The following is a 72,089-nucleotide window of genomic DNA, read 5'->3' as shown; positions in this document are numbered from 1 at the left end:
TATTAGTCACTTAAATACGATACCTGGAACAAATGTATTCCTGAAATTCACTAATCTCCATTAACTATATTTTGATGTAATTTTTTTCTTTCAGCTAGTATCTTTCAAAATAAACAATCTTACGGCTGGGGGCCGGCCGAAGTGGCCGTGCGGTTAAAGACGCTGCAGTCTGGAACCGCAAGACCGCTACGGTCGCAGGTTCGAATCCTGCCTCGGGCATGGATGTTTGTGATGTCCTTAGGTTAGTTAGGTTTAACTAGTTCTAAGTTCTAGGGGACTAATGACCTCAGCAGTTGAGTCCAATAGTGCTCAGAGCCATTTGAGCCATCTTACGGCTGGCTTTCTGGTCGCTACGACAACTACTGACGTTCCACTTTCAGAAGACAACAAGTTTCACAACAGTATGTGTCGCGACATTTTATATTAGACTGTGCTATAATCTACGTTCAGAGGATGTTTGTAACGGTCGGCTTATATCTTCCGTCCGTGGCCTTCTTTTATTTCCTCTAACAAGCAACGAAGGGATGCGGAAAAATGTTGCTGGGCGCAATACTTAAGGCATATGTGGAGTATTAAACTTGCATTAATCTGATTGAAAAACATGTTAGTAAAATAACGCGCCGCCACGCAGTAATTCGACTCGATAAATAAATGTCGTGTGACTAGGGCCTCCCGTAGAGTAGACCATTTCGGTGACTTGCGCGTCGATGTAGATGAAATGATGATGATTAGGACAACACAACACCCAGTCCCTGAGCGGAGAAAATCTCCGACCCAGCCGGGAATCGAACCCGGGCGCTTGGCATTGTTATTCTACCGCGCTGACCTCTCAGCTACCGGGGGAGGACATTCGAATCAATGGGAAAACAAGACCGTGGCCGCAGCAGCGTGCGCGATGACGGCAGCACGGCAGTGGAACTGACGGTAAAGAGCATTCGCAACCAATAGTGAAGTCACTGGGACGCAACCCTTGATTATTTAAGACGTGAGATAAACTCTGTAAAACTCTGAATTTTATGAGATACCGGACTAACGTACTTATCAGTTGCCCCAGGCCAGTTCATCCGACTCAACCTGTTAACACTGGTTTGAAATATTTAAAAGATAGCTACGCTTTACGAGAGGCAGCGCTTCATAAGATTTTTGTCGACAATATATTCTGAAGAATAGTTATCCAGCGTTGTGTTGTTTTCCTTTAGATTTTGAGAAAATATGAGTGACTGAGTGAACTTTAAGTTTTTTAAATGCCGTGTAGGATCTGTATTGAAATTAAGTATACTAAGTGAAACTAGAAGACATTTCTTTCTTTGTGTTGACAGACTTTCTTTGGACTTGTGACGTAGGGAAGACCTGTTTCTGACGCGCGGTTAGATGCATCTTTAGTCACACAAACAGACAGTTTAGTCAAAACAATGTTGCTCACGTTCGGAAATGTTACTATGTTACTATTAGGAATCTATTTGATAAAAGTTTCATCTGAGCCAGAAATATATTTATTGAAGCGTTGATGAGCGGAAGTCTGGAAGAAAAAGCAGTCAGACGCAAGATTAATGAATTGTGTCTAACTACCCCGTTAATATGAGGAGAAGTGGACTAGTGTTTAAAGTCCCGTCTACATCGAGGTCGTTGGAGAGATAGAACAAGCTCGGATTGGGGAAGGATGGAACATGAAAATGGCTGTGCCCTTTCGAAAGAACTATCCCTGGATATGCCTTAAGGAATTTGGGGAATCTCAGGAAACCTAAATCAGGATAGCCGTACGCATGGTTTTGAACTGTCGTCCTCCCAAATGCGAGTGCAGTGTGCTAACTAGTGTGCAACCCCGCTCGGTGTTAACAAGAGAAACAATACGCTGTATTTCGGGTCACAAAGGAACTAAATTCAGAGGATTATCATCAACTGTTATCGATGCTAAAGACTTGACATGTAGCCCTCTCAAAGCATTCCCAACAGCTGCTTACAACTTCACTAGTGCCAGGATGAGTCTGAGAGCATGAGTCACTGAACCGTGGTACTACTCAATTCTTTATAAAATCCAAAATTACAATCTCACCACAGTTATTTAGAGGAAATATGAAGCCCGGGATCACTGGTGATGGACAAGCTTGTGCTTGTTCTACAATTTTAATTTGAATATGAACAGTTTATATTATAAACTTCAATTCGGACATTTGCACTCTTACTGATGAAATATACATATTTTCACTTTAATTGAATTACATAAACACGAATAAGAATCATATTTTGCGTCCGCAACCAAAATCATAGATAGTAGGCATGGTGAATAATTAATCATTTGCAATCGTTCTTGTTTAACCATGTCTCAAAAGACTAGTAACACTATACACTTCCAGCCCGAAGTTACACAACCACATAATACCAAAACTTCATTAAAAAACGAAGATCTTAAAGCTTAATAAAACTGAACTGCCCACATAAAGGTCCACATGCTTATACTAAGAATGCAAAGTGGGCCAACCAAGGTCGCAAAACTGGCACTCAGGAAAAATAACAAGTTGCACATTCATTAAAGATACACAAATGTTTAACGTAAGTGTTAAATAAGAATGGCAAGTAATAACTCAACCAGTAAAATGACTTACAGAAACGCTAATATTAACAAAGTGGCCTCACTTAACCGACGGACATAATGACTCAGAATGATTCCCAAATTGCACTTAACTTTAGGGAAGAGCGTTAAGAACCACAGCAGTATTTGGAAGCAATAAGGCTACGGCCGGCAGGCAGTACGAGCGTTCACTCCCCACGGCTTGTGCACAGTGCCACATAGTAGGCGGTATATATTTGTATATATTCCGACCGGCCTCACAATGAGCGGTCCTGAAAAGAATGCATAACCGCACCGACGCCAGGAAACGAGCAGATTTAACAAAGGACTTGCAGCACTAATGGATTACAATGAAAAAAAGGTCAAATCACAGCCACACCGGAATATATAATAAGCATGCCCCCAAATTCTTATGGAGCAATACTCTAACATTACCCGTCTCCCAGTAAATTAGCAGGAAATTTAGAGATCACTTCCAGTTGCCTTAAGACACTTTCACATTAAATAAACATACCAAATCTTGCCGTGACAAATGATTAAACCATTAACTCTACCGCTGTCGGGCGCGTACACAACCGCAACCAGTCCCAAAGCGGTCAGTATACCCTAAAACCAGTTAAAATTTGCATGAAAACCATTTAAAACATACGCTCCACATATGATGAGAAACGAAATGAGGACATCAGCCTCCTTAAAATAGCCACTGTGGAACCAAGCTCAGAACCATCTCCGGCAGCTACCCATGCCACAATAAGTTTCAACAATCTTCTTATTAAACACAGAATAAAAGTCATACCTAACTTGGAGCTCGCAAATTACGAGCTGGGAAGCTGTTCAGCGTGAGATGACGAACACCCACCACAACTTTGCACGTCAAGTTGGCCAATGATCGGCACCATACATCCGGTGCAACAAAAGACAAGCGGCGGCGAGCACGGCGAAGCCCATGCACCACGGTTAGGGACGCGGGCTTGTTTTCAACACAAGTTGGCTCGTTGAACGCCGACCGGAGACTCTTTCGTCCACGTTCACGCGGAAAACCGCCGGGGAGAGCAGTCAAAGATAGCAAGACAGCCGAATATCGATATCAGTGATGCAAGTAGAACACCCTAGCGCCAGCCACCACGGCTCAGTCATAATTCTGAAAAGATGAGAGTAACTAACAATATTTAAAGCGGCAGAAATAGCCACACTTGTTTCGCCATCTACACCGAATTTAGCAAAGAATGTAAAATTTCATGTGACCAGTGGCTAAGCTGTAATAACGTAAGACGAGACTGGAATCCCAAAACCGACCAATTTTACATGATACCCCTTAGTAGCTCAACTACTTCCTTTGCTTCAAGTCGTTGACCATTAACACCGCGATTAAACTAGTAACTGTCCAACGGTTTGATGAATAATAGCTTGTTAACTATATTTGAAATAAGCGCCATTAATCGCTCATCACAGCGTTTTGCGTAATTGTGACAGAAGTCAGCTGCATAGCCGGGGAATTCGAAGTTGCGAGAAAAGATAGTTCAATACAGCAGCGAAGATGCGAGTCAATTAATTTTGCAGTTATAAGTTTGTGATCTGCGGCTGATGAGAAATAGTGGCGGAATAACAAGTAATCCATTTGGACATACCATTTTGAGAGCCGTACTCTTTCAATCGCAGTAAATTGATCATTTTGCAGAGTGATTAAATACAGTTGTTTAATATAGACCGAGAACCCGAGAACGCCCTGCGACTGTCACATCGTGGAGTGGATGTTGGCAATGTGGTTATCGGTTCCGAGGGATCGCAAAGACAATATTTGGCATGTTTATTATATGAACAGAAAACCTTTACGGAATTTAATGTTAGCTGTATTTAATGCTTTCCCATTAAAGACAATGGATGATGAAGTCACAGCGTTTCGTTTTCAGTCATGAAATAGTGAAAACACCCGTCAAGTTCATGCGTAACTACATAACATTTAAAAACGCCGTAAGTAACAGACATTTTCAAAGCTGTTGATGGGTGGATAAGCTGTCTCTTCTTCACATGCTGCTGTACCGTCTGTCGGTGTTTACTTTTCTGGAAATAGAGTCTTGCCATTTTACACCGATTACAATGAAACTATAAAGAAGTGAATGTAGATACTTCGATACAGCAATAAAAATGGAATATACAGATGCATAGTATTTATTTTCTGCCTTTGGAAAATTAGCAGCCGATGTCTCTTCTATCACTACGAAAACTTCATGAAGGGGAAAATTGTTATTTTATAGTAGACAGTAAATTTTTAGATCTAAACCTTTAAATTTTATGTCGTTAACAAACATTTCTTCTAGGGCCGTCTCTGACCGTTGCTAATTGATTAGGAAAACTTCTTTTGGCGAAAACACGCCGTCTTTAGTCGTAATGTTTTAGTTTCCTGTTTTAGAGCAACACGTTTCTGAACCACAGCTCCCTTTCTAAGAAATACGTTGGCGTATTTTGGTCGCTGTTCCTGTTTCATTCGGCCACCAAATGTTTATCTTCTGCACCGGTGAAAAACTTCCATGTTTGCACTTTATATTGTAGCTAGGGACATACTGGCAACATCATCTCCGGACTTGCGACTGTAGACTCCAGCTGTCATCAAATTCTGCGAATTTTGATCAAAGTGACACTAAAATGATAATATATATGTTATCGGCAACGATAACCGTTGTAGTTGTTAGCCTCCAGTTAAGGGAGGATGTAACACATTTGCAGGCAGAAATTCCAGATTTGGAAAAATATCGCATTTTTAAACTTCTGGGTTTTCCCTGTACCTCAGCTAACAATATTGCCGAATGTGTATTTCTTCCAGCGATACGAGGAGCTCTGCCAGGCAACATATATGTCACTTTCTCCCCTTGCAGTTGTTATGTACTCAGCTAAACTTTTGTCAGGAAGTGAAAGAAACAAGGGTCTGAAAATTTCTTAGCTAATTTGAGCAGTCGTGGCACCATTTTTAGGAATATTTATGACCCTAACGCTTTATTTGTAGGTATTACTCATTTTGGTAAAGACATTTTTCCCTGCATTTCGATTCACAATTCTGAGTTCAAGTGAAATGTGGTTTCTCACCATTTCTTGAGAAAATTTCAATGTTATTACCGTGGAGAATCAGAGCAATATCTTTAATAGTTGACCTGTAATGTGCACCTATTCAAGGAAGGACTTCTTTAGGATGAGTGTACCGGCACTATGATTTCAGTATAAGTATCTGCACGCGGATTTGCAGTTCTTGGTCCTCAGGTGCGCATCGCTGCCTCTAGACTGCGAGATCTTCGTGTCGATATCCGATATCCTCCGAAAGAGTGTGTTATTTTATCCATATGTCATCTCATGAATGGAAACACAAACAACACAGGTGCAATATTCTACAATAATTACTATATACTTCACAGCCCGGTTTCCGAACTGTACGCCATCACAGCTACAAAAATAATTATGTGATGTAGTGAAATTTTAGTAGGATTTAAGATTTTAAACCAATGTTTAAAGAGAGATGAAATTATTAATGTTAGAAGTAAAACGAGAGTAATGATTTAAGTGAAAATGAGACATGAGATTGTGTAATTAAGAAATATTATCTTGCATCCCATTTTCACTGAAATAATTTCTCTCGTTTCACTTATAAATCTAACATCAATAATTTCCTCTCTGGAAACGGAAATACTCTGTACATGAAGTAGTTTAAAATCTTTGATCCTGTTAAAATTTCACTGAATCACGTATTTACCTTTGAGCCTAATGACGGAGTACCAGCTGCAAACCGGTTTGTGAGTTTAATAATAGAAATTGTAGAATGTTTCACCAGCGTTGTGTGTGTTTTCATTCCTAATGTATAAAATATTCTCTGAAGAACCGACGGAACAATCAGTCAATGCAATATCTCATCCTCATGACACAGGTGGCGTCAAATAGAAAGACTTGCACCATGCAGCCGCACAACTCCATAAATGGTGTTCCTGCCAAAAATTCCATACGAAGATGTTTTTTTTATATATCCATTCATGACCACGGATGTAATTATACATGAAAGTACAAAATTTCGAAGTTAAACCTGCTACACTGTGCTCTCAGGAAAATTTTGAAGGCCCAGCGTTGGTTATGTCGCCCTTTTAAAGAGAGAGGGGTAAAGACCATAGAGTGATCGCTTATAGCTCCAGCTTTGGAGAAGGAGCGGAGGAGGCAGGTCGTTGGCCAGAGATTGCTGATCGGGCAGGTAGCACTGCGAGGCGCAGAGTGAGTGTCGGCGCTGAGGCCGTTGGCTGCGCCGGTCTGCCTTTGACGTGTGCTCGCGCTTGGCTGCGCCCATCCTCCGGCATCACAGGATACGGGCTACAGGCTACGGGCTACGGGCTACATGCTGCCGCCAGCAGAGGAGAGAGAGCTCCTCTTTTTCTGAGTCGCCGCGGTGAGGGGGCGATGGCTAGGGAGGGGCAGGGTGGGGGAGGAAGTCGGCCAGCATTTCCCACGGCAGCTCCTGATTTAGAGTCGCCTGCCGGCCCATCAATACTGCAGATTGATCGCCCGAAACAGGACGGCTCGAGTACGCTGCCACGGCCGTGGACACAGCGGAGAGCTGGGCGAAGGGGAACAGGGGTGAGGATGGGGCGGGAACCGAGTCCCTGAGTCTCCGCCGCCTCCCTGTTCCATTTGCCATTTCCGTGTCGCTGGAGTGCGACGAGACATTGAATGAAATGGCGAAAGATGGCTGTGGAAAAGAACACAGAATCCAATCTCTGTATGGAATTGCTTCTGCACCCCGCTCAAGCTTTAGCTGCTGCTGCTGGTGGTGCCGCCGCCGCCGCCTCCGCCGCCACTCAAAGGTTTCTGCAGGGCACCGGCGCCGCCACGTTCTCCCATGTTTGGTTACGCCACACCACACGGAGTGTGGGAACTCGCAGCGGAAATCACGCCGGACAGAAGATGTATTTGTCCTGTGTGACACCGTTCTTGCTAGTGCAAAGACTTAAAAGGTACTTCGATAACACACATCCATGTATATGAAATACATATCTCACAATTAGTGAATGAAAAAATTACAATGGTTCCAGTCCTTTAGAAATGTTTCTCTCTTTTGTTAGGCTTGCAACGTAACAGTAATAGCTTTCCATTTAACCCTGTACGCACACTCACTACCAGCTAGTATGATAACTGTCTTAAGATAACCATGGTCTAATTTATAATAACCTTGACGACAAAGGGTGTCCCGGGAGCAATGGTCAATGTTCAGCAACCATCAATCAGAGCAAAAATGTGTATTTCCATATTTTGAGAGGTGGTAATGTCGATAAAGAAAAAAAAACAGTTATATAAGCTGTACCACTACTGCTGTCGTATGACTATTGCCTCCCGTCAAGTAGAAAGTTCGCCGGGAGCGAGCCTTTCGGTTTGACGCCACTTCGGCGACTTGCGCGTCGATGGGGATGAAATGATTACGATTAGGACCACACAACACCCACTCCCTGAGCGGAGAAAATCTCCGATCCAGCCAGGAATAGAACACGGGCCCTTAGGATTGACATTCTGTCGCGCTGTCCAGTCAGCTACCGGGGGTGGATATATGAGCTCTAAAGTGTATACTGTAAGAGCTATGAGCACTTGTTTATCTTCGTTAGTATGGAACGCGTCTCATGAACTGAAAAAGCACTCATATATCTAAGGTATGCATTTTAGATTCCATGTTTAATAAACAGTTTTTCTTGGTTTGACCCAAACTACCTTCACACAAAATATGGAAAGCAAAAAGCTTGCAGTAGCACAGATCTGTTTCGCAGCATCTAAGATGAAGAAGTGCTCATAGCTCCTAATGCGTACATCTTGGAGCCTATGATTACTAGACGTTTTGCTTCGAATAATCGTGCCTTCCATATCTCTGAGTATTGACCAGTCCTCCGGGGATACCCTATATAGTGGACCTAATCGAAGGCAGCTCAACCCCTTGAAGTGGAGAAAAAAAAATCCCTTCCTTTCTCTGTGACAGAAACCGCATGTCCCTTTGCATTATTTGAGTAGGGATTAAAATATTAAAGAAAAGGGAAGAGAACTTACTAACAGAGAGTCATCACTTCTGTAACAACGTGGATGTTTGTAGTACGATGAAAAAGTAATGAGAAAAATTCAGCATATTTTTTTCTTGATGCTCATATGAGAGAACTTAAGTCAGTCACACATTATTACGATACGTCAAGTAACTTATTTTAAACGCTGACTACATTTTAAAGTGATACATTATACTATTTTTCGTCCTAGTCACCAAGCCCCTGCAAACAGTGGTGGGAACGCTCTTCCAGTCGTTCAGTTCCTCAACGGTACAAATTCTCTCCTTGGTCACGGAGCCATTCCAGAACGGCGGTGTGAACGTCGTCGTCGTTGGAAAATGTCTTTCCTGTTTCTGCCTCCACTGTCAGGACATTACCACCTGTGGTTGACGGACTTGCATCCCTACAGCCAGTACCCACGTCTGGACGGCCTTCTTCAAGCAGTTTGCACCAGTTTACTACAGATGGATGAGACATAATTCTGGTGAATACACCACCAGAATTTAACGGTGAATACATGTGCAATTTACATGTTTTACCCACAAAAATTTTACTTTACCACCTACTTTAATGTGGAGTTCGTTTCCAGTTCATGCGACAATTTCACTCGCACACTGCGATGCACTGAAGCAGAACTGTCTCCAGGAAAACCAGAGCACGTATTCTCTCCTGACAATGTACCACTTCTGTTGCATAATGGTCTTGTTAGTATCGGATGACATGTGTAACTTACTTCTTAAAATCCCTAAATAATTTGCTGGTCCGAGTTTTGTTCTATCACTGATATCAACTCACTTTCTTGTTGCTTTGTAACAATAATTTGTCGTATGACATTAACGACGCATATCACCTTTCGGTACTTGTAATCCACTAATCTCTTAACACAAACTTCTCATCAGGTTGTTCACGAATACACGAGTATTCTGAACCTGTGAGAAAATCTCTATAATCTCTAGAAGTTCCTATAAATCTATGCTTATTCCTGCCACTGCGTACTTCAACTCTCCTTCAACGTCACGTATAACCTAATTAACATTTCGCTTTCTATTGTATTTCTGGATTGCTATTTCTCCATACAATTTACATTTCCAGTCTCGCTACATTGCCTTGAACTGTTTCACGAACTTACTGCTTTGTGCTACTGTCAGATACTTATCGACCGTAGCCTCCTCAGAACTCGTGTCTGTTACTGTTCCGGACCTCAAATTAAGTAACTTAGTCCAAAATTTCCTCCGCTAATCTCGCGTACCAATTCAATATGTGAAACGTTCCCTACAACAAAATATCGCTTAAACACAGCGCTTCTGCGCGACAGAGAGGCAATACAAACGACAGAGAATAACCACACAAAGAAAACTAATGTAATACAGAAATATTATTTGAGATCACGTACATAATCAACCTATGTACAACGTATGGTCCTGCTTTCGGCTTCCAAGTCCACTACTAACTAGTTCACGCAATAACTGCCACATTATTTAGAACAAGGTTTTTGGTAATCCGAAAAATTAATGTCTCAAAGCAACAAAATGTAGACACAATAAGTACTCTGTAATGAGCTGTGCCTCACGTAGGGAACCAATTAGCCCGTGATGAATTTTATCACATTAAACCACACTTAGGGGATAATAATATTTTAGGATGCTATATACTTAAATCGACTGAATTTATCAGTTACGGGATGCCACGTAGTGTGGCATTTTCAATTAATTAATAGGTGAATGGGTAAGATGTAGCAGGTACAAAAATATCAGTAGTTTCATTACGTACATACAGGTTCTGTTTGGTCCATGGTGACTTATCGTAAATCACCCTTTGCGAAACAATTAACTTTTTCCTACCACTAACAGCAAAGTAAATATCTGGTTGAAGGCAACGGACAGTGGATGTACCGTTACAGCAGCCTGAGCTACAAGTCCGCATTCATCTACAGGCTATGAATTGAGTTTCAACAACGTGTCTCCAATGAAGGATTGCATAACAAAATACCCAGCACACGATGCCACAGTAGTAAGGTTCCTCTCCTAGCATTCCGTCCAGTTATAACAGCATTTGTACATATAACTGAACCAAATCATTTGACAGAACTTGGTTAACTGTTGTGTAAGGCTCTCTTTCCTCATTTTTAAAGAGACATACACAAGGCAAAGAAGTTTTTCTGTCAAAGTATTCATCGTCATTCTTTTAGTTCCACTGATTTCTTCAGATCCAGTCTGAAGCTGATGTGTCCACTTGTCATCCGTGCCTTTGACAATGCCTTCATCCTGCAAACCGCCTGTCTCCCCAAACCACGCGAAAACGCAAGCCAGGTGCACAAACGTCCGCTGCCATCAGACTAGTATGGCTTTGATGCCAGATTTCAGACGACAGCTGACGACCAGTAGACGCCTGGTGAGCCAATACCCTAAAATATTTTTCACTGCACTTAGAGACTCACAGAAATTAAATTAGAAAGTTTTAAACCATTGTCATCACAATCCGTGCTTGAAAAGCGCCAGGTTTTAAACACTGTTTACACTAGATTGCAATGAGCAGTTTATATAAATTATTTTGTGTATAAACTATAAATCCCCGGTGTTACAGTGTACACACGGCGTGTGTACGAGTAGTTGTGTATATAGCGTCTGCAATGGGAATACCACGTCTACATATGATTTAAAAACCGCTCTGCCACTGCCAACCTGCATCTAGAGGAATACAATAAATGAGATGATTATTCGTAATAATATTATATTCTACCTTAATTAGAAAATCGACAATGTTGAATAAATATCCTACTAGAAGGAATACAACTAGTTACCATACAATTATTCATTATCAGTGAACCGTGAATTTACTTTCAAAACCTTTTCATAAGAAGTTACTTTATTTATTAACGATTCATCAAGAACATTAACACATTTAATCAAAATATGTGAGCGTGGAAGTACTTGTCACTGGGTAACTGATGAAAAGAAATTAAATGTCCCAGAATGAGATTTTCACTCTGCAGCGGAGTGTGCGCTGATATGAAACTTCCTGGCAGATTAAAACTGTGTGCCCGACCGAGACTCGAACTCGGGACCTTTGCCTTTCGCGGGCAAGTGCTCTACCATCTGAGCTACCGAAGCACGACTTCGCAGAAGAGCTTCTGTAAAGTTTGGAAGGTAGGAGACCAGATACTGGCAGAAGTAAAGCTGTGAGTACCGGGCGTGAGTCGTGCTTCGGTAGCTCAGATGGTAGACCACTTGCCCGCGAAAGGCAAAGGTCCCGAGTTCGAGTCTCGGTCGGGCACACAGTTTTAATCTGCCAGGAAGTTTCGTTTTCAAATTAAATGTCATTCAACAAATGAAAATTTTATTCCTGAAAGCCCCTTTTTTTAAAAAAAAAGGCAGATTTGAAATTATAATCAGAAAGCACCCTCAAAATATAAAGTTACAATTTTATTCGGAGGCAGGAAGAACAAATATTGACAGTATGAGCTTTCGGGCTGGGAACCTTGCCGCTGCCTTTTGACTCAGCCGTAATCACGACCGCTGACGACAACCTCTGAAAGGCTACACTGGTGCAAATCTGCAACACACCAGAGTACTTGAAACTAAATATTTTAACAACTCACGCAAGCACACGAACTATGCACCTTGTAGGAGGGATGGAAATGGTGTGTACAAAACACTAACATTAAAAAAATTTAACCTGCCACTGAAGGTGCAACTTGATTTAAAAAAACCTCTTACGGTGGAAGGGTGGCAACATTATATACTAAAATGACCATTTAAATAAAAACCCATGAAATGCAGTCTTACATAAAATATACAAACATGCTCTACATTACACGTATACCGCCTCTCAAGATGATAGGCAAGATAAAAATATATTTCAGGAATTCAGCCGTTAGACTTCAAGCAATAAATTCGTTAACACCGAATCCGACAAACATGACAGAGGCGTCTATTAACGTACGGCAGACCGACAGACAGACAGACACTAACTGCCTAATAAATGCGGACGGGAGACAGACGAGCAAGCTGAGGACGAGAGACTCACCAAGAAAACAAGTAGAATTTAGCAAGTAAATGAAACAACATATCACGAATCACTTAACTTCCAATAAACTGCGACGTCTGTCGAAGACCTCGCGCAGCCCCCCCAAAACGCTCTCCCGAACCGTCCGCTGCCAGTCGCTTCAACGGACGCAGGAAGACGCGCCGATCTCCTGTCTCACGGTGTCGCAGTTCGCACAGGCCAGACTGATGTCGTGGGTTGACGCCTGTTGCTCTCGTGTCGGCCGCGAAGCCACTACCCCTCGCTATACGGCGCTGCCCACTGAACTGACGTGGCGACCTCACATGCGCCGACGCTCAAGACGGACAAGTCATCTTGTGTCCCAGTGTGCGACCGACAACCGGTCGATCCAACCGCCAATGACCATTGCCTCAACAAACTCGAGCAGACTGGCGGCCTAACACATCCTAGCACTCCGGACGACGGACAGACACTGACTGCCCCACACTGACTCGGCTGACCAACTGACCAGACTCGCCACCTAGCGAGCTCATAGCGCCCCTTAAATGCACGTGAGCAGGCTACCTTTCCCCTTTCCCACCAGAGGGAGACACCAAAGCTGCGACTGCCACAGCGGCGCCACCGCCAGAAATGGAGGGCGACTGCTTCACACTACGCGCTGCGGCGCGCTCTTCAAAACAGCAAATTTTATCACGGCTCAATCAGCCAACAGAGAAATTAAATAAATGTATAAAATCAATACATAGTATTAGGTACTACTCTCAATGTAGCTTTGAGATTGGGAGAAGTTCTGTGACTTTCCTCAAAATTAGACGGACACACCAAGTTCATAGGTACCGATTAACACCGCCAAACCGAGGACCTCCACCTCAACTGGCACTGACAGTTAAGATCACAGAGAACAATCAGATCGAACGCATTGTTTCCCTATCTGTAGAGCCGTGCCGTTGTGCGGGTACCACCGATTACAGCCCTGTGAGACGTGGTAATGCAGCGTCCATCTGCACGGTGCCGTTGGTCGCCGTACAGAGGATGTTCTTTGATTACCTATAAATTTTGTCCGTACAGTGGACATAATGTACAGTCTGCAACCTTCTAGGGCTGAACCTACTTCACTGCGACACAGAACGCAAGTCTAGATTTCTGTTTGCTCATAAGCCAGAAGCAGAAACTCAACGCAAATATTCGTTCGTAAAAAAGCACATCAGCATGCCTCAGACCCCTCAGAGAAACCAAGAATCGTGTCTCTGCTTACAGAGAAACGACTTCACTCGTTCCTAGCAGCGAAAGAGACTCTTTGAAAATTCTAACAGACACACTCTCTACTGACGCTTTTGTCAATACCTCTCTAAGTTGCTCCCCGCACGTGGCCTTTTTCTACACCGCAGGAGAGACTTCAGCTGTCGGTACACGGACGGTGCTGTCAGACCTCAACGCTGAGCGTGCCTAGTTCGACGTGCTGCCGAACGCACAGAAACTGAGAGGGAACAGTTTGTTCCATCTCATTACCATTACTTTTTTGTTGCATTATATTGAATATATTTTCAACATTTTTTTTCGTTTAAATAGTGTGATATCTCGAGTGAAGAAGTGGACTAGCTGTTTATTTAATTCAATTCATAATTATATAAATGCACTTCCTTTTCCTAATCCCACTACGTTGCCTTAGGTTGATTAAGTTTGGGGTTTGTATTAAAGAGTTCGTCTGCTGGTGGTGCCAAGGCAGAGATGTGGTCAACCTGTAGGTCGGTTAGTGCCAACCTAAGCCTGGAGTAAAGACGGAGATGATGCACCTGTTTGCCAGGGGGTAGTCAGGGATAGGTAACAGGTCCCCCCCCCCCCCCCCCCCAGTCCTTGTAAGGTAACGGCCGTTGAGAGCCTCCATAATAGTCACTCTTGGGGTAGCGGCTGAACTGAGCGGAATTAATCGAGGGCGATCTCCGTCTTTGCCGCTTATTTCACCGTGGGATCAGGTATTATGTTTTACACTGTTACTAATCCGCTCTTTTTCAAGATTGAAATAGTTAGCGTATCGTTACGACCATTCATTCACTGTTTGAGAAATTTTGCCTTTACAATTAAAGATTTCAGTTAGGGTTTCTTTTTCAGAGGCGAGCATGTAGGCTCGCGTTATCCATTTATAGTGCTGTGATCACTTGGTGCCTTCAGTATACGAGGGAAGCAATAGCTCTAAAAAATCGTATAGTTTCACATTTAGAAGCAACGTTTTTTGCAATGTTAAAATAACCTGGGGCCTCACCCCGCCTAGTTAACACGTGATCGTAACGGCTGATGAGTAATTTGGATGACGTTTCCGTGTGAAACCTGGTAGGAGATGCGTGTGGTGTCACCGCCCGACACCACACTTGCTAGGTGGTAGCCTTTAAAGCGGTCGCAGTCCGTTAGTATAAGTCGGACCCACGTGTCGCCACTATCAGTGATTGCAGACCGAGCGCCGCCACACGGCAGGTCTAGTCGAGATAGGCTCCCTAGCACTTGCTCCAGTTGTACAGCTGACTTTGCTAGCGATGGTTCACTGTCTATATACGCTCTCATTTGCAGGGACGACAGTTTAGCATAGCCTTCAGCTACGTCATTTGCTACGACCTAGCAAGGCACCATATTCTTCAAGAATGTATTTTGAACTGATAATATTGTGAATCATGTACCGTCAAGAGCGACGTTCACCATTAATGGATTAAAGTTAAGTATCAAACTAATTACGTCCGCACAACAATTCAAGTATGACATACTTGAGATTCTAAGCGTGTAACGTAAAATTTTTCTAGACCATCTCATAAATTTTGTTCACGGTTCCTTATTTAACTCCCATTTGCAAGCAGCACGTCCTAACTACTTTGATAAAGAACAGGTTGAGGGTGTGAATGATTGTATAGTAATGAAAGCCAGCATGAACAGAGCGGTGAGTACAAAGAAATTACCTGTTGGAATCGGTCACCCACGTGGTGCCGAATTACACTATCAGCGAGCTACCAGTTCGTTCGTTCGTTCGTTTTGTGCATATGGGAGATGTTTGTGTCTGCTTTGTTCCCCCGTTTTTCCGCCAAAGAGAATTTTTGTTATTCGGTCCTAGTAGTAATCTTAAGTGCGAATTTCGATCACTGTCTCAGCAGATGGACCTCAATTGGTTGGGTGGTTGTTTTGGGGAAGGAGACCAGACAGCGAGGTCATCGGTCTCATCGGATTAGGGAAGGACGGGGAAGGAAGTCGGCCGTGCCCTTTGAAAGGAACCATCCCGGCATTTGCCTGGAGCGATTTAGGGAAATCACGGAAAACCTAAATCAGGATGGCCGGACGCGGGAAGATGGACCTCAAGGGAGCAGTGTAGTCCCATCCTCTTTCCCAGTGCTTAAGTAGAAACGAGATGCCTGTTAGTTTAAGCACCTTCAGTGCGAGACAAAACTAGAAGATATTTGACTTGACTTTGTTTGCTGCAATTATTATATTTGTAAAGTTTTGGGGAATATAGATAAGAAATGTCATATTAAGTTTGTAAAGTCTCTGGGTATCTAGACAATAAATGTCCTATAAACTTGATATCATGGATTTAGTGGTCATTACAAGCCCCAGTCCTGTGTCGAGAGCAATGTTACTAACAAAGTGCTGTCCTTATAAATCATGACAGAGCGTGGCCTTTACTGACTTGCCCACTTGGTTGCTTGAGCCCTCCCCAGCGTTATACGTTGCGCAATATTAACATAATAATAATAAGATCATTTAACTAAACGTCGGGTCGGCCCCTTAAATTCAATCCTTCCGAGGATTGAAGTAAGCGGGCAAGCACGTATAAATGAGCGTCTTGGCCAAACACACGCGTCCGGCACGCTCTAGCATAGATAGAAGGAAACAGAGGAAGAGAGATACAAAAATGTAACGATGCATAACTAAACAGAAGGAACCTTTCAAAACAATGTGACTTGTACATGCGGTACATGTTCTCAACGTGGTGTACGCGATGGCAGCGCGCTGCAGCGTCAGTTGTTGGCTTTATCTTGCTCGCACATCAAACGAAACGGAGGAGCGTAAAATTCCTTCGTTAACACTATTAAAACACACATTTCCATTATGTTGTTCTGTCTACAGTATAAACAAATAAATCTTCAATACCCAGTACACGTTATAGGGCAAAAAGGAAAGTACCATGTCTAGTCGATAATTACATCAGCTTTTAAAAGTTTTGTAAACCGTTGCCGCCAGTTTTGTAAAGGCCTAGTCGCTACTGCTGTTGAGGCCGATGTAGTTATGATAGGTCGAGTTTGTGACTTCGGTAAACAGCTTCTGGTGCAGTACGCCCTGCCACTATCACACAGCTATGCCCAGGGTCAGGTAGCAGGATGGCAGAACGAAGGTTCTACAAAACACCAACAAATTAGTAACGAAGTCACACAAGTGAATTAAAAGGGTTTACTTATCTTTATGACTCGTGGAAATATGAGACTGCAACACTGCTTGTAATACAATGCAAAAAAGTGCAAATAATCGAGATAAACCTCACAGTACATACAAAACGCAATTGCAACATCTGTCCGTTCACTTCCAAGAGTTCACTATACGCCGTTTCCTGTCCAAGCCAGCCGTGAACGACAATGAATAACCAAATAGGCGAGAGTTGCTCTCCTATCTGCCATGTAGGCTTCTGTCTGTTGTCGTCCGGTCATTGGCGGATTTTACTCGGCCCGCAATTGGCTGAGCCGAAGTCGATATTTTCATCCGCAGAGCCGCCGGTTGCGCTGGTGGAACTCGCGCAAGTGGCGAGTCTCTATGGCTGTGGCACCTGTTCGCATTTTTGCGCCTGTGGTGCTTTTTCCCTGGCTGTGTGTTATTCGGACGACACATCAAAAATTAAATTACAAATATTGCGATACAAATTCGTGCTTCACTACTGTTCCTACTCAGCAACAAAATCTTAACAACATGTGAAATGTAAAACTTGAAAGTGCAAAGTAGTGTACCTTACTGTAAGTAGCGCCAATTGTCTTGTAGCTTAAGACAATCGAACCAACTGACTCCGCAATACGAGCGCACTTATACTTACATAACATCGAATCTTATAGGATAAATTATTGTCAACCTAACAACAAATTATCCGAATCTATAAGCAAAGGCTAGCAATAAATGTATTCGGTTCTAGTGAGGCGCGAAACAGCGACACTCTTTGCGGTATACTGTCCATGACTTTTGAGTGACCACATTTGTCATGTTATCATTTACTTAAAGCTTTAATAATATATGTGTTACTAACTGACCTTTAATTATAAGAAACTGTGTCGAGAACATGGCATTTCTAAGGCATCCTCAATGTGCCGTTGCCTTGAAAGAGCGTGCTTTCATAATACATTAGTCGCAACAGTCGTTTAACCACCAATAAGATGTTTCCTATATTTTATTACAACAAATCATACAATTAACACGGGTTTTCGGAAGATCCTCAATTTCATGATGCTTATAAATGGCATACATGCATATGGGTTTCAAATGAAAGCAAATATGGCACTTCGCGAGTCTATACTGAGGTGAGGTGCCGTGCATGTGACGTAGGTCTCCGGGGTGCTACAGAGTCTCCGGTTTGTGACTATGGGGTTCCGGGACAGACAATCAAGCACATTAGAGATGAATTCTCCTTTCATTCCTACCAAGGCAGTTGAAGCGATCTCATCAAAGCTGATGATACGGCTCATATATATTAGGACCCTATATATTGATATTAAATTAATTTTGTAGGTAGTTTTGTATTTTCATATTCCTGCTTTATATAGTACTACTAATGTTAAATACCTGTAATTTTAAACTGCATGTTAGCCATACGAATAAACAAAGAAATCCTCCATCTCACTGGTCTACGTTCAAACGCACATTCAAAATATCTGTCATGTTAGATACTGATCTCAACGTCCGGAAAGTCTCCCCCAAAGTGCATTTTCCACGCTATGGCGTCAGAAACTCGGCACGGTAAAAGGTCGAATCCACGGTCCGTGTGCCGACGGCTTCACACACGTCGTACGTCAGCTTCCAGGAAGGCTCGCGCCTTCCGCGTATGCTCTTCTAGCAAAGAATCCCCTCTTCAGCTACAATAACATTTCTTCTCAGTACACGGATCATGAGGCTGCCAGCCAATCGCCTGCAGCTCATACTTCATACTCCGTATAGAACACTGGAGGAGTTCCTCCGCAGAATCAATCAGGAAAGGACCGTACGCAAAACACCGCCAGGAGCACCTGTTAAGACATCCACTGTACTAGAAAGAGCTTTATAAGTTTAAAAAGCTGTAAAAGAAGACCAAGACTGGAATACATCCAGCAAATAATTGAGGACGTAGGTAGCAGTTGCTATTTTACAAAAAGAAGGACTACTCCAGAACACTAAAACTACGCCGACGGCTAAGGAAACCACCAATCAAATTCACCTCTCGGTTTGCGGTGGGAACGTCGCTCGTCGTTTCTCGTGAAAAGATCTACGAAAGATCAACTCTCGTCCGCCTTTCGTGACCCCCATGTATTCCTCCAAGTAGAAAGGATACCTTCTTCTCTTATAATATTATCACTCTTTACCCCCGACTACCTGCCTCTGGCTGTTTTCAGACGCAAGAGTGCGTGTAACCTCACTTCACCGACCTCACCACAGGGCGACAGCCTGTTGGGATATAAATCCCCTTAATGCACACTGTTTTCTACAGAGCAGTAACGTAATCCTTCACAGTCGAACAAGGCACGTCTACTTTTTCAAACTGCCTTGTGTCTCTTCAGGAACGCGCAGCCACCACCACTGCGTTCTGTCAGCGTCGTTCACCTCAGATTAATTCCCAGACATGTAGCACTACTGAAAAATATTAGTACCTGGTGCTATCCAATACAAACGAAAGAAACTATCAGTTATCCGGTCACCCACCGTCAATCGCGATCTCATATCGAATAAACTACACAAACGAACTGGCGTAATATTACACGTATGGGGGCAAAATATTGCTACCTTACAAAACAGTTAACTGCCACCAGCACAATCGCCGATGACCTATCATATGTTGCACGTCAATTGTAACAAAGCAGTCACAAAGTATGGAGATCACCCACAAAAATCCTGCTATTGGGTGTTGCAGGCGCAAACTCTCGTCAATTCTCCACGAACCAGCCACGGCTGATTCCTTGCGTCAGCGATGTACTGTAATGCCACATGGAACAGTGTAGCACAGCGCGGCCTGTCCGCAGCCGAACACGAGACGAAAGTGTGCCTCGTGTGACAACACACCCAGTCAGATGGAGGTTTAAATACAACTGACACAGCCGACAGAACTGTGTTACCCCTACATTCGACTGAGCACCCTCCAGCCAGTCACAGGGCCAATGTGTGTCTCGAGCACACTGGCCCTCACCGAACAGCGACACCTACGAGCTGCAGCCACAAGCCAGCCATTACCTTCCAGGCTTGAAACGCGATCCACTGAGGCGTGGCCGCTCAGTATCGGCCTGACACACCACACAGCCTCCGAGCTTCCTGAGTTCTACTAAACGATTCCCACCAGTCGCCCCGGTCTGCAGGTGGCGTATTCGATCCACTGGACTTACGCCGTGTGGATGTCACACTCTGCTGTGAGACACCGGCGGCACCACGACAGCTGTGTCTTTATTACCGTATGAAGTCATCTGTCAGTAAGTGCTGCACAAATTTCTCTTTCATTCCTAATCCTGCGCCCTGGACCATACGGGTAAACCAACTCCCATATGCAGCACTAAAGTCGATGAATGTCGGAATCCACTATGGGTGTAATTACCGTTTCTGCGAGTTACACTGTAATAGTATACCCCATTATATTTCCGTATTGGGAATAAGCGCCTGGTCCTCGGCACGAATCCGCCCGGCGGATTAGTGTTGAAGTCCGGTGAGCCGGCCAGTCTGTGGATGGTTTTTAGGCGGTTTTCCATCTGCCTCGGTTAATGCGGACTGTTTCCCCTTATTCCGCCTCAGCTACACTATGTCGGCGATTGCTGCGCAAACAACTTCTCCGCGTACGCGTACACCATCATTACTCTGCCACGCAAACGTAGGGGCTACACTCGTCTGGTGTGAGACGTCCCTTAGGGGGTCCACCGGGGACCGAACCGCACAATAACACTGAAAGAGTGGTTCGGCGTGGGGAGGCGGAGAGGTGAAGTGGACTGCAGTAGTTGTCGTGGTAATGTGGACCACTGCGCCTGTGGTGGGGACGGAGCCTCTCCGTCGTTTCTAGGCCCCCGGTTAACATACGATATAATACAGTACAATACCCCATTATATTATACCTCTCAGGAATGGCAGCATTCATGAAACAATTTAGCTATAATAAAGATAATATTTCAAAATTGAAGCAGATTCTCACAAAATGTGTTAAATACGAAAGGAAACACGGTTCACTGCTAATGGAATATAATATGTCTTTTACGTGATCTACGAATAAATAACAGTAATACTACTCCAGAATTCACTGAACACTACAGCCGATTTGACTGAAACTACTGTCGGCATCCACAGAAAAAGAAAGCAAGCTTCCACTGGCTTTGTTATACTGCAGTGGCTTATGGCTGCAGTATAACGAGATCAGAGATGTCAACAAACTCCAGGCAACACGTGTCTGTCTGATTTAAATTTCTCACTTATGCGATAAGAAAAATATTTGACACCCTGGCCAGCAATTTCTAATGATATACACTTAGTTCATTAAGTACAAAAAGTGCGTTTGATCGAAATCAAGAATGCCAATGACTGTTTTCAGTTGCCTGCCTAGAGGAAGTAGTGATGTGTGATTGATTAAAGAATGTCATTCATTTAGTGTAGCTTGTGATTGATTTACTATCTGACTAATGTGAAAAACTTTGTAAAACCCGCTTTTTCGTGTCTTTTCCAATCTCTGCATTATCGCGAAGAAGAGAATCACCTGATGAATCTTTCCAACAACCCTCCCCACTACGAGTTTGTGAAACGCCTATGAAAGATGCTGTAGTGTAAACAGACTAGATAAACTGCGTTATGACTCAGAACGACAATAAGAGTATGTATTAAATCACTAATTTCAATGAGGTAACTGTCCGTTTTTCGGGTGTTTTCCCTGTCATTTCATCTAGATGTGGACGATATTTTTGTGCACAAACATTTCATACTCATTTTTAGTTTAAGTTCCACAATTCGTTCTTTGTGAATGCATTCTTTCTTACATAACGCGTACGGACACGGACACGGACACACACACACACACACACACACACACACACACGCATACACACACAACACATTGGTGCTCAATATCCTGGTGTAATCTTCTGAAGAGAATCATGACTGATTAAAATTAGTATCATTTTAGACTTACATACATGCATACAGTGTGTCTAATCCTTAGTAATTACTAATTTCTCTTTAGGTGTTTTCTAAGCTTCCAGTACGTCCTCAAGTGTTTAAAAAATCGAACTCCCATGTATAAAACAGCTTCAGGCGTCTAATTATTTAACAAATGAAATAATATGTGAAATATTTGAATTTAAACATGTAAGCGGGAAAAAGTTTAGAAACGGTTTGAGATTATGCTTAAAGATCGTAGGAAGTTGCTAAAGCTCTCATTACTAAACACTGCATGAATATAGTCTGGATAATTTGCGCTCAATTTTAAGAAAAAAAAAACAATGTTTTTCACCTACCTCAGTGGTCATGAGGTCATATCTTCTGAAACATGTGTTGTAAAACGCTATAATGTAGCGGGTAAGTGTGTGTAGATATTGTCTGCAAAGTGTGTTACGAATAGAGTTAGTTGTAAGGAAGTAATAAATGAAAACATCGTTGTTCATGTTGATGTTTTACCGTGCGTCACTGTAAACAGAAGCTAATATTTGACTGATTTCAATGTTTATGACGTCATATATACTGAACTATGTGTCATTAAACGATATAGTTTTGATGGCGCATTCAGTGGTATATGTGCCGACTGTCTGAAAACTTTATTGCTAACAGAGTAGGTAGAAAAAGCGACATATTTTAACTAAAGATTTACTGCTTGAACAGCGAAAATCTAGTAAGTAATATTTTTTTTTCCTGACATCATTTTGTGGACAAGGGGGGAGGGACATAGAAAACAATTTTCGCAAAGGTTTTAAATATACTGTAAATTTTATTAAAAGTCATAGTGCTCTCACTTGAGTATTGCTCATCAGTGTGGGATCCGTACCAGATCGGGTTGACGGAGGAGATAGAGAAGATCCAAAGAAGAGCGGCGCATTTCGTCACAGGGTTATTTGGTAACCGTGATAGCGTTACGGAGATGTTTAACAATCTCAAGTGTCAGACTCTGCAAGAGAGGCGCTCTGCATCGCGGTGTAGCTTGCTCGCCAGGTTTCGAGACGGTGCGTTTCTGGATGAGGTATCGAATATATTGCTTCCCCCTACTTATACCTCCCGAGGAGATCACGAATGTAAAATTAGAGAGATTAGAGCGCGCACGGAGCCTTTCAGACAGTCGTTCTTCCCGCGAACCATACGCGACTGGAACAGGATAGGGAGGTAATCACAGTGGCACGTAAAGTGCCCTCCGCCACACACCGTTGGGTAGCTTGCGAAGTATAAATGTAGATGTAGATGTAGATGTATAATACTGGGTAAATAAAGTCCGTGTGTTTGTGCACCATCAGTTACATTGCTCTAAGTCAAACACCCGGTTTATAACTGTAATTTCTGTCTTATTGTGTTAATCTTTTAACACAAGACTGGACTCTTTATGAAAAAGTTACGACAACATTTTAAATCTTTAAGTTCGATCAATAATCACGCGAAATACTGAAAATCAAATTGTTGTCGCCTGCAACTGCTGGAAAGTTAAAGGTTCCAGCATAGCCGTTTATCAACATAGACCATGAGTTTGAAGTGTTACTTATCATACAAATTAACAAGCTCTTTGCCGTGACTCATGCTAGCGATAGTACACGCACTATACACCGATACAAGAACTAGTATCTAGGCTTCTGTACATGATTAGGTTTTTTTTATTTACCTAAAATGTTTAAAATTAATTTGGTTAGTAGTCACGGTAGCTTTCTAATTCGAACTGACATATCAGGCACGTTCTTTTATGATCATGATGACTGAACTCTTGTTATGTAAAAATACGAAATTGGTAGTGTTATATACCGTTCGTAAATTTTGGAGTGCAACGAATTTCTTTCGGATAATATTTCATGTGTAAATTTTGCAACCATTCTGATTCTGAAGTTTTTTTGGTAAGCTTGATAATGTTTGTGCGTTTATAGCAAAAATTAAAAAAATTGCTGGACCACGAGGTTTAAGGCACCCCTAGGTCCTCGTCAATGATACAGGGTGAGTAAGAAAACAAAAGAAATCGTTAGACTCTGAGATCATATGACAATAATACGTCTAGTGCAGTTTAAATTTCCAGGTTTATAGCGATGAAAGGTGTATGTGTCAGCCATCTTTGGTGAACGTATTATTTGGAGTGTTTAACTTGGCTTCATCTAGTGTCGCAGATGTCATTTCTGAACTTTGTTTATCATATAAACATTACTAGGGGAATTATTGTGTGGGGAACATACTTTATTGACTTTATTTCCTTTTATGTCAAATCAGCATACGATGTCACCCTTCACCGATAACTTCATCGTTCTTAGTTCTGTGATGTATAAAAGTGTGGTGAATTGGGAGTGCATGTGGGAGCAGTATAGCTTTCTTGAATCTTGTTGTAGAAGCGTGGGAATGGCCGTTGAATTTTAGGTTTCAAAGCTGGATGGTGTCCTGACTGCACTACAGATAGTTTTCTCGCTCTATGTCTTGCGATTGGTATGTCAGACCAATGTACGGACTGTGGAATTTTCCACCGATCTCTCGATCGAAATCTTGTTCTCTGGGAAGTTAAAGTACCGAACGCCAGTATTTTTAGCGTTCACCTGAGTGGGCGAAGCATTTGCGACATACATTCGTTCCTTATTATCATTGAGTAGTGGCCACCTACACTTTGGGAAGTTTCGTTGCTTCATTTTTTTCTGAAGGGCGAGGAGAGTTTAATACGACTTTTTTCTCTTCTATGGCAATTTTCATCTTTGTCTCATAGTACTTATAGTTCTCCAGGCGTCGTGTTTTGGACGGCACTAGCTTTCTCTTGCCGTCGATGCAGTGCGTTCTCTGACAGACATTTATTTCCATCTGAGATGAATATAACGCTGCTCCCTTTCTGAATAGTATTGTAAAGCTGTTTCTCATGGTTATTCACTTTTACAGTCACAATCTTTCCTCGGTTTTTCCGTTCGCCGTCCGAGTTAGAATTTGGTCATTGACCTGTACAGATTGTCTGGAGCAGTGTCTGGGATGTTTTAGAAAATGACCGGTAACAGTAAGTCTGGGTCTAGACTGTGGTAAGTAACACCTGCTGCTTCTGAGTGCACTTAGAATAAAGTTATTTGTTTGGGTTTTCGGTTCATGGGGTAGATAATAAAATTCATTTAGGAAGTGAGTTATGTGGCTAAATTTCACGTGTATAAATTTTTATCTGTTTCAGCTCTGTTTTTGAAAGGGCGACTTGGCTTTTCCCTTTGACATCCGCGTCATAATTTCGTCATTGACCTGTACAGGTTTTCTGGAGCAGACTGAGTGGTCACAAGTCACGTTTTGATGGTAGCCATACGCATTACGTAGGAGTTGTTATTGAGTTTTTTTTCTTGTAGTTCTGTTGTAGCGAGTGCTTGCATTTTTAACGTGTTCCGAGTATAGCCGTGTCCTATCGCTGTAATGGCACGATTCCTTCCTGACAGAATACCGTCCTCATAATTTATTAATAAATCCAACCCGATAAGGAACTGTAATGTTAAGGCGAAGCTAGCTTGTCAAACGAGTGCTAATCTTCGGGGAAAGGTCAATACGATTCAGAAAATATGTCCTCTTTATGGAGTGTGATTCGCTAGTCTTTTCGCTTACATGCAATCCACAACGCCTTTCCATCTTCCATAGTTAATAAGAATACCTGTTCTTGCGTGAGAAATATATTGTAAAAATATTATTGAAACTCGCTCCCTGATCAGTCGTACTAATGTCGTTTCGTCTGATTCCGTTGCATATTTCCAGAAAAATCTTAGGGTGAGGTGTCATTATGTTTTCTTGCCGACTTCAGACGACATCGCGGCTCACTGCTCCTGATAGTAAGGAGAACAGCTTCACTAAATTCCAGATAACATGGCGAAAGGCTTCTCCCATGATCTGAATATTGCTAACGTTCGGAATTAAGGTTCAATCCAATCAAACATTTAAGAGAAGCACGAGCCGGTATCTTTTAATAATATGCAAGTTCCGCTTTCCTTCACTTGACTTCCCATTCGCTAAGGGACGATCGTTATTCATTTATTTCTGATGGGAGAGCAGAATGTAATACAACTTTTTTCTTTTCTATTTTAATTTCCGTTCTTTTTAATAGTACTTACAGTTCTCCAGGTGACGTGTTCCGATTGACCCTAGCTGTCTCTTGCCGTCTTAGTGTAATGCGTTCGCTCACATTACTTTCCATCTGAGATAAACATAACACTGCTCCCTTGTTGAATAGTACCGTAATGCTGATTCGCGTGTTTATACACTTTTCTAATCACAGTCATTCTAGATAAGGAGTTTTTATCCTATAATCTCTCACTTGGTCAGCCTATTCTCTAGTGTGTAACTTATGAAACGCTACTATTAGAATTGTAACATAATCTCATTCTTCTTCTTCCTTCGTAACGACCAACTAGAGATTACATCTGTTCATCGGCCCATTATGCAAGCCTTAACTGCTCGTGCAATCGTTTCCGGAGCTGTTTTTTCTCTTGGGTCCATACCTTCTCTGCCTTCATCTTAGGTTCTTCGTGGGAAGCTGCACGTATTCGTATTTTCCATTAAGCGGATCACGCTCCTGCACATATTTAGAAGAAATTTCATATCGTTATCAACTGCACTAATCGTGTCCCTTTGATTTTCCTATCATGAGACTACGTTAATATCCTTTTAGACATACTTCTGAGCTCATTCCTACCACGTGGCCATAGACAATCATTATTCTCCAAACTGTGTCACTCATCGCCTCCACATCCTAATATAATTTGTTGAAGTGACGGCATCTGTATTCACTGTTTTCTTTGATGGGACCCAGGATTTTTCTCACGATCTTTCGCTCATTATCCTCATGTTTCTCAATTAGACTTCTTTTTTTCCCCCTAAGAGTATCTGCTGCAAACAGAGTCGGCGGTCGAAGCACAGAGCTGTATTGTCTGACTTTAGACAGTTAATTAATTATCGACTTCTTTTTGTACATGCCTTTAGTTACCTGATAGGCCATCGTCATTTACATCTACATCTACATGGAAAATCTGTGCCCTTCAGGCACAGTTGGAGGAAGCAAGGAAGGAACTGATAAGGAACAAGGGAGATAGGGGGAGGATGGTGGTTGGGAACTGGCAGCTGGTAGGAGGATAGGAAGAAAGAGAACCCTATCTGACAGTTTTATCAACAACACCAAAAACAGGTATCTACCACTACCTTAGCTAAGTGTGCAGCACACTTCACCGAGGCCAAGAAACCTATGAATTTACAAAGTGTTAGAAAGAAGAAAGTGCTGCTGCTAGGTGGTATCCACGGGCAAGGTGTAGGCTCTCTGCTACAGGAATGTTTAGGGGCAGCGCACCAGGCCACCAGTATCTTCAAGCCAAATGCAGGGCTAAGTCATGTGATAGAGGATCTAAGGATTTTAGAAAAGAGGACCATGTAGTGATAGTGGGTATGGCGGGAAACAGTTTTGACAGAGGTGTAGGGAATATGACATAGGTGGTGACCTGGACAACATAGCTTCCCTGACTCATGGCATCAACGTACACTTTGTTGAGCTGTTCCGGCGTCATAATCGACCACACCTTGATGGAGTCGTGAGGCGAATCAGTGTGGGGTTAGGGATGGCTCTGAGGACAGCCAACTTTACTCGTGTTGCTCTGGTGAGCGTCGGGACTACCAACAGATGCGGTTTCACTACGTATGGCCCTCCACCTAAACAGGACTGGGAAGTGAAGATTGGTACAGCTGATTCATGAAAGTATAGGTAGTGGATCTCGGGCCACACATGGTCAAATTCCGGTTGTCATAGGCAGGACAAGTAGATCTTCTTTAGGATAAATCCAGTCAACAGGTTCCCCTGCCTAAAGAGTATCTCCCACACTTTAAAAAATACTGAAACAATCACTCACAAGACAGATTTTACCACTTCAAATATCACAAATACCAGATGTCACAAAGAAAAACAAACAATTGGAAAGAGTTACATGGGGTATTTCACAGAATTAACAATCCTCCATCAAAATATGCAATCAATATAAAATAAAGTTGAGCTCCAATCTTTGAACTGCACAGTAGTTTGTATTACTGAACACTGGTGTAGAGACACAGAAATCCAGCATGTAGCATTATCATTGTATGAAAAGGCAAACTCTTACTGCAGAACTACGTCAAGGGTTGGAGGATCATGCATTTATGTTCAAAAACTAAAAAACAAAAAGTCAGTAGGCTTACATGAAGTACCAATGTGTGTACTGAAACAATGCATAAGGATTATACAAGGCTCCTTAACAAATATAATAAATGAATTCTGCACATCACAGACAAGTGACAGAACGAATAATGAAAGACAGATTAATGAATTACCTGAAACATTCAATCTTTTAAGCAAATAACAGTTTTAGTTTCTGAAGTGGCAAAAATACGGAGTCAGCCATAATAGAATTCACAAAAGTTGTACTTGATGCTCTTGCTAAAAATGAGTGTGTCACAGGCATATTTTTGGATCATTCTAAGGCGTTTCATACAGTTGACCACAAGATTCTATTAAATAAATTAGAAGCATTAGGAATAAGAGGGGTAGCTAATGGTTTCGATCATACCTAACGGATAGTATAAAAAGAGTAGAGATAATACATATTTCAAAAAGATCTAAACATTTAGTAAAACACTTATCAGAACCAAAATACATTAATATAGGGGCTCTGCAAGGTAGCATATTAGGGCCAATGCTGTTCCTAATATACATCAATGACTTTCCGAGTAGTGTTACTCATGGTGAAAAAATCCTCTTCGCTGATGACAGCAATCTTATAGTCACTGAGGAAAAAAGACAACTCCTTGCCAAGGAAGCAAATGAAACTCTCAAGGACGTATATGATTGGTCAATAAGTAATAACGTGACACTGAACACAAAGAAAACTAATGCCATGAATTTCAGTTTAAACAAGAAAAATGACAACGTTAAATTAAATGTAGATGACCTCTATAGACTGTGTAACAAATGCAAATATCTAGGAACGAATATTGATTCTCAGTTGAAGTGGTGTCAACACACAAAGGTACTTGCAAACGGAATGTCATCAACATGTTATGGCCTTAGAATCCTATCATCAGTGTGTAACATGCAGTGCCTTTTAGTTATATATTATTCATATGTACACTCAGTTCTTATCTAGGGCATTCTTTTGGGGATCAAATGCACAAAATATCAACACAATTTTCAAACTCCAGATAAGAGACATAAGAACAGTAACCAAGAATACTAGTCAAGATAATTGTAAAGATCTCTTTAGAACACTGGGGATGTGAACTGCTCCAGGTAAATACATTTACCAATAAATTGTACACATCAAAAATAACATTGGTAATCAATGCACAAAGAGCTCTGTCCATGAACATGCAACAAGAGACGGACTCAACTTACATTTACCAAGAAAAAATAATTATAAAACTCTAAACTGCATTTTCCACCAAGGAATAAAACTGTACAGTAAATTACCAACAGAGATTAAAGAAATAGCAAAAATATACTTATTTCAAAAGGTAGCTAAAAAGTACATGTAATGCAATACATTTTATACATTGAAGGATTAGTTAGCTAAAATAGAGTAGGCGTTTGATAAAAAATGTTACAAAAATAAATAATAATAATAGTGATTATAAAATAGGCAACATTGCACATAACACCTTCGGTTTTTTTCCTTTCTAGAAATACTTACCGCCAAGCTATGCATGCCACAATACTAACACCTCTTCCTCTTTCTGAGCTCAACATCTCACTCATTACGGAGCGATGCTGACTCAGTTTTTCATGATAGGAAATGGGATTGCAGTACAGAATATGGCCCAGAGATCACAAGTGTGTGTGTGTGTGTGTGTGTGTGTGTGTGTGTGTTTGTGTGTAGTGAGTGAAGTGTTATGAAACAATGTGTGTATAGTGTGTGCAGTGACTGATAGTGAGATATGAGTGAACAATGTGGCATTACATTATTTAATAAGTCATTTGTAAAAAAGCATTGTATACCAGGAGTAAATCTAATGTTTGTCTGTAAATAGAAGTCTGTAGATATATGTGTATACGAATTAGCTTATTTTAAATTGATCTAAATTTGTAAATACTTTGACATGTCCTATATCCTTGTAAAAAGAGATCTACGGATGAATGAATGAAGCTGCTACTACTACATAGATACTCGGCAAGCCACCATACGGTGTGTGGTCGAGGGTATTCTGTCCCAATCTTTAATGAAATTATGAAATTTCATTAAAGAAAGAATAATCATAATCGTAAGTTACCTTTTTTTAAATTTGCTTTTGAGTTAATTTTCTTCTGTCTGTCTTTTTGTACGTACGTACGAACCTTGTTGTAGAACTTGTTATTTACGCGTGGTAATAAGAAAATTCATTTTCACACTGAGATTACGTACTTTAGAAATTACGTGAGCTCATGTTAACTGATTAAGAATATTTAGTTGAGAATTAAATCCTTTACATAATTCGGCCTTGGCACACATTTTCTAAATGCAGTGGGTTTTTTTCTTTAAATATTTACTGAATTCATTCCCGGCGTTAGCTTTTGAACACAAGACTGTCTCTATTAGCAGAAAATGGTTAAATATTGCCAAGCCGACGTTTAATTATCATTGATATAACACACTTCACTATACATTTAAGTTATTTGAAAGACACAAAATTGTTAAATTTCAACATTAACTATCCGCCTATGAATGCACAAATCCGTCAGTCTCAGGATCGCTGTAAAAGAATAACATTTTCTTAATTCACTGCTAATTTTTATCTGTTCCCGATTTACGGGTTTGGTTAATTTTTCTTAGCGGAACAATTTTTTAAATGTGCCGCCGCTGAAAATCGTTCGGTCGCGGCACAGCCCAGCAACATCGCTAAAAATGCTGAAAATTCTTTAAATAAATATTATAGATGACATGGGCAAGCTAATTTACATTAATAATACACACATTTGATAAATTATGATGTATTTATACCACAACAATAATTCAACTTACATTAGTTTGTAATTTCTGCTCTAATGGCGGCTAAATCTCGATACAGACAAATGAAGTCTACCCATTCATAAAATAATTCGTCACAGCTTCCTCTCGCTTTCAGCTCTACAGGGAGATGACCAAAGAATCCACAGTACGTGGTGCTTTTATACTACTGCTGACTATTAACATTTCTTTGCAATCTTACGACATTATTTTCGTCTGTGGCTGAATTTTACATTTTTGTTATCGCAGATACTGACACATTTCACAATTATATTATGAATATAGAAATATTACCATCCTAAATACAGAGAGAATATTACAATAACAACGAATGTCCTTTACACAAAATTCAATAATATTTTTTGTTAAATAATTACAGTATTTACAAATTGCTTTAAAGCGGCGTATATGGTACAAATAAATTTTAGTTTATAAATAGTGTGAGTTTGCCAGGGAACGTTACAAATCCCAAATAGAATGAGCGAAAAACGACCATCTACACTCCTCTGTATGAGCCCTAATTTCTCGTATCTTAATTTCGTGGTCCTTACGCGTAATGTATGTGTGAGGCAGTAGCAGACAGCTTCAAGTGCCAGTTCTCTAAACTTAGTCAATAGTGTTTCTTGAAAAGAAGGTCGCCTTCCCTCCAGGGATTCCCATCTGAGTTCCGGAAGCATCTTGGTAACACGTGTTGTTCGAACCTACTAGTAACAAAGTAACAAATCTAGCAGCCCACCTCTGAATTGCTTCGTTGTTTTCCTTAATCCGACCTGGTACCGACCCTAAAATCTCAAGCAGTAGTAAAGAATAGGTCACCCCAGCGTTCTATATGCGGTCTCCTTTCCACGTGAACCACTCTTTCCTAAAATTCTCCCAGTAAACCGTAGTCGACCATTCGCCTTCCCTACCACAGTAATCACATGTTCGTTACGTTTCATATCGCTCTGAAACGTTACGCTCAGATCTTTAAATGACATGCCTATGTCCAACACTGTATCCGAACATTACAGGATTGTTGTTCCTACTCATCCACATTGACTTACATTTTTCCACATTGACAGCTAGCTGCTGTTCATCACACCAACTGGATATTTTGTCTAAATCTTTTGGTATCTGCCTACAGTCACTCAAATTCGACGCTTACTGTACACCACAACATTATCAGCAAACAACCGCAGATTGCTGCCTGCCCCGTCAGCCGAATCATATACTTATAGAGAGAATAACAGTGGTCCTATCAGACTTCCCTGGGGCACTTTTGACGATTTATGATGTACCTTTATCATTTATTGCTTTTATGTTTTCGTTTTCTTCAAAGGCAAAGAGAAAATGTGAAGCGGTAGCCCAGCGTAGAGCCTGCGCCAACAGTCATGTATTTTTTATTTTGAACTATTAAAAAACAGAAGATGTTTCTCCTGTTCTTCAGTAAGAGTGGGGGCTCGCTCTCTGTTAGTGAACGAAGGTAGACGCACGTTATTTTAGAGCCTAATCGGCGGTTGCCATTTTGGTTGTGAGAATAAGTAAAAAGTCTGTATTTTTTATGAACATCGTAGGAAGAATATTGTATTACTTTATCAGTGGGCAGTTGTATGAGTCATTATTACAAGTAGTGCAGCAATACATAGAAAACCAAGAATCCCACCTGTGTACTTCGGAGTTATCACGAAGATCCGATTACAATATAAAGGACACAGTAGGTGGATACGGCGATCGGACGTAGTATCATTTATTGATAAGCATAAATCTACAACAAGAGTAAGACTATTTCGTTTATGTGGAACTAATATGAATAGATTTTTTACCCATTTATAGGCATAGCTCAGCTTATTGTGCTTGTCCGACAGGCTGGGATATTTCATAAGAGTAATCAAAATTCCAATTTCAGATCACCTCGTTATTACTTTCTTATCTGCCATTAATTAATTTCAATATTTCCATATATCTAAATTTCATTTTTTATTAGCCTGTATTATAAAGTGGCTACAAGTGACAGGCACCATACGTAGTGGGAAAACATTGAGCACTAGTATTGTTAAGACAATGAATATACATGTATGTTAATAATTTCTTTATGTTCCACGTACTCTGATGACATGACGGAGACAATAATGTAATACTGGGAAAATACTAACTGAAATAAATAATAAATAAATTAGAAGGAAGAAGACAAGAATACCAAGAGTGGACAACTGAAAGTACAATAGAGGGAAGTTCCAGTTACCAGACCACAATAAGGTAGGACTGCACAATGCATGTAGAGAATACGTTCCTAGTAGACCTATTAGAAAATCCAAACAACTATTTCCTAAAATCCAGAACCTAAAGCTTGAGAGGCTAACGCAATTGCAATGCAGTAGAGAGAGAATGTCATTTCTTTAACAGTACGAAAAGTACATTAAGTGAACAACCATTTCCATTAAAATTACATACACCTGATATAGCTGTACTTGCATTCCGACGCGTAAGAAACAGTGCGGTAGTAAAATCCAAGTAGAGAAAGTACTAATTCTGGTAACTGCAGAGACGTAAATATTTTCATAATGGGTGGACAAAACGATAATGGAATATCATTTCAAAATCAAAAGACCAATTTGGTAGACTACCAATTTGGTAGACTTACATTTGCAAAACGTAACAATGAGTGATTTGGAATTGTCAAACTGTGATTATTTGGATGCTTGGCGCGACATGCCATTATTGTATTCGACGCCCAAGTAAGGAACATTCCATTACAAGCAATACACTGATTACAATAGACGAAATTAATGACACCTCAAGGCAAAGGAATATGTTAAATGGAAGTAGTACGCGTATTACACACTCAGATGCTGATAGGCGTAGGCCAGAAGTGACTAGGAAAGATATACAAGGCTTATTTCGAGCCATAATACAAACAATAAGGACAGACATGAACGCAATAAATTCAAAGATGTTAAGTTTAGACACAATACAGACATGACTAATACGAAAGCAGACATGACCACAGTGAAGTCCGAGATCAGGAAGGTAAATACAAACATGACACACGTATCAGGCGAAGTAAAAACCTGCGCACAAAACTCAGTAGTCAGGATACGAAATTCAAACAGAGATGGATAGGAAAATCTACGAAGAAGTAGAAACTTCATTTCACGATATGAGTGAAAAATGAAAAGGCACACTGGAAAAAAAATTTAAACACTCACACTCACGAATGGACAGGAGCTATTCGGAATAAGAGAAACTCAGGATAATTTACAGGTAATGCAAAAGAATAGCAGGTGAAGATAGATAATGTACAGTCAGAAGCAGCGAAGCGGCATTCGTCCTTTGATGACTTACCAGAAAATGTAGAGAAAATAACAGTGGAGATAGGATTACTTCCGTTAGAACATAAAAGAATCAACTCAGATATTGTGCAGCTTTACTGAACAGTAAAGGATAGTACAAAAGATGAAAACACAACGACCGTGGGAAAAAATGGTTACGCGAACAGCGTACTTATGAGGCAGGGGTAAAGGAAGAAATGCGGGATTTAGAAGAAGAACTGTTAAAACGCGTAGAACATGATATCAAACAGGTAGAGCAAAGATTAATGGACGAAATAGCAAACAAAGTGCGGTAATATCATCGCAGGGGGCGATAAGCGGAGATATAAACAGCCGTCCGCCGGTGAGAGAAATCAGTGGCGCGGACAACAATCCCTAACCCATGCAGCACGAGCGCATACCGACGTGCGACAGAAACAACGGCCAAAACGTTTATGAGACAGATATGTCGTCACTGTATGTAAAAGCTGTTCTGTCCTGCTGGTCAGCGTTGTTGATAGAAGAGAATTAAATAAAACACCGACAGTTTCGCTGTGTTTGGAAATGAAACAAAGCGAACGCACCCGATAGGGTATGTCTGAGCCTTTAGGAGTGTACTGCCTAATATTCGGTTAGAAGCTCAAAAGATCACATACTTGGTAGGACACACAGAAGGTTACGCCCTTTTGTGGGCTACAGAGATGTCGGAACTCTGGGAGACATATGATCAATTTGAGAATGCATTTTTGGATAAATACTGGTCAACATCTACTCAGGTGAGATTAAGACGAGAGGTGTTAAACCCATTATCACATCATCCAAAATTTGGGGAGCTAAGAAACTATTTTGAAGCATATCTAAAAAAGACCCGCTATTGGAATAATACGATTTCTCATGTCGATATTCTGAATATCTGAATGATCAAATTGCCTACAAATGTTAGGGAAAAATTAGTAACCATTCCCGAATATGATCTTGAATATTTTCTCTCAGTACCCGACTCAGTAGATCTAATTCATGAGGATGGGCAAGGCATGACTAGTTATCGTAACGGTAATGAACACAAACGAACTGGAAGGAGCAACTACGGTAACGGCAAAGGCTTTGGAAACTATAATGGTCGTGTGCGTATGAATGAATGGCATCCTTATGCACCGTCGCCCCACAACAGAAATCAGTACAATCGATATAACTGTCAGCCTCAGAGTGACCGAAGGTACAAAAATAAATATCAGTCCCACCTGTACGGCAATAGCCGAGGTAGGAAAAATCTGAGAGAATACTTTCATACTGGGCGACAATGTAATGCAGAAAATACCAGGATCGGAATGTGGAACACAGTGATCGGAGTGAGAACCGGCAGCTCGTATAGTTAAAATGAATCAACTGGGACACGAACTGGTGAGCACTCGAACATACGGTGAACATAGTAGAAGTGATGGCAGAAATTGAAACAGTACCCTTACCGTCCGCAGAAAATAACAATAATCGGTCATGACAAAGCGCCAGATGTCATTCAGCATGTTTAAAGAGATACAACAGGATGTAAATGTACCTACGGTACCTGTAGAGAACTGTAAGATCGTAACGGTGATGGGAAGAAAATACAAAGTTATAAAAATACAGGCCAGCATGCCCATTAGCATATGTGGTGTAATTTTACGGTGTACTTCCTTGTTGGTAGACAAACTTATAGTGAACTGAATACTTGGTATGGAGGTTTTCAGAAACTATGGGGAAAAGAAAGACATCATCAGTGGGGAACGTCAATTTCACATAGGAGGACGCACACTGACAGTAGACTTAATGAGAACTATAATGAAAACTCGGAGTAGGCAGACACCTGGCATTAATGTTAAGCTTATCTACCCTCAAATCTTAATGGTAAATGAAATAGAACATGATGATGTTGACAGAGAGATCCTCGATGAGCAACAGTAGAAAGTAAAATAAGTAAATCCACTGGTCTTAGCAATGAACAGCGAAGTGTACAGAGAAAGTTATTCTTTAAGTATCACAGCATTTTTCGAAAACAACCTACTGTTATTGAGGAGTATGAATATAAAATGGAAGTGTAAGTAAAACGTCATATGGCATTCCTTGGGCAATGAAAGAGGCAGTAAGGCAAGAAATAGAGCGTGTGGTTAGATGGAAGGTTATTGAAACATCGCTCTCACCTTATTACAGTCCGATTCTCACAGTTGGTAAAACTGACGGAACGGTGCAATTGGTGTTAGACCTAAGAGAAATAAACAAAATCACCGTTACTATAAGAACAAGGCCAGAGAATTTAGAAGAGTCATACCGGAAAATTTTATTACATGAAGAGAGTACAAAGTATACGGCTTTCATAAGCGTCAGAAGCAGTTACCAGTTCAGGGTGCTACCTTTTGGATTAAACGTGTGTGCTGGTGTATTTATTGAAGCCTTAGACAGAGTACTTTGACTGGAAATACTTAGTTGGATTACACCCTATGTCGAAGATCTATTAATTGCTACCCAAACATGGAATGAACATTTAAGTGTTTTGGAAGAGGTTTTTCTAAAATTTGATGAATACTTTGTCACAGTTAACTTTAAAAAGTGCAGATTTGGAAAAAAACAAAATAAAATTCTTAGGGCATATCATTTCACGAGTAGGAATTGTACCTGGCCCTAGTAAAGTAGGTGGGATACACAATTTCCTAACACCCTACACAAGGAAACAATTAAAAGGTCTCTGGGACTGCACTCGTCTTTTTACGAAATTTCTGCCACAACATTTGTTGAACAATAGTTAACTATTAAACGTACTGTGTAAAAACCACACTTGGTTGTGGATTAAAGAATGCAAAAATGATTTTCAGCAGATTAGGCAGGTGCTGATTAACGCACCTATCCTTAAACACCCAGATATGGATTGGATTTCTGTTTAAGCACTGATGTTTGTTATCAGGGATCAGTGCTTGTCTGTTTCAAATTATAACGAAGGATAGTAACGAAAAAGTCAGTATAATTAGTTTTGCTAGTAGAACCCTCACAGAATTTGAAAGATCTCATTCTGCAACTGAGTTAGAAGCATTAGCGGTATTTTGGGCGTTTCGCATATTTTAATATTACTTTTGGGGAAAACATATTAAAGTTTACTGTGACCATCAAGCTTTGTCCTTTGTTGTTACGTGTAAGGTGTTACGTAAGAGAGTAGTGAGGTGGTGCAAGTATGTTAAAGAGTCTGATTTTGAAATAGTGTGCATAAAAGGGGAACAATGTGTTGGCAGATGCACGTGAGTTAACACAAGGCCTCACTGACTTCCATGAGATAGATACCACTGTCTCTGATACTCTTGCCTCTGATACGTTTAATACGTGATGTGAAGGCTTCTTTCTCTAATGCGTTAGGATCAATCCATTCACCGAGGTGTTTAAATTTTGCTACCTGCTTACTTTATTGTACTCCGACTTCTAGTTCTGTTGGCGCTGACATTATGTATGGCGCAAAGTGTGCCTACTGAAAAGGGAATTGTCTTCTGTTGGCTATGTTATTTTGCAGCGGTATTTATGACATCTGATGATATCAATAGATCATTTGCTAACGCTGGACAGCCCGTTGGAAGATTCATATTGTACTTGTGACCTAGCCTTACACCATTTTCTACCCCTTTAAGGTTCATTTCTTTCTTCCTATTTTCTCATTTTACTTTTAAGTTTTTATCCTCTCCTATACCATTTATTTAGTATTCACACATAGTTTAATATTTCTTTCAATGCGCATTTTTTTTTTTTTTACAATGCTTGGTGTTTAATATGTCGAAATGTCGAATTGTCAAATTATTAGAACTTATAATTCTGTCGTAGTAAGCTCGCGTTCATTTTTACGTATGACTTTTCTTCCGAAAGAAGATTGCCGAGCCAGTAACATATGAAATGAGTATAGTATTGCAGTTTTCACATAGATGTTCTGCAAATGTAACACACATCACACTAAACGCAGAACGATTCCCCCAGCCCATTGTGTCGCTGTCTCCTTAACTTTCCTGATGATTCTTGTTACATTCTTGCTTCTCTTCTGAAGATGGTAACTTTTGGAGCCAGAAGACTACAACGACACGCGTAGGGTCTTGTAGAGGATCGATGGCTGGGGCAGGGGCTCTCAGTTGATCCTCGAATAACATATTACGCATAAATAGACCATCTAAAGCATTACTGTTCTATTACACTATCGGTGAAAAATCATCAGAAACAGTATAAATTTGAATGTAACTGTCTCAAACGACCTAAAAGTGAAATGACAACATAAAACGAACTGTGGGAAAAGCGGATGCGACTTCAAGATTCATTAGAGGAAACGTAATTTATTAATGACAGAAGTGACATAGATATCACTTGAGCGACCGATTCTTTGATATTTTTGATCAGTATGGGACTCTTCAATCAACATTGTCAAAAGGTTTCTCTAAGTCTACAAATGCTGGAAACGTAGGTTTGCTTTCCCTTAATCTATTTTCTAAGATAAGTCGTAGGGTCAGTATTGCCTCACGTGTTCCAACATTTCTACGGAATCCAAACTAATCTTCCCCGAGGTCGGCTTCTACCTGTTTTTTCATTCGTCTGTATAGAATTCGTGTCAGTATTTTGCAGTTGTGACTTACTAACTGGTAGTTCGGTAATTTTCACGTCTGTCAATTCCTGCTTTCTTTGGGATTGGAATTATTATATTCTTCTTGAAGTCTGAAGATATTTCGTCTATCTCATACGTCTTGCTCACTAGATGGTAGAGTTTTGTGAGGCCTGGCTATCCCAAGGCTGTCAGTAGGTCTAATGGAATGTTGTCTACTGCCGGCGCCTTCTTTAGACTTAGGTCTTTCAGTGCCCTGTCAAGCTCTTGACGCAGTATCATATCTCCTATTTCATCTTCATCTACATTCCCTTCCATTTCTGTAATATTGTCCTCAAGGACATCGCCCTTGTATAGACCCTCTATATACTTCTTCCACCTTTCTGCTTTGCCTTCTTTGCTTAGAACTGGGTTTCCATCTCAGCTGTTGATATTCATGCAAGTGCTTCTCTTTTCTCCAAAGGTCTTTTTCATTCTCCTGTAGGCAGTATCTATCTTACTCCTAGTGATATGTGCCTCTACATCCTTACATTTGTCCTCTAGTCATCCCTGCTTAGCCAATTTGCACTTCCTGTCGATCTCATTTTTGAGACGTTTGTGTTCCTTTTTGCCTGCTTCATTTACTACATTTTTATATTTTCTCCTTTCATGAATTAAATTCAATATATCTTCCGTTACCCAAGGGTTTCTACTAGCCCTCGTCTTTTTACCTACTTCATCTTCTGCTACCTTCACTATTTCGTCTCTCAAAGCTACCTATTCTTCTTCTACTGTACTTCTTTCCCCTACTCTTTGTCAATCTTTCCCCAATGCTCTCCCTGAAGCTCTCTACAACCTCTGGTTCTTTCAGTTTGTCCAGGTCCCATCTCGTCAAAGTCCCACCTTTTTGCAGTTCTCTCAATTTTAATCTGCATTTCATAACCAATAGATTGTGATCAGTGTCCGCATCTGCCCCTGGAAATGTCTAACCAAGAAACATTAACAGAAGAAACAGAGGAGAATCAGCGAAGAGCAGCAGGTTTAGTTACCGCTAGAGCGTTTCGGAGCTGCTCAACGAACTCCACTGGTAGGCTCCAGAAGAGAGGCGTTTTGTATAACACGAGAGGTTACAGTTAAAATTCCTGTAGCGTGCGTCAGAAGAAAAGTTACGTAACATTTTACTTCCTGCCACATACTTCTTCCAAAGTGGCGACGACGAAACTGTCAGAGAAATTAGGACTCTTGCGAAAGTTTATCGACATTTACCCCAAACACCATTCGAGTATGGAACAGAGAGGGTTATAAATGACAGTAACGTCAGAGATGGCTCAAACCTTAAAATGTAGATGTAGAGTTTCAAAAAATGTTACAAAGTCTACAGCGCATACTACAACGACCTTGCGGCCACTGTGAGGTGGAAAACGTAGAGCTTATAGGCCAGTTGGCTCGTATATTGGCTATTGTCTCCTCGGAAGGGTAAGCAAGAGGAATGAAAGGCAGAGGGCGGTGTGACGTCTAGTGTGTCATCGTAATTACCGTGCGCGCGCACACACACACACACACACACACACACACTTGCAGCCATCATCAGGAGGTGGCCACCCCCAACGACGCAGGCCTGTTTGATACCGGCAACAATCGAGAGTTAATTAAAAGGCGATTCGGGGAGCGCGGCCCCCACTTTCCTGGCCCGCCGTGTTGACAGTGTTAATTTAGCGCCGGCCGCGCCGCGACACAATGGCCCGTAATGACGCCGGGGACAATGAGCAGCCTCCACGCGCTGCGGGGCGTGCGCCGCAACCACCGAGGGTGACCCGCGCGCCGCCCACGGGTCAACCGGCTATCAGTGGGCGACGCTCCAATGGCCTCAGTTCCTTGGGCCGTAAGATACTCGGGTGGTACCTAGATCACCAAATGGGGGTCTTACAAGGTGTGGAACTAAAGAGGTAGGGGAGGTCATAGGTGAAAAATTCTCACTGTGAGGAAGGGGCGGTGTGTCGGTAGTGGGGGTGTAACGTGACGGACTCTCGCGGTTGTAATGTGTCCCATACCCCCCTTGCACAAAGCCATTTCGCTTATAGCCGCTAACGTTATATCACACAAGATAGGAACACAAATTGTTGTTTAGGTGCATGAGAATCGAATTCCTCTACCTGATGCTTCGAGTAAACATCAAATAGATCCCGGATAAACGGTAAAAGCTGGGATAAGACCACTCGAAATCTCGCCCAGAAAGTAGCATGCAGATAAACTACAGAACTGCCAAGTCTCGCAAGGTATACACAAATAGCCCTAGTGGTATCCAAACAGAAATAAAGGTCTACATTGAAATAGTCAAGACAATATCGCAGTTGATCCTCACTTTAGACGCCTCTGTGATGGAGGTCAAAACCGTGACTCCACCGTGGAATTACTCGGTTTTCCTATTGATGGCCGAAGGAAACATTTCAGACACGCAGCCGCTCAGAATCAAAAAGGAAAGGTCTTTTGAGAGAGGCATAACTGGCGTCAATGGAATCATTCCTTTGCTTGGGACGTTAATTCCCACACATTTCGCGATCTAAAACGATAGCTTGCAGTGCGATGAGGAAAAGGATGGCGTTTGTGACAACTTTTCGCACCGATGCCAAAATGGTTCAAATGGCTCTGAGCACTATGGGACTTAACATCTGCGGTCATCAGTCCTCTAGAACTTAGAACTACTTAAACCTAACTAACCTAAGGACATCACACACATCCATGCCCGAGGCAGGATTCGAACCTGAGACCGTAGCGCTCACGTGGTTCCAGACTGAAGCGCCTAGAACTGCACGGCCACATCAGCCGGCTCACTGATGACACCTCCTGTGCCATTCAACCCTTGTTGACGGGCATCATGGAGCTGCAACCCCATTGAGTGTGATATCACTCCTCTGGAGTGCAAAGCGACCGCAATTTTACCTCAGGTGTATAGGTTGAAACTACTACGAACTGTTCAATGAGAATTGAACTTGTTCTGAAACCGAAAAGGGTCCTTAGGCTTTTCAGTGCTCCTGTTTCACGACCTCATGTGGTGGGATCACAGAGGTGTGTTATATTGCTACATGCAAGAATAAAATGGTAAAATGTCCAAGACCCACCTATTCTGGGGATACTCTCGGTGGCACCTGCCAACATTTACTGAAATTATAAAAATATGCTATACAGACGAAACTAGCAAAGTAGCCCAAGGTGCCTGCAGTTAGGCAACCATTTCACATCCATCTGATGCCAGTTCCCTGCCTGCAGGCATGCACGAATATTTCGCTGATCTTGCCTGTAAAGGAATATTTTTTAAGAAAACAAATGTGTGCCACCGAGGCTTTTGTCGGACTGAGGGGTCGTAGGGAGACCTTTTGCGTTTCTTTCACGCTGCGTTGTCACACCCCTCCGTGCTGACGCCACAGGAGGCCATCAAATAGAACTCTGAAAAAGCATAAGGGCTCTTTACTGCTTTGGATCTCGTTCACGTTTCGTCAAATATTTTTGAAGGATCACTAGTGGTTCCACCCTGTACACTAGAGCAAAACTTGTGGTCGCTTTTCACTCTAGAGGATTCACATCACGTTCGCTTGGGTTACAGCACCGTGATGTCCTCTGAGAATCGTACAGAACGTGTCAACAGCGCCACAGGTTGCCAAGAACGTCGTCTTTTTGCTCATGACACTGCGAACTGTCGTTTACGACCGCGAAATGTGTGGCGATCAATGTCGCAAGGAAACGGGTGATTTTATTGATGCCTTTTAAGCCGCCCCTGATGCCTGTTCGTTTCGATTCTGAGCGTCGCTGAGGCAGCAACTTTTTCCTCTTCCACTCATAAGAAAACCGCATGATTTCACCGCTAAGTGTAGCGGATCTGACATCCATCGCGGAGGAGTCAAAGAAGGGGTGAAAGTTTGGAAACAGAGGCTATAACGACCTTCCTACCACGTGACACGGCTACGATGGTGTAGGTGAAGTTTGTGGCGAATGTAACTTCATTATACCACTTTACACGTCACATGAACTTCCGACCGGTGGCGTTTTTGCAGGGCCTGTGAACCCAACTTTTAAGTTATTGATTGGAATGGGAGACAGTTACGAAGTTTCGAAAAAGTGAGCTTTCAACTCTGTTACGAAATGTATATTCGATGGTGGCAAATTTCTCTTCTTCAGAAACTCTTTGCCATTTTACACTACTGGCCTTTAAAATTGTTACACCACAAAGAAGACGTGCTACAGACGCGAAATTCAACCGACAGGGAGAAGATGCTGTGATATGCAAATGATTAGATTTTCAGAGCATTCACACAAGCTTGGCGCCGGTGGCGACACCTACAACGTGCTGACATGAGGAAAGTTTCCTACCGATTTCTCATACACCAACAGCAGTTGACCGACGTTGCCTGGTGAAACGTTGTTGTGATGCCTCGTGTAAGGAGGAGAAATGCGTACCATCACATATCCGACTTTGATAAAGGCCGGACTGTAGTCTATCGCGATTGCGGTTTATCGTATCGCGACATTGCTGGTCGCGTTGGTCGAGATCCAATGACTGTTAGCAGAATATGATATCGGTGGGTAATACGGAACGCCGTGCTAGATCCCAACGGCCTCGTATCACCACCAGCCGAGATGACAGGCATCTTGTCCGCATGGCTGTAACAGATCGTGCAGCCACGTCTCGATCCCTGAGTCAACAGATGGGAACGTTTGCAAGACAACAACGATCTCCACGAACAAATCAACGACATTTGCATCAGCATGGACTATCAGCTCGGAGTCCATGGCTGCCGATACCCTTGACGCTACATCACAGACAGGAGCGTCTGCGATGGTGTACTCAACGACGAACCTGGGTGCACGAATGGCAAAACGTCATTTTTTCGGATGAATCCAGGTTCTGTTTACAGCATCATGATGGTCGCATCCGTGTTTGGCGACATCGCAGTGAACGCACATTGGAAGCGCGTATTCGTCATCACCATACTGGCGTATCACCCGGCGTGATGGTATGGGGTGCCATTGGTTACACGTCTCGGTCGCCTCTTGTTCGCCTTGACGGCACATTGAACAGTGGACGTCACATTTTAGATGTGTTACGACCCGTGGCTCTACCCTTCATTCGATCGAAAGCCTACATTTCAGCAGGATAATGCACGACCGCATGTTGCTGGTCCTGTACGGGCCCTTCTGGATACAGAAAATGTTCGACTGCTACCCTAGCCAGCACATTCTCCAGATCTCTCACCAATTGAAAACGTCTGGTCAATGTGACCGAGCAACTGGCTCGTCACAATACGCCAGTCACTACTCGTGATGAAATGTTTTTTCGTGTTGTTGTTGTTATTGCACGTTGCTCCACAAAAGTCGCCATTGTAATGATTATATTGTCCTTTCCTTCGATCATGCGCTGCTTCTTTCGCAGAAATTAACTCCAATTCGCGCAGAAGAATTTTGAATGTCTCATTATTCGATAAGTACTTTCCTACAAGCACTTGCTGGTAATTGCTTGCCAGTTTCGCGAAACAGACCTTCATTATTTCACCATCACTATGTGGCACATCATGAAACTTATTCTTTTTAATTAAAGCCTCAAAGAGCTTTGTGGGGCTCTTCTATCCTGACACCTCCATATCTGGACACAACATGACCTCCTGTTTTATTCGGTCTTGCATTTCCCTTGGCCAATACTTTCCGAGAAATGCGTCTGTGAATTCTTAGTACGTCCCGTATCTACCCACAACATCGAGCATTTTCTCAGCTGCCGGGCCATCGGTGTGCCTGCAGATAAATTCTAATTTGCACTCAGTGGCCAAGATTAGGTTGCGTGTTAGAAAATTGTGACAGCTAAATTTTTGGGTGAAGTGAGCCTCCATTTTCCCGGAAATTTTGGAATTTGAGGACCGATAGAAAGTGTTTGTAATCAAACTCTGGTCCTCCTTGCACATTTCCATTGGTTCTAGTATCAACGCGCTCATCTGTTCAACGCGAGCTGACATCTCCTGATGCGTGCTGTGATCACGTTGTCCTGTCTCATGATGATACGGGAACTGAGAGTTAGTTATGTAATTCTTCAGGCTTTCGTGGGCGTTGTCACTGAAGTTAACTTCTGGGTTATTAGGCCGCGTTATATTTCTTCCAAAATGTTCGACGTTTCGACCCCTCTGCTGGGATCTTCTTCAGGATCTTCTGGTGTCCACTATTGCTAGAACACTGTCCACTGTCAGAGACGAGTGTCGCGTCCTCTTATAAAGGGGAGTTTTCCCGCGTTCGTGCTGGAGAGGTGATAGTATTGGCTAAAATTCATATGGCTACCGTTGGTCGGCAACAGTCACAGGGTAATATTCCCGCTCTGATGTAGAAGGAGGGGCGTTGTTGGCGAACCTCCTGTGGATACCATTGGCAGCCATCGTCACTGGATAGAAAGGCACTATTCCACACTTACGCTGGAGAAGTGTTATTTGTTGAAATTCCTGCTACTGCTATTCGTTGGTCGTCATTATTGGCTAGTTTCGAAACGGACAGAGCAAGAGAAGGGGAATATTTACCCAAAATATTATTCTTCGTCCAGGTGACTTTATGTCGCTCGCATACTGCGGCCGCGTATTCACTTCCTTGATGGCGGGGAGCCACGATGCAGGAAGTCTATAGCCGTCCTCTCTGTTGAAATTAGATGCATTCTTGGAAATTTCAACCGCTTCTCGGACGTTTCTTCTATAAATGTTTGTTTCCTTAGTCAGTACACGTACGTTATTAAAATCGATGTCAGAGCTACAGTTTTCATGATGTTCCGCTACTGCCGATTTGGCACTTTGTTTTAGCCGTATGTGCCATTCGTGTTGCTTAATGCATTCCGTAACAGTTCTTCCCGTTTCTCCTATATACACTTTGCCACAACCACATGTCACTTGATAGACGCCTGCATTGTGGTGGAAATCAGGTGCATCCGTTTTCCGTCGGAAAAATCTTTTATTTTGTTTAGACTAAAGAAAGATGCCTGAATACCATTTTTCTTTATAATTCTGCCTATGCTGTTAGTGACCCCAGAAACTAACGGTAGCCTAACGGAGTGAGAAGGCGCTTCCTCGTCATTCTTATAAGCGTTATAAATATTCCGCATAAAAGCCCGGTCAATTGAATAACTGTCATAACCTTTTGCCTTCAATGTCCTCTTTAAAAAATTTAAATCCGATTCCAAGTTGGCGTCACCGTTGATACGAAAGATACGTGAAGATAGGATATTGTATGCTGCGTGCTTCTGAGCTGGGTGGTGGTGCGATGTGGCATCTAAAACCTGTTTGTGTTAGTCGGCTTTCTGTACACTCTGTGACCTAGAGTGTTATCAGATCTTCTGTATACCAACACATCTAGGAAAGAAAGACCGACCTCACTCTGAACCTCCAAGGTAAATTTGATTTTGGGGTGAATTCCATTTCAGAAATTGTGGAACGCATGAAGTTCTTCTTCGCTGTGTGGCCATAAAACAAATGTATCGTCCACATAGTGGAGCCAGCAAGAAGGCTTCAAAGGAGCAGTACTTAATGTCTGTTGCTCAAAATGTTCCATAAAAACGTCAGCTGCAACTGGCGAAATGGGTGAGCCCATAGCATAGAGTTCACCATTGTATTTAAAATAGCTCGAACGAAGACGAGCCCATAGCATAGAGTTCACCATTGTATTTAAAATAGCTCGAACAAAGACAGAATTCAGTTAAGTCACAAACATCTGGAGCCACGTTCTCCCTTATGATCTCCATTGTATCTGATACTAGGTCGTTAGTAAATAACTGTGTCACATCGAAGCTAACAAGCATGTCACCTGCAGATATCCTCAGCGTGCGTATAATTTCTAATAAAAATTTCCAGTCTTTTATAAAAGTATTTGTTTTACGAACTAGATTTTCAGGTTACCAGATAAATGATGTGCTAAAAAATAGATTGGTGAGTTAATACCACTGACGACAGGCATCAAAGGAACCGATTCTTTATGTATTTTGGGTAGTCCATAAATTCTGGGTGAGACAAGTATTCTAGGTATTAGATTCTTTGTAATAGAGCTGTCCTGTCTGGAGTCTGATATCAGGTTTTTCACTTTCCGAACGATACTGTTCGTCGGATCGTTTTTTAACTTGCGACACACAGGATCAGCTAGTAGTTGTTATATCGTCCTGTGATAATCCACAGCATCCAAAACAACAGCAGCATTCGAAAATGGTTCAAAGGGCTCTGAGCGCTATGGGACTTAACATCTGAGGTCATCTGTCCCCAAAACTTAGAACTACTTAAACCTAACTAACTTAAGGACATCACACACATCCATGCCCGAGGCAGGATTCTAACCTGCAACCGTAGCGGTCGCTCGGTTACAGGCTGAAGCACCTAGAACCGTTCGGCCACCACGGCTGGCCAGCAGCATTCCCGTTATCCGATTTAGTTACGACGATACTTTCTTTCTCATGAGTTCAGTAACAGGTTTCCTTTCGTGCGCCGATGTGTTGCGTTAGGTGTTCCGATCGGGCTGTAATTTTGCGTCCATGCGCTCCCTGGGCTGCTGTGCGCGCTTGATTGTCCACTACCTCGCGCCAAGGCAGTGGATGGTGGGTGGACGTGCGTCGCCACTCTTCCATGTCCGCCAGTCGACGCCTCTGGAAGCGATGTACCAATGTGTACTTGGCGTTCCTGGCGTGGTACCCGTTCTTCTACGCTTTCGCATCTTTGGGTGGTATCCACAACGCTTTCTTCAACGCTTTTCATTCTTTACTTCGTACTCGCTGGTGCTTCCTTCCCCTGGGCTTTTATTACAGGAACTCCCACCACAGTTGGGGATTCTCTCACGGCTACTTGCGAATTAATCAGTCGCGCCCTGCTCCATCGCTTGCAGTCTATTTATCTGAGATGCGTTCGACAACAGTCGCGCCCTGCTACGAGTGGTTCAAATGGTTCAAATGGCTCTGAGCACTATGGGACTTAACATCTGAGGTCATCAGTCCCCTAGAACTTAGAACTACTTAAACCTAACTAACCTAAGGACATCACACACATCCATGCCCGAGGCAGGATTCGAACCTGCCACCGTAGCAGCAGCGCGGTTCCAGACTGAAGCGCCTAGAAGCGCTCGGCCACACTGGCCGGCTGCTACGAGTGAACATTCATTCACGGAATATCAACAATAACAGCGAAAGTCCCATCTAACACTTGACACAAAAATTGCCCTAATCTACTGATACTACAAAAAAAAAACATTTACACACAAGTACAAATTTCGATAAGACAACACCTCCAAAATATTATCAACGCTGAAGCAATGCTACCAGTTTGAACTGCTCCAAAATATTTTCAACGCTGAAGCATGAAACGTCCCCACTGAAAAATTATACATGACTGTGCTTAAACTGACACACAATATTTTTGGCGCAACGCAGTCTGACTTTCAGTAATCCCTACAAAAGAATGGCCCAGACTAACATTAACCTATACGTTTCACAAATCACTTACCTCAAAAAATCTTCGTTACTCGAACTACTGCAAATCAGCGAGCGTTACTACTGCCAGCTAAATAAAAGATTCAAACTATGGAAGGCACTAACTACTGATAGGCGTAGTTAGCAAATGAAAGATTGTGATAGAGAACAAACAATGTATTTACCTTAATAGTGTTCAAAAGTCATAGTATATATACATCAGTTCATGACATCCAGTCTTACAAATTTACTCTCTGTGATGGACACACGTCCAGATCATCCGCTCTCAAAACTCCACCATTTCTCTCCCCACGTCCACCAGAGTTGGAGGCTCACCTCCAACTGCGCAACGCTACGCGCTGTTCACATCCAGCTGCCCAACACTACAATGGCAGACAACAATGCAAACTAGCTGCAGATTGCACACAGCACAGCCAGTGATTTTCATACAGGGCGTTACCAATAAGAAAACCTAAACAGCCTACTTACATAGGCCCCATGCTCCCCACAAAAAATTTTACAAATTGTTTTGGGCAGTGGACAATACAGATTTGAAAAAAAATTTTCATAATTACAATAACAAAGAAATCAAATGCACACACTTATTGATACAATGTTGGTCAAAAGCTAAAATTTTTGCACAGTGCATAAAGACAGTCCTGATCGTTCATCACGGTAAAATTGCAGTGTTTTTCTCAAAGTCTGAGCAGTGAAAGAGAATGCACACGGAAGTAGTGGATTTCCTTGCAGTCTTGAAGAAGTTGTGTTGTCCTTCCAATGGAAAGACAGTGCTGACTCTTGACATGCAGACAGATAATGGGCCACAACAGAGCAAACCCACAGAAGAGTCAGTCGAAGTTCTGAAGAATATTGGTGGGTAGGTCATCAAATAGCAGACCCACTGTAGTCCTGGTAGAGAGTATGGTATTGGTGGGCCACCAGAGGTGCAGACCCACTGCAGTCCCTGTAGAAATAATGGTATTGGTGGGTCATCAAAGGTGCAGGCCCACTGTAATCCTTGTAGAGATGGCTAGCAGCCATCTGCTGTGACTGTGCAGGTGCACAATCACCATTGAAGAGTCTTGCGGAGAATATAGCAAGTCCATGAACCACCACTTTTGCACTCCCAAAAAAATTTTTTTAAATGTCCTTAGAACCAGCAGTGCTGTTATCCAGTCCCTTGCTCAATTATTAACACACGTGCAAACACTAACAGTGCTCTTTTTTTCACATATTGTACATATACTATGACCAACAGAAATGTGTGAAGTGAAATGAATGCTTACAAGATACTTAATTTGATAAACTGGTGTCAATTACAATTTTATAACATGAGAATACAATTACAGAGATACAGAAAACATAATTAAAAACATAATAATACAGATAAAATTTGCAGTAATACAGGCTTTACAAAAGAATAGAAATAAACATATACATCAGTGTTACAGGTATTATGACATAAGTAAATACATAAAAGATCAGAATAACTTTTGATACATCAACTTCACACATGAGCATTAAAACAAAACAGAATAAATAATGTCTAAACATCTTTACAATGTAAATAACATAGGATTTAAAAAATTCTACAACATAAATCTTATTAGCTAAACACTTAAAGACAGGAAAAAGACAAATACACAGTGGTACATAAACATATAGCGGAATAATACAAAAGGAAAGACAGGGTTCGTTTTCAGTGTGGCATTTGATACTGCAGTCAAACCTTAAACTTCGTTCTGTAGATCTTTCCCCTTATTTCAACATTTGTTTCCACCAAAAAAAAAAAATCATATCCAAGCATGCTTTCTGTATTCTGTACACATCCTCTTTCAAAATTCTTTTTTGGCCAAACGATTTTCTTATAGCTTCCCAATGCATTTCTTCCACTTCATCACAACTCATTCTCATGTATAGCCTACCCCATCTTAAGCTAACTTAAATCTACTGAGCTCAGATGCTAAACTAAGGGACGAGGCAATGCAGCAGCACAAAACAATTAACACAAACAGCAATGACAAAAAAAATGGAAATTGGCAAAGTAAGCTACAGTAAATCTAAATTACCAAGCAAATGCAACATTACAACTAATATGAGCCAATGTGCAGCAACAAGAAAAATAAATGAGTAGTAAAACTAGCTTAACAGGGTAATACAAAGTGAAATTTAGTAGCACTATGCCTGGCAAACAGCAGCAGCAGATGCAATAACTTATATCTAAACATGACAAAGCTGAAGCAGAAAAAATATTACAGTAAAAATGGCCATGTTTAATACCTATGTCACATCTTAACACTAGAGTAATGCATCACCTTGACTTACTCTAGAAGATATGTTACCAACCTGTTAAAAACTTATTTTAGCAATTCCTGTGAAGGGAAATGTCTATTTGTGCTCTCTTTTCTACGAAAGTACATCATAAAATTATTCTTTACTGTGTCTGTAGACAGAAAATAGTGATATTAGTACATCTATTAAATTTTATTTTAACCAATGATGCTGCAGCTAGAAACTTGATATTAAACAAAGTGAGCAAACTCTCAACTAGAAAGAGAATAGATGTCAAATGTTTCTCATCATTTCATTAGGCATTTTAGTAAATATCATAAATTAAAAGCTCCACAGTATAATCATATGTTTTCAAATTTGAGCGTGTCATATTTGCGATGCTTCTACAAAGAAATGTCAATAGCGAGGATAATGGCCTCCCTTTTTCTTTTCTCCACCTGTGCCTCAGAAACGCACACACTAATGGCTTTTTTCCAGGCGATTGTCACGCAGCTGGGTGCCCACGACACATTACGTGAAGGTGGTCACTTAACTTTCTTACCGAAATATTTACGACACCAGTAACAGCCTCATATAAAAATTTCACAGGTCAAGAATTTGCGTTACAAATGTGTAGAAACAAAATCCTATCAATATAACAGAGTCCAAAAAAATTTTGGCGGCATTGTGTTACATTCACGCATGTACACACATTGCATAACTCTTTAAAGTATGATTCTCAGCTTATTGATCTAAACGTACCTCAACAGCATAATACACATCGTCATCACAATAATAACATCGTAACAGATCAATCACATCTCAGAATCGTCACAGCTTCTTTCAATAATTTCAAGACCTTCAATAAAGTCATCTACCTCAAACGTACTTCAAAAATCATGATCCCTTACCAAATACATCATTCTAAGCTCTCATATTATCACAATGGTTCCGAAAAAATATGAACAGTTCACAAGTACAGACAAAATACAATTTCATAAGTGTGAAGTTATCCAACGGTGTAATTGCGTAAACATGTGTCACTGACATAGGAAAAATATGTTTGTTTCTCTGTTAAATAATCAGATAGCTGTGTGATTTTGTGTTCGAGAAATATGGTACCGATGTGTAAAGTTGTATAAGCAAATACCATATTAGCTAGGGCTCCTTGTGCTTGCCAAACACATGGTACACAAAGTAAGCGTGTACCCCCCTGAGGATAAATGTAATTATACCCTCAGGTGTTACAGATTACAGCAATGGAATGAAATGTATTACAGAAAACTTTCTTAGTAATTCAAAAATCTTTAAAAGTAAATGGTTTAAGTACAAAATTAATCACTTAAATGCGTGTCCTGTAGCGCCAAATGTGCGTCTTGCTGTAAGATAATTCTGTGGAAGTGTCGTAGTTATCATCCACTGTAAGCAACGTTCCGCGGAAGTCAATGTACTCACCTCATCATAAACAAAAGTGAAATGCTTTGCGTATAGATATCATAGTTATTACGCTTATTCCCGTGATGAAGAAAGTACTGTGCTGTAACATATTGTTGTGCTTCCGAAAAGGCTGTCTCATTGTAGCTATACCACACAAGTTACTACTAAAACATGTTTTACTTTCCAGAAGAATTCGGAAAAATGTACAGATATAAGACAGATACAGCGTAAAAGCAATAATATAAATTGTGTCGCATTTTAGTAGCGTCGTGATATAATTGCGTAGCTGTTAAAGAAACCAAAGGCTAAGTCATCTTTAATCTCACAGAATGTACTTCAACAAAAGAATATCTTTTCAAGTAAACCAAAATGTTGCATTAAAATCTCATTAGCAGTACCGGTATATGTTCTAAGTATGTGAGCCTTACAGTCGTTTTGTAATCGTGCAACTAACAAGCAAGAATGTACATACACAATAACATTGTGTCGTCTATTCACGATAACAATGCACTCGTAAATACTGTCTAAGTATGTTCCCTAGGTTGTAGACTGGATAGTTAACTTCAAAACATTGTTGCTTGTTAACAGTTTCTTAGTGTGACAAATTGTACTAGTAGCGAGAAGTGAAAAATTTTATGGCAAAGACTAAGTTAAAAAGCAGATTATCTCTGAATAAACGGTTTTACATGTGAAATGTGGCGCAATCTTTTACCCTTTCTAGTGGGACAGATTCAACTTCAAAGCAATTATCATATTGTATATATCGGTAAGGAATGCTAAAATTTTTCTCAAGGTTACCGTCTATGTTATTTTTCTCTGACCCAGTTAGCGCACGTGGCTGCCTGCAGTGCGAGTCATTGTCTGCCTCTTTGTTGGCGCGCGTCGTTATTGGAATTAGGAGACCTAACTTCTACAAATTCACCTTATCGAGAGGGCCCTGCCCTGTTTGAATCCCGCCAGTTCTGATGCAATTACGGTCTGTCGTTACGATCATGTCATCTGTCGTCATGTCGGTAGATTCCATAGATTCTTTCTTGTCGGTCATGTGGTGGAGAACATCTCCCAGAATCGTAACTGGGCGCTGGACCGTTGAGTCTGAAGTTATTCTGTCTCCCTTGATAATAATTATTATTGTTTTTTGGTTCCCATATTGTCTGTTTCTATGATTGTCTCTGTGATAGTCATTACTGCGGAGAGGTGATCTTTCCCTGTGATTATTACTACTCTGAGAACGGTTGTCATACGGGTGGTGTCTGTTTTGTTCACCATTTACGTTGTTAGAATAGCCTTGTCGTGTCCATTTATTATTTCTGTCACCGCGGAATTGTGACGGATGTGACCTGCAATTGTTGTGCTCCTGTTTTCGCGTTCCACCATTGTCAGTGTCAACTTCCAATTCTTGTAACAGTCCCTGAAAAGCTTCAATGTCGTCTTTGCAACGTCCTGCCAAAATAATATGTCGTAAATGTTCAGGCAATTTCATTAAGCAAATGCGGATGAGTTCTGAGGGGCTGTAAGGGTTTGACAGGTACTGATTATTGTGCAACATGTCTTCAAAATATTTCACAAGACTGGAAAATTCAGATTGTTCGAAATGTTTCACCATTATGATGCTATGTGTTACTTGGTCTATGCTGAGAGGAAGGCATGATAAAATTCTCCTTCACTGTGACAATCGTGAATGATCGATCGCATTCTTACAGCTGGTTCATTCTCTAAATAGCCACACATAAATTCTAATCTGTGCTCTAATGACCAGTTGGGGGGAACCAATGAGAGAATTGATGAAGCCACGCTTGTGGATGAAAGTCGTTGCCAGAATTCTTAAATGTTTTGAATTTGCGTGTAGTAATGAACAGCTTATAGTCAAAACCATGGTGTCGGCGAGTCGCATGTCGGTCATTGTTGCGTCATTTCGGTGGTTCCATCTCAAAATTCGGTGTACCTTTCCAATTTCTTTCATAATTTCCGAAATGCCGTGAGTTATTATTTTGCGGCTTTTCCGTATTTCTAAGTCCCTCTTCCCGTGTTGGAGAGCGACTGTCCTCTGAAATACGTAATTCTTGTATTACCTGTGTCAGCTGATCTTGTTCTTCCCGGATTTCTCTTTGGTGTTGTGTATTAATTTGACTCTGATTTTGTATGAATTTCCTAAGTTGTTCGTACTCTTCTGTGTCATTAAAGACTACCGGTATTGCGTCATTCAGATTATCATCTACCTTCGTAGATAAATTATTTAGCTGTTCCGAAAGTTCGACTACTTTCTCTGATAGTGAACTAATTTCCTCCATGTGTCTTTCTGAACCCATTTTCAGAATATCTACTTTGTCATTTAAGTTTTCCTGAGTTTTTGCAAGTTGCGTAACCAAATCGGTAGATGCAACTGAGTCAATTTTAGCTTGCAAAGTCTCATGATTTTCAGGAACAATAGTTTGCAGTTCTTTTATGGCTGCTTCGTGATTCTGTAATGCATTTTCATGCCACGAAAAAATAGGTTGAAAATGCTCACTAATTTATATTTTTAAGTCATTACAGACTTTTTGACATTTCGTTTCAATGTTATTTAACTCAGTAGTTAAACCTTCACTTGTTTGTTCAAGTGTGGTGTCTAACTTTTGAAGCTTTTGCTGTGTTTATTTCTGATTTTGTTCCATTGTGTCTAACTGTTGCTCTGTTTGTCTCTGGTGTTGTTCCATTGTGTCTAACTTTTGCTGTGTTTGTCTCTGGTGTTGTTCCAGATTTCGTTCCAATGTGTCTAACTTTTAAAGATTTTGCTCCATTGTGTCTAACGTTTGAAGATTTTGTTCCATTGTGTCTAACTGTTGCTGTGTTGGTCTCTGATTTTGTTTCATTTGCTGCATTAATTGCAGTAATAATGTATTAGTGTCTGGAATCTGTTCCTCTATGCTTTTCGGCAGTGCGTTTGCACCGGCAAATTTACATTTTGACAAGCAGAAAATGTGTCTTGACGCATTTGAGAAAACGGTGGGGACCCAATACCTGAGTCTACAGTATTTGCAATATTGTGTTCTGTCATTTCGGATTCCTGAGGCGAGCTCTTGCCGACCGATCGATCGATAATGCTTCCCTGTTCTCTACTAGTTTCACTGTCTACACCATTATTTGCCGCCCGCTCCATTTCCCTATGCACAATTACCAAATTACTACTTTGAATGTCTGTTAATTCATTACACAGTGGTGCTGATAAGCTACGCTCGTCGACACTATTATTTCTCAGTTTACTTTGGAGCCTAGTGTTACGTTTTTCACACGCCATTATTGTCACAATATTTCACACGATAACACAGAAAAGCACAATTTGATGAGCAAAACATGAGAGAACACATTAACATAGCACTGAAAAAAATATCTAGTTAATTGCAAGCGTAGTTGCGAAATACTTGGTGCAAATCTACATCCATGCCACAACTGTTTTACTGTACAACAATGAAAAACTACAACTACAAAGGAAATTCTCTCTATAATTACGTGCTAGCAATAAACAATAGCTACAGTAATTACACAAACTACAAGAAAAGAATCAGAAGATTCCAGTGAGGTATCCTCGGCTAAGGTTCGACATACGTCTCGTATGAGACGTCCCCATTGAAAAATTGTACATGACTGTGCTTAAACTGACACACAATATTTTTGGCGCAACGCAATCTGACTTTCAGTAATCCCTACAAAAGAATGGCCCAGACTAACATTAACCTATACGTTCCACAAATCACTTACCTCACAAAAATCTTCGTTACTCGAACTACTGCCAGCTAAATAAAAGTTTCAAACTACAGAAGGCACTAACTACTGATAGGCGTAGTTAGCAAATGAAAGATTGTGATAGAGAACAAACAATGTATTTACCTTAATAGTGTTCAAAAGTCATAGTATATATATCAGTTCATGACATCCAGTCTTACAAATTTACTCTCTCTGATGGACACACGTCCAGATCATCCGCTCTCAAAACTCCATCATTTCTCTCCCCACATCCACCGCTGTTGGCGACTCACCTCCAACTGCGCAACGCTACGCGCTGTTAACATCCAGCTGCCCAATACTACAATGGCTGATTACAATGCAAACTAGCCGCAGACTGCACATAGCACAGCCAGTGATTTTCATACAGAGCGCTACGTGGCGTTACCAATAACAAAACCTAAACAGCCTACTTACAAGCAATGCTGCCAGTTTGAACTGAATGTGATGTGGTACAGAACCCACACACGTCAACCAGTACACACAAAACAAAACTACATGATATTACTAAATAAATGAACAAAATCTATGGCTATTACATGCACACCCAAAATATTTCTACTGCAAAATCTGATTACATCAAATAAAATTAATCATGATGTTTTTCTTTAATCAGAAAATGTTATCGATCTAGTCCTGACAGCATCTCTGCAGTCAAAGGAAAAATCCGAGGCAAGGGTCGCCATATTATGTGAGATGCTGGGGTGGAGAAGACTTTGTACCTCTTTAATTGGACCATCTCTGCATGAGAACTGGAAATGCACTTGACCCCCTCGTTACCTACGATCTTACAACAGTAACGAATGGAATTGATGGTGGACCCTGCTAGTTGGTAAAATAAGGAAATAATTTAATAAAAATCATTACCTACTCAGTAAAGAAAAAGGACATTTTATCATAATAAACGACAGGAAATGGGAATCTGCATCTGCCTATGAAACCATATGCGATTTAAATATTACAATGTGATTTATTATAAATCAGAACACGAAGGCACTTGATTGTCAGTACAAACATGTAGGATAAAGGGTGGGTTATACTGAAATATTATGAGAAGGAGAGTTGGCTCGAGAACAATGGTGTTCTACTCGCTGTGATGCAATAGACTGACGATAATAACTGTAGGTCCTAATGAATCAAATATTACTCCCCCAACTGTAATGCAGTATTGCGATTAGTAGTGAGCGCTCAAATGGTATCACATGGAGAAACAAGCAATGTGGACTTGTAGCAAGGCGAGCGCGCGTGCTGCTGAGGACTGAAGTATAAAACTGATAGGTCCTACAATGCCGGAGCCACAAAACACATTACCAGACCTGAAACCTGCAGCACGTCGCCGGTAGGCAGCGTTCTGATGATGTAGGCGCCGACTTCTGCTGTGCAGCAACTCTGTTTCAACCCCTGGCCTCGAAGGCTGCCCGAGAATTCTTAAGTTCTGCCGAAAAAGTGAGAGTAAGTCGCAAGACCGTCTGACTACGACGAAGATCAGATCCGATACGTCCTGCGCCCGTGCAGTGCAAGAGCGAAGCCCATTTTACTCGACTCCCATTCTCTTCGAAAGACGTGAATCAGCACTCAGGGCTGATTCCAAAATTCCCCCACACTATCTCAGAACATCATTCATGCCAATAGCGACCAATCCCTCCCATTTCGTGCAGGGCTTTATGACATGAACTGGTATCAGCTTAAGTTGACCAATAATGCCTCTGCTATTTAGCTCAGGGCGCTAAACTTGCTGTTTGACTGACTACGAAAGCAACATGCCTAGACCAGCGGCCATCTGGCGCCAGACAGTCGCGCCCAGTAGGGCATGGTCAACAAGTATTCTCAGAATCATGAGGACAATGCAGTCAGTCGGCGCTGACAGTCTTCGTTCCAGACGCACCAGAACGGTAAACATATAAACTGTGGCGACACTTAGACAGCTCGCACGTCCTTTCATCCTGCCTACAACAGGAAAAACTCGACCGAGGTCAGTCATCCCGCCAGTCGTTCAAGCCCACTGATGTACGACCCTCTCAGTATTTGTGGAATTACAGTGTGCCGCATCCTCCGGTGGTCACCTCCCATCGCCTCCAAAAGGCCACTGAGGGACGTAACAGAGGAGACTAAAACCAAGACCACATACATTTCCCAACATGCAGAGCAATCAAGTAAAAAGTATTTTAGCTCCCAGTACAAAAGCTGTCATTAGAATAGTCTTATTCGGCCTGTTACCACCGTGCAATTACATAAAACATTAATAAAGTTGATGAAAATGAGAGGCGACATGCGAAAGAGGGCATGGAACATCTCAAGCTCACTTTCAAGGAGTTTAGGAATTTAAAAGTTTTTAGGAAACCTGGACCTCATGTTTGGCGTTCTTATTTCTTAAACAAAAATCCAATATGTAATTTGCAAACAAACATCTGACCATTACATAACTAAAAGAAAGTCTTTACGAAAACTAGAAGGAAACGACTGAAAGATGCCACACAACCTACACTTACAGACTCAGATTGCAGACCTGTGGTCGAAATTCACTGAAGCGCCAAAGAAACTGGTATAGGCATGCATACTCAAATACTGAGATAATGAAACAGGCAGAATACGGTGCTGCTGTTGGCAATATAAAGACATAAAGTCTCTGGCGCAATTGTTATATAGGTTACTGCTGCAACAATGCCCGGTTATCAAGATTCAAGCGAGTTTGAACGTTATGTTATTGTCGGCGCACGAGCGATGGGACACAGCAAATCCGAGGTAGCAATGAAGTGATGATTTTTCCCATATGACCATTTCCCGAGTGTATCGTGAATGTGAGAAATCCGGTGGATCATCAAATCTCCGACATTGCTGTGGCCGAAAAAAGATCCTGCAAGAACAGGGCCAACGACGACTGAAGAAAATCGTTCAGCGTGACAGAAGTGCAACGCTTCTGGAAATTGCTGCAGATTTCATTGCTGAGCCATCAACAAGTGTCAGCTTTAAAAGAAACACCAACGATATGAGCTTTTGGAGCCGAAGGCGCACTCGTTTATCCTTGATTACTGCACAATACAAAGCTTTATGTCTCGCCTACGCGCATCAACATCGATTTTTGGACTTTACCGACTGGAAACATGTCTGGTTGGGCATCTCATTTCAAACTGTAACGAGCAGATGGACGTGTAAGTGTATGGAGACAACCACATTAATCAATGGACCCTGAATATCGACAGGGGCTGTCCAAGCTGGTGGAGGATTTGTAATGGTGTGGGGATATTGCAGTTGGAGTGATATGGGGCTCCTGATGCATCTAGATACAACTCTGACAGGTGACACGTACATAAGCATCCTGTCTGATCACCTGCATCCATCAATATCCACTGAGCATTCAGACAGCCTTAGGCAACTCCAGTAGGACATTGCGACACTCCTCACATCGAGAAATTCTATGATGTGACTCTGGGAACACACTTCAGAGTTTGAACACTTCCGCTGGCCAACAAACGTTTCAAATATGAACATTACTGGGCATACTCTTACGGATTTATGGTCAGCCCTGGAGCATTAATGGTGTCAGTTTCCTCCAGCACAACTTCAGACATTAGTTGAGTCCATGCCACGTCGCGTTGTGGCACTTCTGCATGGTCACGGCGCTCCTACACGATATTAGGCAGGTGTACCTTTTTTTTATTTATTTATTTATTTATTTATTTTTTGCTCCTCAGTGTAGTATAGTACGAAGAGAAATACTGAAAGCTACTCGCATCTATTTTATATCGTGAAAATTGTGACGTCAAAGTTGTGTTAGTTTGTAGTTATTAAATAAACTATAAGAGAAATTTACTTCAAAATTCAACAGATTACAATTTCTCGGAATTACAATTTCATGGATGGAAAGGCGCCCAAATCAGTTATTGTTAGTTGCACAAACATACAAACTTTATTTTGCTAGAACACTTAATCACACATACCCTTAAGAATTCAGAAACAATACAATTGAAGACCAAAACACAAGTTATTAAAATTGCCTTAAAGAATACACACGGCCGAAGGCCTTAGTTACAAAATAGGTGAACTGAGGGCTTGAGGACTGCATAACAAAAATTTCAGTAAGAAAATTTTAAAATGTTTTAAGCATACGACCTTTCAAACTTTAATTTAAGACGGCTGAAGACCTTATCTTAAAATACTTCACATACAAATTCGACTGAAGGCCACATAGTGAACATTAAAACAAACTAAACTAATACACGGCTGAAGGCTTCGCACAGTAGTTGAGACTAAAAGAAAATCACAATCCAAAACAACAGAACAGTGGTGCTCAGAAGTGTTCCAGAGGTCGGCCTGGGGAGGAGACTCTAACTGTGTTTAGGTGTGACAGACAGCCAAGGGTAATACTAAATAATTGGATGGCAACACGACCTAGGGATGGCTGAAGAACCAACAAACAACCTAATCAATTCCCTTCCACCCGATTAACGGAACAACAACCGAAAATATCAGAGAGGAGGAAGATACCAGCAGCACTACATCTTGACAATTGGCGTCTGAATACAGTCAAAGCACAATAAACACTGAAAAAGAAAATGAACAACACCAGGGCTGAGAGGTGGCATGAGCCCCCTCTCATATTTCTATCTTACGACTCTCCTCTCTATTTGCATGCGGTGGAGGGCTGCTATTCCTTCACACGCGGACTTCCCACGCAGCGTCTCTCGTCACCCGGGTGGTCCGGTGACAGGCGGGTTAAGCCGACGTGTGTGAGGCAGTCGAGTGAATGCTTTGCAGACGCCGACATTGTCAAGAGACACGCCCGCTGGGGTGTGAAGTAGCGGCTGGGCTAGAGGTTCCGTTACTTCGGAGAAACTTAGCGATAACACTTTCTGGCGGGCTACCAGCGAGGCGTGGGAATGACTTGTGTACCCTGGCAGTTGTGGCGGGAAAATTCCCGCACTTTCTGCAAAATAGTAACGGTGATTGGTTTGCTCAGGGCATAGCGCCGTGACGTAGCAAAATCAGCACAGAAATTGGCGCCAAGAATCTCCATTGGTGGAATGGTAGTGCTCCGGCAATGGAGTGGAATTTCCGCCGGTTTTCGAGTTGCTGATTGGAACGTTTAACCTCGGCCACTGTCGTGGGGGCGGAAATGTTCTGTTTTCGGCCTGTACGGGTGCTCTTGTGGGTAGTCGGCAGTCGCCTTTCGGTCGAGGACGTCGAAGCAACCAGCCCTCGCCTGCGGTACGCCAGATCGTGTTCTGGGAGATAAGAAGACCGTTTGGTAATGTACGTCCGCAGCACCGGCAGATAGGGATTTTCCTAGGTGACAATCAGAGCTCAGCAGAGCGCGCCTGTTCATCCTTTTCTAACTTTGTTCTGTTTCGAGTAGCAGCAATTACTGTTGGGTTAGCTGTGTGTCTCTCTTGAGATTTGAGTGGAAAGGAATTGGCTCCACATACCACCTCGTCTTAAACCTCACGATCTAGTTTAGGGACAACTTCACCTTTACAGTGTTTGTATGAATCTCCAAATTTGAGCCAATTTGATGTATTATATTTCCCGTGTTTCTTTTACTATTCAGTGTTTAGTCTTAATAAATCATATTGTTATTTTGGACAGAACTTTCATTCTGTTAATCGATAGAGCAACCCTATCATTCCTCACTATGCTAATGAAACCTTTGTTTATTTAACTTATTTATAAAATTAAATTATTGCAGGTGCCAAACTCTCTTCTACTCCACTGGCAGGGTTGATTAGAGTCAGTTCGCGTATTTTTTTTATCCTTGTGCAACAGCAAAAGTCGGAGTTAGAATAGGGGGGGCTTAGAGCATGATTTACATATGTGGATTCTAGTAGAATTTAGTGATAAATACACTGCTAGCCCCGGCACCTCGCAGGGCTGTCGAACTACACGCTGTGCTGGACTGCATCAACATAGCGAGCCAAACACACTGCCGGAAAACTAAGTTAACGAGCAGGGCAGGTAACCCGAATGTAAACGACCACAAGGCAGAAGAAAGCACTGGTGCACTTGACTAGTAAGTTACAATCAATTCAGTAGTTAAACACCATATGAAAGACGACTGCAAAATTTTGCCGACTCCAGCACACCATACGTTGCTGCTTACAGGAATGGCCCAGGAAGCAATAACCGGCAATGAAGGAAGAGATGACACAGCAGTTGAGGTTTCATAACAGGTTAACTCATTACTCAACTCCAGTATCCAATTTCAGTGGGTGAGGAACTTTGCAGCTCTCACATCTGGTGCCTCACAAATTTAACCGCTCCTGCACGCCGCCAGCGGCCACGGCGTGACATGGTGCGGCGGAGACTTCCTCGCTGCTCTGTCGCAACCGACCGACTGCCTCACACACACCACCACTCGGAAATATAGCTGTCATACCAGAGATGGTACAGCAGTGCTAGTATCGATAAGCGCTGTTGGTGCCGCTGATGGAGGCAAGTCAGCAACTCATTATGGCAGTAACTCGGTGAGCAATATGATGCCACTCGATTGTGAGAAAATGCCAAAGAAGGAACGGCATCAACGCGAGCCGGCCACGGCTCAAACTTATTAATATTTTAAGCATCTGTGACACTTTTAAAGTTGGAGTGACAGTATATTTAGTGGTGAGAGGCGAGGGATGGTGAAGGGGAAGAGGAAGAGGGGAGAGGCAGAGACAGTAACGGACTGATGTGATGCCGTAGAGGCAAATTCTGTGTCCTCCACAATAATGAAATAGAGCAGCTGCTGTTATACGGCGTGTAGGATTTCGAAGGCAGTATACAACCCCATATGGTGGCCCATTATTCATTACAGTTCTTTGCAGTACGCAACATGTGGCACCCGACATTCATGTCTGAGGAATGGCTGACATTGAAATCACAGGAATGTACATTTCTGCGGTGGTCCATCATGGACTTGGAAGTGTGAAAATCTGTCTAAATCGTAACACGATGTGATAAGAATTTCGCCATAGTCCGTTTCAGGTCAAATCGCATTGAACAACGTTTTTGCACACAGTGGATTCCATCCTTAAACTGCGATTCTGCATAGTCTGCAGATACTCATCCAAAAGGAGCATATAACGTCCAATGGATTCGAATTTTTGGTGCCATTTATGTTATTCATTTTGGATTAATTACTAAAGCCTGAGAACGGGCTCGACAGTCTAGCGATTCGTGGTTAATATTTCCACAAAGATTTTCTTTTTAATTTTAGCTGAACATGAAAACTTGCTTAACATCAACCATTTATTACCTTATACTTTCAGTATCTTCTGTATTCCAAACCAAAAGTAATGGTGACCTATCTAACTTAGCATTATGCATGTTTTAGCAATTGTTAAACAAAATGCTTAATGCCATATAGCAATGGTGAATGATTCTTTCAATACCGTAATTCTTTATTTTTACTGGCAAATTCAATAGAATGGAAGTATCGTCAATGGCCTGACGCCTGCCGAAAGGGCGTGCGTCTACATTTGTGTGTGTGTAAGCGCGCGCGGGTGTGTATGTGTGTGTGTGTGTGTGTGTGTGTGAGTGTAGTGCAGTGTAGTGTGCAATTGTCTGTAATGTGGTGACTGACCGATGATGTTTTATAAAGAACAGTGAAAAGGCAATGTTACTGTATGCATGCATTAGTTAATTAAAGAAATATCGTTCCTTCTTACATTTAAGATTTCTGATACCATTTTCTAAGTGAGGTTGCGATAAATGAACAGCTAACCAGCTGCTGTATAAATACGATCGGAACATCTCGTTAAGTTAGTTCCGAAGAATAGTGTTCAACGTGATTAAAACTACTATGTTGCGTAAGGAGTAAAAAATCTTATTGTACCAAATATAGTTTAAATGTTACATGTAAAATTTCAAGAATGATTTGATTTTGTGCTACTTGTGGATCTGAATGTGGCCGTTTCATATGACTAAAACCGGTAGAGCAAAATCTAAACGTGATTTGGTCCCGAAAGGAACACTGTTTACGTAATACCTTGTTCTAGGAATGGAGAAGATTTCCCTCTCCTTGGTGTGGGGTCATTGGCTTTCACTTACAGGACCGAAATCTGTGAGGTGGTGAACTTGTGTCCATCCAAAGCAGCAGGTCCTCACATGAAGTCATGAATTTGTTTCTACAACGGTGAAGAAATTGTCGAGGAGCCTTTTATTCATTTTTATTTTTGATCTTTATTGAACAAGTTCTGTGTTCTCCTTCATAGAACTGTTGTATTGTAGGTCACTCAGCTGGTACCTACACTACTCCCCGCGATTGTAAAATGTAAGCTTTAACGCCTGGAAATTTTCGCGGGTTGTCGTACCTTCTTTGAATGTCCGATTGACACCCCATGGTGGAAGACTGGTACACATCTTCTTCAGCGCCAAAATCCTGATGTCATTCAATTTCACGCCCTCCTCCTTCCTACTCAAAATCTTGGAGTGGTTTACAATCTCTGACCTCTCTGTATAGACATTCGTTGTATCCGCTTGTGCCTGCCAGTAAAAGGGGAATAAAAACATGAAAGGGGTGGTCTCCTAGCTGCAAAGCATGTGAAACGTCCCCTTTTGAAAAATTGTACAAGACTGTGCTTATCCTGACACACAATATTTTTAGCGCAACGCAATCTGACTTCCAAAAATCCCTACAAAAGAATGGCCCTGACTAACATTAACCTATACGTTTCACAAATCACATACCTCACAAAAATCTTCATTACTCGAACTACTGCCATACAGGGAGCGCTACTACTGCCAGCTAAATAAAACATTCAAACTACGGAAGGCACTAACTGCTGATAGGCATAGTTAGCAAGTGAAAGATTTTAATAGAGAACAAACAATGTATTTACCTTAATAGTGTTGAAAAATCATAATACATAGCAGTTCATGACATCCAGTCTTACAAATTTCAAAACTCCGTCATTTCTCTCCCCACATCCACCACTGCTGGCGGCTCACCTCCAACTGCGCAACGCTACGCGCTGTTCACATCCAGCTGCCCAACACTGCAATGGCAGACAACAACGCAAACTAGCCACGGACTGCACACAGCACAGCCAGTGATTTTCATACAGAGCGCTACGTGGCGTTAACAATAAAAAAACCTAAACAGCCTACTTACATAGCCCCCATGCTGCCAACAAGAAATTTTACAAATTGTTTTTGGCAGTGGCCAACAATAATTTGATAAAATTTTTCATATTTACAATAACAAAGAAATCAAATGCACACACTTATTGATACAATGTTGGTCAAAAGCTAAAATTTTCTCACAGTCCATAAAAACAGTCGTGATCGTTCATCACAGTAAAATTGCAGTGTTTTTCTCAAAGTCTGAGCAGTAGAAGACAATGCACACAGAAGCAGTGGATTTCCATGCAGTCTTGAAGAAGTAGTGTTGTTCTTCCAACGGAAAGACAGTGCTGAGTTGACATGCAGACAGGTATTGGGCCACAACAGAGCAAACCCACAGCAGAGTCAGTCGAAGTTTTGAAGAATATTGGTAGGTAGGTCATCACAGAGCAGACCCACTGTAGTCCTGGTAGAGATTACGGTATTGGTTGGCCATCAAAGATGCTGACCCACTGTAGTCCATGTAGAGCCGGCATCAGCCATCTGTTGTGACTGCAGGTGCACAAACACCATTGAAGAGTCTTGCAGATAATATAGCAAGTCCATAACCACCACTTGTGCACTCACAAAGTTTTTGGAATTGTCCTTAGAACCAGCAATGCTGTTATCCAGTTCCTTGCTGAATTATTAACACACGTGCAAACACTAACAGTCCCTACTTCTCACATATTGTCCATATACTATGACCAACAGAATCGTGTGCAGTGAAATGGAACTTACAAGTTAATAATATGATGAACTGGTGTCAATAACAATTTTATAACATATGAATACAATTACAAAAATACAAAATACATCATTAAAGAACATAACAATGCAGATAACATATGTAGTACAAGCTTTACAAAAGAATCGAAATAACATATACATCAGTGTTACAGGAATTATGACATGAGTACATACATAAAAGATCAGAATAACTTTCTAAACATTAACTTCACACATGAGCATTGAAACAAGACAGAATAAATAATGTCTAAACATTAGAAAAATTCTACAACGTAAATCTTATTAGCTAAACCCATAAAAACAGGAAAAACACAAATTCACATAGCATAATAACACAAAGGTACAGGACAGGGTTTGCTTTCATTGTGACATTTGGTACTGCAGTCCAACCTAAAACTTCATTCTGTAGATCTTTCCTCTTATTTCAACATTTATTTCCACCAAAAAAATCCTACGCAAGCATGCTTTCTGTATTCTGGTCACATCCTCTTTCAAAAATAGTTTCTCTCCACTGTACACTACTTTTTTGGCCAAACTCTTTTCTTATAGCTTCTCAATCCATTTCTTCCAATTTATCACAACTTGTTCTCTTATATGGCGTACCCATCATAAGCTAACTTTAATCTACTGAGCTCAGGTGCTCAACTAAGGGACGAGGCAATGCAGCAGCACAAAACAATTAACACAATCAGCAATGACAAAAAAATGCAGATTTGCAAAGCAAGCAGCATTATTGAAATTAGCAAAGCAATTGCAATATTACAACTAATATAAGGCAATGTGCAGCAAACAAGAAAAATAAATCAGTAGTAAAACTGGCTTAACAGAGTAATACAAAGTGAAATTTAGTAGCACTATGCCTGGCAAACAGCAGCAGCAAATGCAATAACTTATATCTAAACATGACAAAGCTCAAGCAGAAAAAATATTACAGTAAAAATAGCCATTTTTAATACCTATGTCACATCTTAACACTAGAGTGATGCATCACAATTTATTCTACAAAAGAAATTACCAAGTACTTGAAAACAAATTTATGTAGGCAGTTACTGTTATTAATCCCTTCTTATTGTTCTTTCCATTCCAAGTGCTCCTTTTCTGAAGAATATGGATCATAAAATAATTATTTAATAGATCTGTTGACAGAAAGTGTTCACATTAGCAAATGCATTTAAGTTTATTTTATAAAACCAATGCTGCAACACAGCTGGAAAACAGATATCAAATGAAATAAGCAATTACGCAAACCAAAGCATAAAAACATCATTCAACAGCTATGTGGCATTTCATAAGTCAGTAGAAATTCTCTCAATTCTTGTAGAAAGACACTTGTCATAATCAGGTGTGCAGATGTACGAATAATTCCCATCAATTCATAAGCATTTCAGTAAGTAGCACAAAGTACGAGTGATCATGTTTCCAAGTAATGAGCGTGTCGTATTTGCGATGCTTTCTGCAAAGAAATGTCAATAGCAAGGATAATGGACTCTTTTTTTCTTTTTCTCCACCTGCGCCTCTGAAAGGCACACACTGATGGCTTTTTTCCAGGCAGGTGGTACAGCTGGATATCCACGACGCAATATGTGAAGGTCACTTAACTTTCTTACCGAAATATTTACGACAGCAGTGACAGTCTCATATAGAAATTTCACAGGTCGAGAATTTGCGTTACAAATGTGTAGAAGCAAAATCCTATGAATACAACAGTGTTCAAAAAGCTTTCGTCGGCATTGTGATACATTCACGCATTTACACACATTTCATAACTCTTAAAGTACGATTCTTGGTTTCCAACATCCTTTTTCACACGTCAGAGTCCCTAACCACTACTCATTATTCCTTACCTTATTAAACATATACATATTCATCAACACGTCTTCAATATTTCATCATAATAAATACATAGCATAATCAGATTCCTCATATAGCATCATCTCATTGATCATAAACATACCTCAACGGCATAATACACATCGTCATCGTAATAATAACAAAAAATGGCTCTGAGCATTATGGGACTCAACTGCTGAGGTCATTAGTCCCCTAGAACTTAGAACTAGTTAAACCTAACTAACCTAAGGACATCACACACATCCATGCCCGAGGCAGGATTCGAACTTGCGACCGTAGCGGTCTCGCGGTTCCAGACTGCAGCGCCAGAACCGCACGGCCACTTCGGCCGGCTAATAATAACATCATAACAGATCAATCACATCTCATAATCGTCGTAGCTTTCTGAATATTTTAAAACTTAAAAAAATTCTCTGCTCATTTCAAAAGTGTTATCTACCTCAAACGTACTTTAAAAATCATGATCCCATACCAAATACGTCATTCAAAACTCTCATAGTATCACAATGGTTCTGAAAAAAATATGAAGAGTTCGCAAAGTACAGACAAAATACAATTTCATAAGTGTGAAGTTATCCAACGGTGTAATTACGTAAACATCTGTCACTGATGTAGTAAAATAAATGTTCGTCTCTCTCAGTTAAATGACCAGATAGCTGTGTAATTTATGTGTTAGAGAAATATGGTACTGAAGTGTAAAGTTGTGTAAGCAAATAGCATATTAGCTAGGGCTCCTTGTGCTTGCCAAACACATGGTACACAAAGTAAGTTTGTACCCCCCTGAGGATAAATGTAATTATACCCTCAGGTGTTACAGATTACAGCAATGGTATGAAATGTTTCACGGAAAACTTTCTTTGTAATTCAAAAATCTTTAACAATAAATGTTTTAAGTATAAAATTAATCACTCAAATACGTGTACTGTAGCGCTAAACTGTGCGTCTTGTTGCAACATAATCTCTGAGGAAGTGTCATAGTTACCATCCTCCGAAAGCTAAGTTCTGCGGAAGTCAATGTACTTACCTCATGATAAACAAAAGTGAAATGCCTTGCGTATAGATATCGTAGTTATTATGATTATTGGCGTGATGAAGAAAGTACTGTACAGTAATGTATTGTTGTGCCACCGAAAGGCTGTCTCATTGTTGCTATACCACAAAAGTTACTACTAAAACATGTTTTACTTTCCAGAATAATGCAGAAAAACTGTGCAGATACAAAACAGAAACACCGCAAAAGCAACATTGTAAATTGTCACTCATTAGTAGCATCGTGATAAAACCGTGTAGTTGTCACATAAACTAACCACTTTGTCGTCTGGTATCTCACAGAAAGTACTTTAAATCCACAATGTATTTTCAAGTAAACCAAAATGTAGCATTAAAATCTCATTAGCAGTACCAGTATATGTTCTATGTATGTAAGCCCTATAGTCGTTACGTAATCGTGCAACTAACAAGCAAGAATGTACACACACAATAACACTGTGACATCTGTTCACTATAACAATGCATTCGTAATTTCTGTTTCAATAAGTTCTCTTGGTTCTTGACTGGATATTTAACTTCAAACATTGTTGCATGTTAACAGATTCTAAGTCTGACAAGCATACTAGTAATGTAAAGTGAAAAGTTATATGCCAAAGACAAAGTTAAAAAACAGATTATCTCTCAATGAACGGTTATACATGTGAAATGTGGTGTAAACCTTTACTCTTCCTAGTACACAGTTTCAACTTGAACACAATTATCATGCGGTATACATCGGTAAAGAATACTGGAATTTTTCTCTAGGTTAGCGTCTATGTTATTTTTCGCTGAGCCAGCCGGCGCACGTGGCTGCCTGCGGTGCGAGTCATTGTCTGTCTCTTTGTTGGCGCGCTTCGTTATTGGGATTAGGAGACCTAACTTCTACAAATTCACCTTATCGAGAGGGCCCTGCTCTGTTTGAATCCCGCCAGTTCTGATGGAATTCAGGTCTGTCGTTTTGTCGGCAGTTTACATTGTTTCTTGTTTGTCGGTCATGTGCTGGAGAATTTCTCCCGGAATCGTAACTGCGCACTGAACTGTTGCGTCTGAAGTTATTCTGTCTCCCTTGATAAGAATTGTTTTTGTTCCCATATTGTCTGTGTCTATGGTAATCTCAGTCATATTCATTACTACGGAAATGCGATCTTTCTATGTAACTATTATTACTCTGCAAGGATTGTCATATGGGTGGTGTCTGTTTTGGTCACGATTTGCGTTGTAAGAATAGATTTGTCGTGTCCGGTTATTGTTTCTGTCGTTACGGAATTGTGACGGATGTGACCTGTAGTGATTGTTTTCCTGTTTTTGCATCCCGCGACTGTCTGTGTCAATTTCAAATTCTTGTAAGAGTCGCTGAAAAGCTTCAATGTCGTCTTTGCAACGTCCTGCCAAAATAATATGTTGTAAATGTTCAGGTAATTTGATTAAGCAAATGCGGATGAGTTCTGAGGGGCTGTATGGGTTCGACAGGTACTGATTATTGTGCAACATGTCTTCAAAATATTTCACAATACTGGAAAATTCAGATTGTTCGAAATGTTTCATCATTATGATGCTATGTTTTACTCGGTCTTGTGTAGCTTGAGACCAAAATGCTGAGAGGAAGGCATGATAAAATTCTCCTTCACTGTGACAATCGTGAATGACCGATCGCATTCTTACAGCTGGTTCATTCTCTAAGTAGCCACACATAAATTCTAATCTGTGTTCTAACGACCAGTTGGGAGGAAAACAATGAGAGAATTGATGGAGCCATGGTTGTGGATGCATGTCGTTGCCAGAATTCTTAAATGTTTTGAATTTACGTGTAGTAATGAGCAGCTTATAGTCAAAATCATCATGTCGGCGAGCCGCATGTCGGTCATTGTTACGTCGTTTCGGCGGTTCCATCTCAAAATTCGGTGTACCTTGCCAATTTCTTTCATAATTTCCGAAGTGTCCTGTGTTATTATTTTGTGGTGGTTCCGTATTTCTAAGTCCCTCTTCCCGTGTTGGAGCGCGAGTGTCGTCTGAAATATGAAATTTTTGTATTACTTGTGCCAACTGATCTTGTGCTTCCCGGATTTCTCTTTTGTGTTGCGTATTAATTTGATTCTGATTTTGTTTGAATTTCCTAATTTGTTCATACTCTTCTGTGTCAGTGATGGCTACAGGTCTTGTGTCATTCAGATCATCATCTACCTTTGTAGATAAGTTAGTGAACTGATCCGAAAGTTCGGCTACTTTCTCCGATAGTGTACTTATTTCTTCAGTGCGTTTTTCTGAACCAAGTTTCAGAGTATCTACTGTGTCCTTTAAGATTTCCTGAGTTTTTGCAAGTTGCGTAACCGAATCGGTAGATGCAACTGAGTCAAATTTAGCTTGCAAGGTGTCGTGATTTTCATGAACAATGGTTTGCAGTTCTTTTATCACTGCTTTGTGATTCTGTAATGCACTTTCATGCCGCGAAAAAATAAGTTGAAAATGCTCACAAATTTGTGTTTTTACGTCATTACAGAGTTTTTGACATTTCGATTCAATGTTATGTAACTCAGTAGTTAAATCTTCACGTGTTTGTTCAAGTGTGGTGTGTAACGTTTGAAGCTTTTGCTGTGTTTGTCTCTGGTGTTGTTCCATTGTGTCTAACTTTTGAAGATTTTGTTCCATTGTGTCTAACTTTTGAAGATTTTGTCCCATTTGTTTCTGATTTTGTTCGAGCGTTGTGTCTAACTTTTGTAGCCTTTGTCCCATTTGTTGCATTAACTGTAATAACAATGCATTGGTGTCTGAAACATGTTGCTCAGTGCTATGAGGCAGTGCATTTGAACTGACAATATTTGCATTTTGAAAAGCAGAAAATGTGTCTTGACTTATTTGAGAAAACGGTGAGGACGCAAAACCTGAAACTACGGTATTTGCAAGATTGTGTCCTGTCATTTCGGATTCCTGAGGCGAACTGTTGCCGACTGATCGATCGATAATGCTTCCCTCTTCACTATTTGTTTCACTGTCTACGCCATTGTTTGCCGCCCGCTCCATTTCCCTATGCACAATTACCAAATTACTACTTTGAATGTCTTATAATTCATTACACAGTGGTGCTGATAAGCTATGTTCGTCGTCACTATTATTTCTCACTTTACTTTGGAGCCTAGTATTACGTTTTTCACACGCAATTATTGTCACAATATTTCACACGACAACATAGAAAACTACAATTTGAAGAGCAAAATAAGAAAATACATTAACATAGCATTGGAAATGATATCTCGTTAATTGCAAGCGCAGCTGCGAAATACTTGGTGCAAATCTACATGCATGCCACAACTGTTTTACTGTACAAGAATGAAAACCTACAACTACAAAGGAAATTCTCTCTACAATTACGCGCTATCAATAAACAAAAACTACACTAATTACACAAACTACAAGAAAAAATCAGAAGATTCCAGTGAGATATCCTCGGCTCAGGGTCGACATATGAAACGTCCGCTTTTGAAAAATTGTACAAGACTGTGCTTATCCTGACACACAATATTTTTAGCGCAACGCAATCTGACTTTCAAAAATCCCTACAGAAGAATGGCCCTGACTAACATTAACCTATACGTTTCGCAAATCACTTACCTTACAAAAATCTTCGTTACTCGAACTACTGC

The sequence above is a fragment of the Schistocerca nitens genome, chromosome 6, assembly GCF_023898315.1.
Source record: "Schistocerca nitens isolate TAMUIC-IGC-003100 chromosome 6, iqSchNite1.1, whole genome shotgun sequence".
NCBI lineage: Eukaryota > Metazoa > Arthropoda > Insecta > Orthoptera > Acrididae > Schistocerca > Schistocerca nitens.
This window is presented reverse-complemented; position numbering follows the sequence as displayed.